At 42.7% G+C, this 72,089-nt stretch overlaps 1 protein-coding gene and 3 non-coding genes across 4 annotated transcripts; 1 reads left to right on the plus strand and 3 right to left on the minus strand.

Annotated features, from left to right (window-relative positions):
• Window positions 1-21,458: 21,458 nt before the first annotated feature.
• LOC128363575 (U1 spliceosomal RNA) lies at window positions 21,459-21,615 on the minus strand. The gene has a single exon (XR_008321725.1). It is a non-coding gene; the product is annotated as a U1 spliceosomal RNA (small nuclear RNA).
• A 20,046-nt stretch (window positions 21,616-41,661) lies between these two features.
• Window positions 41,662-41,773, minus strand: LOC128363586 (U5 spliceosomal RNA). The gene has a single exon (XR_008321735.1). It is a non-coding gene; the product is annotated as a U5 spliceosomal RNA (small nuclear RNA).
• A 263-nt stretch (window positions 41,774-42,036) lies between these two features.
• Window positions 42,037-44,876, plus strand: LOC128363470 (putative nuclease HARBI1). The gene is made up of 3 exons (XM_053324470.1): window positions 42,037-42,150; window positions 43,777-44,586; window positions 44,673-44,876. The coding sequence occupies exons 1-3, from the start codon at window positions 42,037-42,039 to the stop codon at window positions 44,874-44,876; spliced, it is 1,128 nt and encodes a 375-aa protein (XP_053180445.1).
• Window positions 44,877-69,535: 24,659 nt separating this feature from the next.
• Window positions 69,536-69,614, minus strand: trnas-uga (transfer RNA serine (anticodon UGA)). Its single transcript has one exon. It is a non-coding gene; the product is annotated as a tRNA-Ser (tRNA).
• Window positions 69,615-72,089: the final 2,475 nt, after the last annotated feature.

The raw sequence follows: 72,089 nt of genomic DNA on the forward strand, positions 1-72,089 counted from the left end.
GTGTCCAAACTTTTGACTGGTACTATATTACACATAAATCTGTTACTTATGTATTACTTATAAGCCCAAGGATATCAAACAGGTACGCATTCAGCCACAGACCTCCAAACAGATACATATTAGGCCATAGACTCCAAACAGATACATATCTCACACACACACACACACACACACAAAATAGGCCACTATCTACTATTTATCATTATCTATCACACACTATAGCCTACTATTAAGACATGGAGCCAGAAAAGAACAATAATAATAACAATAATAATAATAATACATTTAATTTCTAAAACCATAATGTCTTATTTTAAAATAACTATTTATATACAAATAAATAAAAAGGATATTCAGAACATGTAAATAAAACAACTTGAAAACATTTTGTTCTCGCCTATTTATAATATACACCATACCAACACTTTATAATGTCATCTTTCAAACTTTTTGGAATCTTTCCATCAATCGCAAACATTCAACGAATGTGTTTGAATTGATGTTTGACCCATGATGGCTTATGGGAAATATAAAAAATACAATGTAATGTAAGGTTCTGTTTCAAGACTGGAGTAGGTTGGCTGAACATACACTGCACTGTCAATTTCTTTAGTTTATTTCATCAAGCTGGAGTTAGAGTTGGCTCTTAACTTAACTATAACTTTAACAATAAGTTTGACATTTTTTTCTTATGTCAGGACATTTTTTTTTATAAAATGTACTGCTTGAATTGTTTATTTGATTTGATTACTCCTACCTCTACATAACCTTCCTCCACCACTTGAACAATCCTTACAGAAGCCACCCTTGATCAAAAGTATGCTCCTTCACTCTTATTTTCTCCCCCACTTTCAGACTCCTTTATTTGGTTGTATGATGATGTAACCAAAATATACTGGAGCATAAGAAAAATGCTGGCCGGGAACAGACACACTCGCACAGACACAAACAAGCATAGAGAAACTGAGGGATCTGATATACTCCACTGACAAGTGACAGCGGCAGCAATTGGTCGACACATTTGGCTGAGGATAGACAAACACACAAACCAGTCATACACACCACATTGTCAGCACTACCACACAAAAGTGTATTCAGAGTCACAAAAAATAGCATCTCAGAATCAATGAATGTTCATATCACTCCAACATAGTTCACATTTAAACTCAACAGTGACCTGAGCTTTCAAAACATCACTGCTTGGCTTATTTCTACTCACTTTTTGTGTAAGGACATTTCAATTATAATAATTGGCTATCAATCTTCCACTCAGCAGATAGTAGCTGGATAGCCAACTTGCTATTTTTAGCACTGACTCCACTTTACATTACTTTGTGTTCATGTTATCTAAACTCGCTCTTTCAAGCAATAAAAACAATAATAATAATAATACAATTCATTTCAATGTCTTCATTGTCATTGCACAGCAGTACAATGAAATTATGACAAGTGACATCATTTCATTGTTATGCATTGAATTGAATTGAACTGAATTGTAATACAGTGGTCATAAAAACTCTTCCTGTGTTGCCTGATTTTATGTTTAACTGTGCAGATGACCAATCATCAATAAACAGTAATATCAGTCCAGGGAGACAGAACAAACTCTTTGAGGTTTGCAAAACTTTGCACAAACGTGTATGACTAATATTCTCACTTTCTTGTTAAGTGTTACTAGCAAGGTAGTACCTTTCCTAAAAGACTATTTTATTCACATTGGGCTTCATTTACTAAAATATTCAGGCTATAGTGATCTTAGTCCATGGAGTTACAGTCTAGCTGGGATTAATGTTGCAAATAATTTTGTAGCACACACAAAGGGCAATTCTTGCGGGAATTGTGTTTAATTTGAAACAAGCCGAGGCAATAATCCTCTGGAAAACCATGATGCTTCCACGCAATACGCTCAACAGTCTGATCAACAGCATATTCAAGTAATTAACAACTGTAACAGCTTGCAGTAAAGGTTATCAATGTCATTTTAACCAACAACAGTGAACACAGTGACTCAAAGAAGGTTCAACAAAAAAAAAGAGTTTAAGATTTTATGGGATTAAATTTGTTTCATAATAATTTAACTGTCCTGAAATGTTTGATTTTTTAAATTGCCCAAATAATCAATTGCATACATTCTTCTATTGCATTCTACATTTGTCTTCCATCATTTGGGATTTTCTCTGTTTTACTGCTGCATTGTTTAGTGGTCTGGATCAGCAACAAGTGCATGCCACTTGTTGCTGACCACTAAAAAATTTAAATATTCTGCACTAAAACTGAAAAAATGGACAATAAAGGATATATTATGATCAGGGGAAAAAATATTGAGAATTTTGTAGTCAAGTGTTGTGTTGTTTTGTTGGGAGATTTACCTTTGGGCATTCTTTTACATTTTTGAGATTATTTACATTACCTTCCAATTAAATGCACCACTCACCGAGAAAATGAGACTATCAGTGGTACATGTTTGTGTTAACATGTATGATTGATATTGTTTAATTTAATTTGTTACAATATGGATAATCAGCTGCTTTTGGACCAGGCTTAGAACATTACGAAAACAAAGGAAAGACACCAGAGGCATTGTTCCATTTGTTTTTTTTTTATTATTAGGAAAAATCCTGTAAAAAAGCAAAGCCTGTGTCTGCCTAACAGTGTAAATGCACCTGAGAAAATTCAGAAAAAACAAGCATTTGGATTGTGATTACTTACAGCGGTTGGAGTATCTTTTGTCAGTATCTGTCTCACTAAAAGAAGTAGAAAGGACAAAATACAGGTCCCCTCTGCAGCTATGTGTAAGTACAATAAACCAGTAACCAGTAACTTGTAATGAAACATATTTACAAAGACAGTAATAAATGCTGAGTGTTTGTTGCAGAGGAGTTTTGAAAGAATATCCTGAGTTGAGCTGAAAGCAGCTGAACAGCCAGGCAGCGGGATGACCACAGCATCACTACAGGTCACGTAAGGGAAAATTCAACAGCTCAGATTATACATCAATAAACTGCTGGAGCATCTACACAAAAACATTTAGACATATATAGCATCAATTCCCTTTGACTCACAGTATGCATTTACCTGGGCTGGGCAGGGGGCTTCTCTGTTAATCAACTTTACAGTGATAATCTAATTTCTACAATCTGAATTGTGCAGCGGTGTGTTTATGAAGCATGGACACATTGCATACACACTGCATACAGGGCTGCCAACTCTCACGCATTGACTGTGAGACTTGAGAATTGACACTTTTCACACACTCTCACAGAGCAGCTCTGTGCAGCAGCGAGTTATTCAGACCATCAGGGACGAAAGAGAGATATTCTCAATCTCAATTGTAATGTATTCCAATGCATGCAGCTCAGAGTAATCTCAGTCAGTGGCTCCTCTGGCAGCAGCAGCAGCATCTCTCCCTCTCCTCTCGCGCAATGCACACGCAGGCAGTACTGCGAGTTAGTTACTGGTTACAGGGAAGCTGTGTGTCAATCACATTTTTTTCTTCATGACTATTTTCAGTGTCATTGGTTTTTCTGTTCCAACTTTCTGTCACCATTTTGACATAAAGGAGAGAGCCCTTACTGCACCTACATTACCCAGTGTGCCTTGTGGTCTGACGAAGATTGGATATACGAGAGCAATGGCATCATGAGATTTTGAACCAGACTGATGATGTCGCCCTAGGACTGTTATTCTATCACTTTATTAAGATTAAATATTTTTTATTTTGTATCGATCTGTTGAAGATGGTACGTATGCACAACTCACATTCCTGGTTGACTCAGAATGTCTTGTGACAGGTGTAATGGCAATGACTTCCATTTGCAGAGACTGCAGCTGGACTGCTCACAGGTGCCATCTAATGGTTGTTGGTGCTCACTGCAGTTGGTGCTGAAATCAGTGGGATATGATACAAGTCCCCTCTTCCCTATTTGTGGCACTGTGTAACTTTACTACTGCAGTTATTGCAACAAATGAAACGGCTGACATCTGTACTACAACTATCCTACTATACTTAGACACAAACAACAATGAGCTAATTTCTGAATACTGGAGCCTTACTCAGCTCTTATGACACATTGTTTTCAGAGCTCAAACCTAGTTAATGCCAGAAAATGGATGTGTGTGTGTGCGAGCACAACTCTGATGTTTCACAGTCTCTTTGATGCATCACCCTAAAATCCCCAGAAACACAGACAGAGGACACACACATACACTATCACCCTCTCATTGCCCTCTGCAAAATGAATTACTTTGATCTCCTAAGGGCTCTTTTGTTACTCCTGTATCTTTGTCCCATTTGTTAATTTTTAATCAATTATCACACTATATTACGGACCATAATATTTTATCTGCATACCAATCTGGTTTCAGACCCAGTTTTTCAACAACTACAGCTCTGTTAAAGTTCACCAATGATGTATTTACTGCTTCTGAAAACAGTAAACTTACCGGTGCAATATTTCTTGATTTAACTAAGGCTTTTGACATTGGTGACCCTTATCTACTTCTTGATAAAGTGTATTCCATTGGTGTTTCTCAGCATAGTTTATTTTGGTTCAACTCATATCTTCGTAACAGACGACAGTGTGTAAATTTGAATGGAAATCAGTCTGCCTATTCAATTGTCTTGAAGGGAGTACCTCAAGGCTCATCCTTAGGACCACTCCTCTTCTCCATTTTTATTAATGACCTTCCAAAAATTTGCTCTGTTTGTCAAGTACATTAATCTGCTGATGACACCATAATATATTCAAATAGTGATAATAAGTCTGTTATAGAAAATACTTTACAACGTGAGTTTGCCTCAGTTCAGAAATGGTTCTCATCAAATAAACTAATCCTGAATAAAAATAAATCATGTAGCATGTTGTTTGGCACCAGGTCAGGGCTTAGTGATGTCTCAGATCTGATCATTTCTTTCATTGACGGCTCACCACTTGATCAAGTTACCTCCTTTAAATATCTTGGCCTCTGGATTGACCCATTGCTTTCTTTTAAACATCACATTGAATCCATCACAAACAAACTAAATGGTTTTTATTTTTGTATGTATTTATGCATAATGTATGTATAATGATGATCATTATTATGATTATTATTGCTACTATTATTATTGTTATTATTATTATTCATAGTACATTATTATTACTGTTACTGTACTGTGGATAATAATGGTATGATGTGGTGGTGTATTTGTTATATAGTGACATTTTATATTGTATCATGTTGTATATATTAAGATTGATAACATTACTTAGTATTACTACTGTTATTACTCTAATTATTATTATTACTATTGTAATTATTATTGATATTAATATCATTATGATTGGCATTACATTATATGCTTTGTGGCATTTAGTTTGTGTGGGTACTGTGGGTTTACAGGAATGATGTGTGGGTTGATTGGTTATTGTGAGCCTTTTGCATGCTGTATGTGATTGTGATTGTGTTGTTGTGTTGTAATATATGTTTTATGTTGGACCCCCTTGAAAATGAGATGGTTCATCTCAAGGGGCTATCCATTAATAACAATTTGAACTTCCAGGTTACTGTCTCTCTCTCTCTCTCTCTCTCTCTCCAAAACACACACACTTGTGCAGGGGCCTGTTTCAGAAAGCAGGTTTAGTGAAAACTCTGAGTTAGTTAACCCTGAGATGAGGGAAACTCTGGTTTTTCGGTTTCACAAAGCCAGTTCAGCTTAACTCTGAGTCAGTTACCATGGCAACATACTCCGTGAACCTAACCTACTCGCTGGCAGGTTTTCTTCAACTAACCCTGAGTTTCTCCTCCTTTTTAGTTGAAGCCCGCAGACTGAAGGAGATGTCAGACATGGTGTGTCCTTCTCTTAAAGAGTCAGTTAATATTGAAGCACAAATACGAAGCACAAATCTCCGTCAGAGGGTGATCGCCCCCACTGGGATGTTTTATCATTCTCTGATGATGTTCTGTTTGAGTGCTTCCATTTTTCTGTACTGATAATTTATCTGAACAATATTCTCAGCCCTCGTATCGTCTGTACGACACCACATGGACATGCTCTCAGTTCAGAACAAGTTCTCTGTTCAAGTTCATGTTTCCAAGGCAGCCGTCTGTCGGGCTGTCACAAATGCAGTATTTGAAGGTGATCGATAGCCAAGTGGTTACTGTGCATGCTTCATAGTGACAGTGTTGCTGGTTTGATACCGGTGAGGAACTCACTCTCTCTCAATACCAGTTACTCTTACATTAAGGTGAAAGTGCCCAAACATAAATCTTTAAATAAAACTAAATTTGACTATTGCACTGAAATGTTTACACTTTGGTAGTATTGTATGTATAAAGGCATAGGTGTTGCTTTCAAATAGACAATATTAAATATTGCATGAATATTAAATGTGCCGCGCACACACATACACAGAATATAAATGTTGAATAAGTCGACCACTCGAGACAATTTTTTTTTTTTTTCCCATTAATAAAGTATTCATTAATATTTCTAACTCCTCTGGGGAGAAGTAGGACTGAGCGCTTCATTTCTCCTGCTATCATGGTGAATCATGTTATCTGTGCTCCATTGATGAGGGCTTGGTATCTCCTCATACAGAAGCTTCATTCAGAGTTACTTTGACTCAGAGTTGATTGAACTAACTGTTAACACTTGTTCTGGAACTGAAAACTGAGTTTGACAGCTCAGAGTTGGTCAACCTAGAGTTAAGTTATAACTCAGTTAGTTAAACCTGCTTCCTGAAACAGGCCCTTGGTACCACAGACCACCAGGACTAAATTGACATCAAACTGGTTAAATACCCTGTTGTCTTTGAACAATAACAATGTGTCAACAGCAGGAGTTAGTTTATTTCTGCCATAATGACCAATTCTCTTCCTGCTGGGTACGTGTAGAGAACAGCCAAGCAAGTCAGCCAGAGAAAACAGCAAAAAAGAAACTGTATGCTGTCTCAGTTTTCACAACGGCTCCCTGACATTTAGTTTGTTAGCAATTAGCAACAATGAAGGTGGTTGATCGGTACGTTTAAGTCTAAACAAGCTGTCAAAGTGGACAAGAGACCACAAGTCACTTTGGTCATTGCATTCCTTTTAACTTTCAGTGGTCACTGCAGTGGACAGCTATTCAAAAGCTGTATCTTATAAGATTTTGATGGCATAGTTACACTTTAGCCACCACAGTGGACACTAGTGCGTCATCCCATACATCACCACTAAATCTGCAGTAATGTTTTCAGTTGATTTGTTTTATAATGTAAAGTATACCATTTGGTGAAAGAAAAAATCCTGACTGAGGTTATCATAATTCATGCATGAAAGGGTTCATCTTGGATTTTCTATGTACAGTAAGAGTTTGACACTTAACAAAAACAGGAAACAATATAAGTTAAGAGTTTTATTTTAAAGCAAGCAGAGAGATCTGGTACAGGAAGAAATGTCTTAATGCAGGTAATTCTTGCGGCTTTCTTTAACATGTTTAAATTTCATTTTTGAACCTGAGGACATAGAGTGCTTGCTAGAAGAGGAGAAACGATTGGATAAGGGATTGTGTTGTATAGGAGCAGATCTCAGAACTCTGGAGTTGTCGTGGCGCTCCTCGGCCGACGTGGCGTTGTCGTGGGTCTCGTGGGATCCGGCAGACGTGGCGTTGTCGTGGGTCTCGTGGGATCCGGCAGACGTGGCGTTGTCGTGGGTCTCGTGGGATCCGGCAGACGTGGCGTTGTCGTGGGTCTCGTGGGATCCGGCAGACGTGGCGTTGTCGTGGGTCTCGTGGGATCCGGCAGACGTGGCGTTGTCGTGGGTCTCGTGGGATCCGGCAGACGTGGCGTTGTCGTGGGTCTCGTGGGATCCGGCAGACGTGGCGTTGTCGTGGGTCTCGTGGGATCCGGCAGACGTGGCGTTGTCGTGGGTCTCGTGGGATCCGGCAGACGTGGCGTTGTCGTGGGTCTCGTGGGAACCGGCAGACGTGGCGTTGTCGTGGGTCTCGTGGGAACCGGCAGACGTGGCGTTGTCGTGGGTCTCGTGGGAACCGGCAGACGTGGCGTTGTCGTGCTCCTCGTGGGAACCGGCAGACGTGGCGTTGTCGTGCTCCTCGTGGGAACCGGCAGACGTGGCGTTGTCGTGCTCCTCGTGGGAACCGGCAGACGTGGCGTTGTCGTGCTCCTCGTGGGAACCGGCAGACGTGGCGTTGTCGTGCTCCTCGTGGGAACCGGCAGACGTGGCGTTGTCGTGCTCCTCGTGGGAACCGGCAGACGTGGCGTTGTCGTGCTCCTCGTGGGAACCGGAAGACGTGGCGTTGTCGTGCTCCTCGTGGGAACCGGAAGACGTGGCGTTGTCGTGCTCCTCGTGGGAACCGGCAGACGTGGCGTTGTCGTGCTCCTCGTGGGAACCGGCAGACGTGGCGTTGTCGTGCTCCTCGTGGGAACCGGCAGACGTGGCGTTGTCGTGCTCCTCGTGGGAACCGGCAGACGTGGCGTTGTCGTGGGTCTCGTGGGAACCGGCAGACGTGGCGTTGTCGTGGGTCTCGTGGGAACCGGCAGACGTGGCGTTGTCGTGGGTCTCGTGGGAACCGGCAGACGTGGCGTTGTCGTGGGTCTCGTGGGAACCGGCAGACGTGGCGTTGTCGTGGGTCTCGTGGGAACCGGCAGACGTGGCGTTGTCGTGGGTCTCGTGGGAACCGGCAGACGTGGCGTTGTCGTGGGTCTCGTGGGAACCGGCAGACGTGGCGTTGTCGTGGGTCTCGTGGGAACCGGCAGACGTGGCGTTGTCGTGGGTCTCGTGGGAACCGGCAGACGTGGCGTTGTCGTGGGTCTCGTGGGAACCGGCAGACGTGGCGTTGTCGTGGGTCTCGTGGGAACCGGCAGACGTGGCGTTGTCGTGGGTCTCGTGGGAACCGGCAGACGTGGCGTTGTCGTGGGTCTCGTGGGAACCGGCAGACGTGGCGTTGTCGTGGGTCTCGTGGGAACCGGCAGACGTGGCGTTGTCGTGGGTCTCGTGGGAACCGGCAGACGTGGCGTTGTCGTGGGTCTCGTGGGAACCGGCAGACGTGGCGTTGTCGTGGGTCTCGTGGGAACCGGCAGACGTGGCGTTGTCGTGGGTCTCGGCAGACGTGGCGTTGTCGTGGGTCTCGTGGGAACCGGCAGACGTGGCGTTGTCGTGGGTCTCGTGGGAACCGGCAGACGTGGCGTTGTCGTGGGTCTCGTGGGAACCGGCAGACGTGGCGTTGTCGTTCAGTGGACCAGATTTCTTATGTGCCAATTTCAGGTGGCCAATTAATGCCTCTCTTTCCACTTCATTGTTTTCCAGTTGTGCTAGAAGACACAAGCAATTGAGTTGTGACAAAGTCAGTGGGATCCACTACGTGAAGAATTTAAAAACTCAAATTTGTTAGAGTCTGGATATGCTCTGTGACTTTGATTTGTCCCAACAGATAAGAAATAACTCAGTCCACTTGAATAGGTTTTATTGCATTGCGACAATTTAGCTTTTAGTTAATCTGAGATGCATGCATAATGTAAATAACTGCATGCTTCAATTTAACAGCAGCTTTAAAACGTGACATTGTGTCATTTAACCAGATCAGATGTCACAGCACTCAACTGAAAGCTCACTACCATATTTCAAGGCTTTTCACCAACTTGCAATTTAAGTACATCAGTAGAGCTTTACAGACATGCTTTACATGCTTACCTTCTTTAGCATCTCGCTCCAACATGGACTCCATTGACTGGAGAAGTTTAACGATATTCTTCATGGAGATGTCATTGGGAGACAGATCTGAAGTGCAGAACAGTGTCAGACTACAGTGTCTGAAAATGGCTACAAAATTTTGTCAATCATTTTCTCACCTCTGCTTCTCCTCTTAAGCCCATTATCATGGCTGCCACTCTTGCCACCAGGCAGCCAACAAGAACCTGTGGAAAGTGCATTAGCCATTAATTCCATTTGTGCTGTTTGATGGCACAACATATCACTTGCTATAGCTAAATGTAAAGCTTTTTGTAAACAAAAGGTTTTTGTCTGAAATCATATGATCAACAATTGCTTAAACACAAGCTTCAAATAGAATGAACATACAAACCTTCAGTAAGCCAAACAGCCAACACACAGAAAAGCAAGGCCTGAACACTTCCCATTGCTTCGGTCACAAAGATGAAATGCTACCTGTGCCACATGCAGGGTTTAAAAAACACACTGTGCAGGTAGCACAGCTGTTACTGATCAACACTAATTGATTCCCTGTGTGAATGTATATGGTATTCCTCCTATTTAGACAGTGGTGGAAGCAGTAGTGGCTGTAACTGGGAAGATGGCAACTACAAAAACTCTAATCTAATTATAAAATAAATCCCACAATTCAGCACTTCTGCATGTTCTGCTCAGTACTTAATATGGGTTGCTAAAAAGCTTCATAATCTTATCACCACAATGCAGCTCATATGGAAGGTAAAACCCCAAACTTTGGATCTAATTTCAAATATCCTTTTTTTTTTTTTAAAGAGTTTTTTCAGGCACAAACATCTTTATTTGCTAGTTGACAGACAGGAAATAATGGGAGAAGGGGGGGTGTGACATGTAGTAAAGGTTCTCTGGCTGAGATTCAAACCAGGGTCTGCTGTGTATGTAGCATGTGCTCTTAACCACTCAGCCACCTGTATGCCCAAATAGCCTTTTAATTAGATATGATAGATCATTAACACAATATCTCTGAAGGCGTCTGAGAAATATCTCAGACGCCTTCAGAGAATTTCTTTGGTACAGTACAGTCTGAGATACAGACTAAAACAAATACGCAGTCACTGTCATGTCACCCATTGGTTTGTGGACTGCTGTTTTGAAGCCTCTAAAGTTCAGTGATTTGACCGTCACTGTCTTAGATCTGACCATCGCCATGACATTTGGAGGCATAAGCGAGGATATTTGGATGAGAATGTGTAGCTGACCCAAGCTCTAGCTTGTTCAGTACAGTGTATTTACAAATGCTAATGCTCACTGTTGCTGATGAAAAACAGGCCTAAAAACATTAAATCACTTATACTTACTGGAAAAACTGAACAGCATCCAAGACTTTTTGGTGACCAAAACATTTAACAATTAACTTGCATGAACTGAAAACACAATGAAATAGCCACAGGCATGCCTATACTCACGGGATCCAGGTTTACACCATAGTTATGTTACAATGTTTCTATGATAATGACTTGTCACTATGCCCTAAAGCATATGCTGAATCTATTTTATTTAAATATGACCATAAAAGGAAATTGTTCTGAAGTATTAAGTGTGAGAAGTTGGACCTTTTTCTCAGACCTCCATACAATCACTTCTTTTTGCAACCATTGGAGTTGCCCTGTGGGTCACTACAGAGAAGAGTGAGATATGTCAAGTGACTTACGTAAAACTTAGTGTAAAAGTTAAGATCAGCTTGTAAGTGATCACATGAAGGAATAGCAAGGCAGATCAGGATTAACCCTACATCTGCCATCTCTTTTAAATTCCTCAAAAAAAAAAAAAAATTGGTATACCATACAAAATTCAGATATTTCTACATATTATATATTTTTAAAAAAAGATAAAATAAGGCGACCGAAATTTAAACAAATTCTGTTATTTGACAAGGCAAATGGGAAATCTGCAGAGACCAGCTTCATAAAGCATTTTTTAGTTTGATAAATTACCATAATGTTTCAAACCAACGTGTAATGAAGCTGTCCACCATTGTTGTTATTGCCATATCGCCACCATCTGTTTTGTCACCGAAAGGAAAGCATCAAGCACCAAGCCGGCGTTTTCACACTGACACACTCTGGAGGTCATTTTGTAAGAGCTCAGTTTTCAGGGATAAAAAAATTCTGTTTTATTCAGGATGGAGGGCCAAAATGAAGAGAAAGTGAATAATTTATGGATTTAGCCAGCTGTGGACGTGGTCTAAGACTAGATCTTTGTAGTGAACATTGATCAGGTCCAGCAGTAGTTAGTAGTTGGAATGGGTTTCAATCATTTTCCTAAATAGAGACATCTTGCTAGCTGTCACAATCCAGATAAAAGTGCTGACATGCTTGTTGGGTTTTCTTTAACTGTTACCATGGTTGACTGTGGCACTATACATTATACATGCAAATTAAATTACCAACAATTTTTTGAATGCACGATTAATGCACACACGTTGTGATTGAATCCTTGGCCCAGCCTGTAGTTTGGAAATAAGGAAGCCATGCAGCAGAAACGTTTTGAATAACAAGCAGAAATGGAGGGAGAAAAGAGTCTTATAAACGGCAAATTCAGCTCCAAAGCCCTGCCAGATGTTCTATCCACAAGACTAGTTATTTACCTTGTGGAGTACATTGAGTCTCAAATACCAGTCACTCGCCAAGCAGCTGATACAGAGAGACATCCTCCTGCTCAACAAAAGCAGACCACATTAGATGTGTGTGTGTGTGTGTGTGAATGGGTGAGTGAATGTAACTAGTTCCTAACTGATATCATACCTGACAGCAGATTTTTGGAGTATGCAGTATTTCATTGTTGTGGGTTGTTTCAATAATTATAAACATACATTTGCATAAAGCAAGCATATGTGTCCACTCCCATGGTAATAAGAAAGAAGAAAAATATTCCTTTTCAAGTACATTTAGAAAAAAACTTAAAATGTGAGATTAATGTGAGTTAACTCATAACAATCATATGATTAATCGATGAATTTTAATTGATTGACAGCCCTAGATAACTCTTGACTTAGGTCTACGGGTGAAACATACACTTAAAGAATCTCTCAAGTCTGAACCCAGACTGAGAGTCACATTCCCATAAAGACCATGTGGACCATAAGGATTACATTTGGGCTGCAAATATGGGTCCCAAGTGGGTTTGCCTGCAGTTTCCATGGTGGCCCCACCAGTGTTTGCCCATATGGGCTTCAAGTGGGTTCTGACTAGGTTTCAGGTGGGGTCCAACTGAGTGAGTTACATGAGATCCATGTGGGCCTCCTATGTTTGCCCATATGGGGTGTAAGTTGGATAAGAATGGACCTTAAATGGAGCCCTTTCAGCCAGCCCACATGGGCTTCACATGTGGGGCCCATATTTCTGAAACAATATGGGGACCGCAAATTTGCCCAGTTCAAGCTCATGCCCACTCAGTACCCACGTAGCCCACATTTAACCCATGTGAAGCCCACATGGACATGCTGGCTGAGGAGGCTGTTGATGTTGAAGCACATTTCTTGTGTGGGCTATAAAATACTTATTTCTGCTTTATCTCCCTGGCTTCTACAGCATTACTTCAATGTTTCTTTTAAGCAGAGAGGAAGCCTTGTTGCATGTGCCCAACAGCTTCCTTAATGCCAAAAGTAAAAGTGCCAGAGTTAAAAATATTTCTAAACAAAAGAACACCAAGCGAGACTTCACGTATGCCAGAGCTTCAAAGGCACAGTAACTGGTCAATATTTCCAGCATGTTATCAGCAGAAAAGAGGCAGAGGCATGGAAATGTTGAAAAAGTCTGTATTGTGAGATTTAAATGCAAATAAGCCAGCTCAGTCAACTGGATACAAGCTTTGATCTTCATTGTGACCATGTGGGTCACTGTGTTTTGCCAATATTTGCTTACGTATACAGCCAGAAGACATGAAGAATCATGCAGCACCACTATGTTCACCATGTACCTCAGTCTTTCTGCTGTTTGGTGCTGAGCAGGTAGTTAACAGTGGGTTTATTGAAGTTTTTCTAGAATGATGAGAGATATTAGAACTGAGAGGAACACCTGGTGATAACCGACTTCAACACTTCAAGTGACCCCTTTTCACATTATGCATGAATTAATTATGCATTCACTCTCCTTTTGTCATTTCATCCTTGTTAACATAAAATATTAAATGGAGCTGTTTCAGCTAAGGCAGAACATTATTGCTCCTCATTCTGATGCTGCTTTGACCATGGCCAGATTAATCTCCTGTGGGGCTCTGGGGCAAAAGTTTACAGTTACAGTATACATAGTACTCTGGAGCTGAAATGTTTAGATGATTGAATAGTTGAGTGAAAGAAAATTAATTAGCAGCCAATTTTGATAATTGATGAATAGATAAAGTCATTTCAGTGCAAAAATCCACTTGAACCAGCATCTCAACTTTGAATATTTGCTAGTTTTCCAATATATATTTTGAACATATTAATTTGGGGATCAGGAAATAATGAGCTATTTTCACAGTTTTCTGACCTTTTATAAACAAACAAAAAAACTTACATAACAAATTAACACTTAATGTAATAATGATGCAAGTCCTTCTAGACCAGGACCACAGTATTTAATATTGTACGTCAGTGCTGTAAAACCCTAACACATTTTTTCATAATTAAATTCATATGTAAACCTGGGTTTTGGCAGGGGGGGTCTGGGGTCTCTGGGCAGTTGCCTGCTTTGTGTCACAAATTGCAGAGCAGGTGGACTCAAATGCAGAGACTGCAGGCTGATAGAGGGTGAAAAAAAATACTTAATTCTGACTGAGAAACCCAGGAGAAAATCTTTGAAAATAAGAGTTACAGATGAAGCCATTTCAAAGTTCCCGTGTTTCCTTGATGGCTCCTTGACTGGTCCTTGACTGGTCCTTGGCTGGCCGATAATGAAAGCAGGGGGGAAATGTGATCCCCCAGCGATGACGTGGTCATTGAGGCCCCGACTGGGACCGCCCCTAAGCTGTCCGAGTGAAAACCAGCTGCAATGCCTCATTTATCCACGGGGAGGAGCAGTGTGTTTAGACCCACTGCTCATAGAAAAGACTAGGCTGTCCAACGATTAAAAAATTAACTGGATTCATCACGTTATAACCCTGTGAATAAACCTGATTAAAATACGAGGGTAAATATTATATACACTAATATTACTTGTTTTACTTCTATTCTTCTGTATAAAGTAGTCGAATGAAGGGTACAATATAGTTAATCCATTAGAAAGATGCAATTGAAGCTGCCGTACATCTGACAGGACACCGTGTGTCACAGGAAACACTCGCGGACACTTAATAATTCCTCTGACTGATCACTGATCACTGTCACTGTCAAACCAAGAAATAGCCCATGAGACAAACCCAGTCTAGTGATTTAAAACAGGACGCGCTATTTAATACGTAATGTTAATATTATATGGGTTCCCAATCCGACCATTTTTTTGTGTATTATTTTATCATTATTAAGGCAAAATAACTCAATTTATGTCCATCAACATTATAATGAATAGGCTATGGGCTTAATATTAGTTTACATCCAGCGTGCTGCGTGGACTTCATTACATCTGCTGCACCGCTGCTACCACAATTATGAAATGCTAAGTTTCTACAGTCTGTGACTGTGACCCTCATAAAAGTAATATTTTACAAATCTGCATTATATAAACTAACGAAATTCGTTAAAGCAAGTCATTTGGCGACTTCTAAGTCATTCAGTTAAACTAAGTCTGTTCTATAGCTGCTCCGCTGGAGAGGCTGTGAGCGTGAATGAAATCAGTGCGTCTTTTTTACACAAGTATCTGTAGCAGGCTACTGCATGACTCAGCCATGACTCAGAAGAACATGCTTGTACTTTTTAATCATAGTGCGTTGTGTTAATTGATCAGCTGTGTTGTGTGTTACCGGCGCAGCACGCGTTATGTTTTTGCGCAACGTATGTGTCGGAGGCAATTGTGCTTGAGTAGGCTACACTTGGGTTTTGAGGTAATGTGAGTGCGGGCCAGCGGGGGACGGGGGGCATTCGCTTTGAAAGACAATGGGACAGTACTGCAACCATCCCCCTCGAGCTGGACACCTCCCCCACCGAAAATCAAAATCAAGACACTGTTTGTGCCCCCACTATATCCAGCACATATGCTCCTGCATACTCCAGATGACCGTTTTTTTTTATCACCTGACCACACAGATTGACCATGAGTCCATCTTTCTTCAAAGTTCTTATAATTGTCTCTGTATGCAATATTACACTCTTGCAAGAGAAAGATGTTACAGGGCTCTGAGTGCAGAGAGGTAAAGACTGAAAGGCACTTAATTGGGTCGCACAGTCCTCTGGTGTTGAGTGAAGCAAGTGAAAGAGAGGTCATAGTGAAGAAGGGTCTGTTCTGGTATGACCTGAGGCTGAGCCCATCAGGGGGTGGTTGTGCCTCTGCTTTTGTTTGAAACAAAGTGTCAGCTGTAGATGCGGACTGTCTGACATGGTTGGCATAGGACTGGGGGCAGCTGCGGAAGGTGTGGTCCCCAGAGGAGCAGAGGTTGCACCTCATTGGCTGTTCGGATTTTTAAATTCTTAGCCCTCCAAAAAGGCTTCACAGGAAGCATAACTTTTAAATAGCTATTTTTGCTATTTACTTTAAACACCTTTTACTTTAAACAAACTATAGACTTTTTTATTATATCAATCAAATGTCTTCTTATGAATTAAAGCAACATTAGCAGCTAACATCCATCCATCCAGCTTCTTCTGCTTATCCGGAGTCGGGTCGCGGGGGCAGCAGCCTAAGCAGGGGAGCCCAGACTTCCCTCTCCCCAGCCACTTCGTCCAGCGCTTCCCGGGGGACCCCGAGGCGTTCCCAGGCCAGCCGAGAGACATAGTCTCTCCAGCGTGTCCTGGGTCTTCCCCGAGGTCTTCTACCGGTGGGACGTGCCCTGAACACCTCACCAGGGAGGCGTCCGGGAGGCATCCTGATTAGATGCCCAAACCACCTCATCTGGCTCCTCTCGACGTGGAGGAGCAGCGGGTCTACTCCGAGCTCCCTCCGGATAACTGAGCTTCTCACCCTATCTCTAAGGGAGAGCCCAGCCACCCTACGGAGGAAGCTCATTTCGGCCGCTTGTACCCGCGATCTTGTTCTTTCGGTCACTACCCAAAGCTCATGACCATAGGTGAGGGTAGGAACGAAGATCGACTGGTAAATCGAGAGCTTCGCCTTTCGGCTCAGCTCTCTCTTCACCACGACGGATCTGTGCAGAGTCCGCATTACTGCAGACGCCGCACCGATCCGCCTGTCGATCTCCCGTTCCATCCTTCCCTCACTCGTGAACAAGACCCCGAGGTACTTGAACTCCTCCACTTGAGGCAGAATCTCATCCCCGACCCGAAGAGTGCACTCCACCCTTTTCCGGTTGAGGACCATGGCCTCGGATTTGGAGGTGCTGATTCTCATCCCGGCCGCTTCACACTCGGCTGCGAACCGATCCAGTGAGAGTTGGAGGTCACGGTCTGATGAAGCCAACAGGACCACATCATCTGCAAAAAGCTGCTTCCTTACCAGAAGGCGTGTTGGTGGGATTGAGGAGGTCTTCGAAGTATTCCCTCCACCGATCCACAACGTCCCGAGTCGAGGTCAGCAGCACACCGTCCCCACCGTACACAGTGTTTACGGTGCACTGCTTCCCCCTCCTGAGACGCCGGATGGTGGTCCAGAATCTCTTCGAAGATGTCCGGAAGTCTTTTTCCATGGCCTCACCGAACTCCTCCCATTTCCGGGTTTTTGCCTCAGCGACCGCCCTAGCTGCGCTCCACTTGGTCTGCCGGTACCTGTCTGCCGCCTCCGGAGTCCTACAGGCCAAAAAGGCCCTATAGGAGTCCTTCTTCAGCTTGACGGCATCCCTCACCGCCGGTGTCCACCAGCGGGTTCGGGGATTGCCGCCCCGACAGGCACCGACCACCTTGCGGCCACAGCTCCGCTCAGCCGCCTTAACAATGGAGGCACGGAACATGGCCCACTCGGACTCAATGTCCCCCGCCTCCCCCGGTACATGGTCGAAGCTCTCCCGGAGGTGGGAGTTGAAACTCTCTCTGACAGGAGACTCTGCCAGACATTCCCAGCAGACCCTCACATTGCGTTTGGGCCTGCCAGGTCTGCCCGGCATCCTCCCCCACCATCGGAGCCAACTCACCACCAGGTAGTGATCAGTTGACAGCTCCGCCCCTCTCTTCATCCGAGGATCCAAGACATGCGACCGCAAGTCCAACGACACGACTACAAAGTCAATCATCGAACTGCGGCCTAGGGTGTCCTGGTGCCAAGTGCACATATGGACACCCTTATGCTTGAACATGGTGTTCGTTATGGACAATCTGTGACGAGCACAGAAGTCCAATAACCGAACACCGCTCGGGTTCAGATCGGGGGGGGGGGGGGGGCGTTCCTCCCAATCACACCCTTCCAGGTCTCACTGTCGCTACCAACATGGGCGTTGAAGTCCCCCAGCAGAACAATGGAATCCCCAGGGGGAGTGTTTTCCAGCACCCCCTCCAAGGAGTCCAAAAAGGCTGGATACTCTGAGCTGCTGTTTGGACCATAGGCACAAACAACAGTCAGGATCCGTCCCCCCACCCGAAGGCAGAGGGAGGCCACCCTCTCGTCTACCGGGGTAAACTCCAACATACAGGCACCAAGCCGGGGGCCAATAAGTATTGCCACCCCTGCCCGGCGCCTCTCACCAGTGGCAACTCCAGAGTGGACAAGAGTCCAACCCCTCTCGAGGAGACTGGTTCCAGAGCCCTTGCTGTGCGTCGAGGTGAGGCCGACTATATCTAGCCGGAACTTGTCAACCTCACGCACCAGCTCAGGCTCCTTCCCCACCAGAGAGGTGATGTTCCACGTCCCTAGAGCTAGCTTCTGCAGCCGAGGATCGGACCGCCAAGGTCCCCGCCTTTGGCTGACGCCCAGCTCACACTGCACCCGACCCCTTTGGCCCCTCTCACTGGTGGTGGGTCTGTGGGAGCGGGGTCCCATGTCCCTTCTTCGGGCCCCATGGGCGAAGGCCCGGCCACCAAGTGCTCGCCTACGAGCCCCACCCCCAGGCCTGGCTCCAGGGGGGGGCCCCGGTGACCCGCGTCCGGGCAAGGGACACGAAAAACCAATTATCTTGCTCGTCATTGGGGTTTCCTGAGCTACCTTTTGTCTGGCCCCTCCCCCCGGACCTGTTTGCCATGGGAGACCCTACCAGGGGCATAAAGCCCCCGACAACTGAGCTCCTGGGGTCATTGGGACACGCAAACCCCTCCACCACGGTAAGGTAGTAGCTCAGGGAGGGGGCTACACATTGTTAGCAGGCTATTTCTCAGCTACAGCTTACCAATGGGCCTTGTGCTTCTGCCAAAACCTGGACACAACTGCTGTGATCAATAACACGGAAGTCACGCAGACTTTTCAAAATAAAATGCAGAGCTACAAATAATGATTTAATAATGAAAGTCTTGACATTGGCTGATTACAGTCTTTAGAGATATGTTCCGTGTTTCTGCAGAAGGTGGCATTACAGTTGGAGGCCAGATAGTTAGGGGAGCCACACTTTCTACAAGTCTTTGGTTGACCTGGGTAGAATGTATGGCCCCTGTGCGGCCCCAACTGAATGGTTGAGGGCAGATGGTGGAGTACCCCAGATGCTCCTTCTCGTCTGAGTCAGACATAGAAACGCCTAGCTCCTGTTCGGACGCCATCTTCCCTTAGATTCAGGTTCTGTATCACAGAGCAGTGGTAGGACAGCCACGTGCTGATGTCTTGAGTTCTAACCTTTTCTGAATACATAATGACAGTCATTGCCTTGAGTTCCCTCTCTGATAGAGCTCAATGTTGGCAAGTCTGGTGTGTAACGAAGAGCCCTTCGTTGCAAGTGACTGATGGCTTTGGCCTTGTAAATATGGCACAACTGGGTCTGTGTTTTAATGGCACTTTTAAACAGGCAACTTAATTAGGCACTTTAATAATGGCACATGGCACCAGCTGTTTATTGCTGACGCTGTTATTTTCCAACGTGATCTCCTTATCACACACTGGCAGTCCGCTGCAGACGCAGAGCGTCCACGGTGTTCAATGAGGCTTCTCCCAACAGCTGTTTTGGGCCACTTTAATGCGACAAACTCGTCCCGCCCCTGGACACTGAGCGTCTCTGGCGGTCAATGGAGCAGTGGGCGGGGTCGGACGCTCTGCTTCTGTATGACGATTGGAGGAAATGTTTTATAGGGCTCAAAGCCCTTGATAGACAGCTTTGGATAGGCTGACTCTTCTGAATGTAGTTTTACCGATGTAGCTTGACTTTCTCGCTAAATCTGGCGACTTTCCAACTCTTCTTGGCGACTTTTTTTCTCAAAGGTGACTATTGACAAATCTAGAGAGTTTTTCTGGTGTTATTGGAGAGTTTTCTGATGTTTTGGAGACTCTGACATGAAAGCACGTATCACTCTGTCCTCAACAAGCAGCGGGTGCTGCTGCGAACCCTGCCCCCGTCCCGAAGCACTCACAGGCGGTCAGGTTCACCAAAAAGAAAAAAAACAACAACCTAGAAATCAATCTTGTTACTCATCAATGACATATCCAAGACTGTTATAATCCCCTCAAAGCAAATTCAATTTGCATTCAGTATATTGGAAATAATCACCTTTTCATAGGGTGATTATTTCACCTTTTACTATAGGGCTCTGTTACCTGGGTGGGTGAGGTGTTAAGTGTTGCTTTAAGGCCCTGGGCAGGCTAGTGGCTAGTTTTGAAAATCTTTTTTTGTGTGTGTGTTGATGCACTACAGCAGTAGGGATAAATATGATGTAATGGTATTGTTTGTGGTGTTTAGCTATGAAATCATATTTTGTTGGGTGATGTTGATGGGGTATAAAAGGCGCCAGTTTCCATCTGTCCTTGTGGCTGGTCAGGTCTCCCATCAGTTAATGCTGGCATGCCTACACCGCTGTGTGTTTATTATGTTGGTTTGGTGAATAAACACCCACGATTTGGTGCAACATACCATTGCCTTTGACTGCTCTTTACTGCATCATCCAGCCGCTTATGGTCAATATAACATGGTGTTAGTGACCTTTTTCTGTTCAAAACATTGAAGATCTTGTTCAAAGAGGGTAAAGGTGACAAAGATTACTTCAAAGGTCTTTTTTCCCAGCAGAGCAAATATATAATCAAGCTGCTGTGAAGAGAAACCCATCTCCTTCTGGATAACTTGTCTGCTGAACTGCAGCCTGTCCATCTCCAAATCATTCTGCAGATCAAAACGGACAGCATTCTACCTTGCAGAGAAAGCCATGGTGCAGGGTGTGGAGTCCTGCAAAAAAAAAGTCACGTCCCATACACAGCTCGCCTCTGGCCCCAGCTCACCTTCACCTGTTGCCACATACTGTATCCTGAAACTATGCTGTTCCCCTTCCCTTCACTCGTTGCTCCACCAAACAAAACAAAACAAAATACAACAAAACTGCGTTGAAAGGCCACTTGGAAAGCTGGGTTCCATCTCTGAGGAGACACAACAAGTCAGGTACCCAAGCGCGCTGGTAATTTCTTGCAAAATCAATTAACCGCCGTAAAAAGAGGAGCGCGCGCTGTTGGCTTTCTTTCCATCTCAAAGGACACACCCACGTTCCACCACCAAGGCCCCGGGTAATGTGCATGACTAGACGCAGTTTCCCAGAGCCCACCGCACGGCGACACTTTGCCCCGCATACCGTTCCTTTATTTTTCCACACAGACCATCAGGGGAGAGCGCGAACACAGTCCCCCACTACCAGAAATTATGCAGTCGAGATTCCCACATTTGGGGAATTCGCAGGGGTCAGCACAGCCGGAGTGCAATGGTTGAGCCTTGCCCTGGGTGAACCAATTTTTCAATTTTTAGGCGCTTTATTAATTAGTGTCAAAATGGTAACAATACAGGATATTTACAGGTATGATAGTATATTACAAATAACTATTTACATATATACATTAGATACGTAAAGGACATTAACATGTTAACATTTCCCCAATAGTGTATCTACATTCCAAGATTACAAATTCATTTGTCATAGTAATCAAACATGATTAAAATGAGTGATTTTTTCTATTTAAATCCCTCCCACATTAATTCTGTAATGAACCCATATGGAATTTTCCATTGTACAATATTTCATCATAGCTGTATTTCTTCCTGTCTTTTTGAATGTAATCTTTTACAATAGAAAGTCCTACTTTCACAACAGATTCAGGGGATTTATACACATTCTTAAAGGCCAACAGGTTTCTACATTACCATATACCATCTTTTATACAGTTGATAACAGTCCACCATCTTACAACTTCTTCAGTCTCCTTGGAGTCCATATCCCCATAAATTATGTCATTACAATCAGGACTCTTATGCAGGGCCATTAGCCATGAATTTATTGTTCCCCACACCTTTTGCACAAAACGACAGGACCAGAAAAGATGGTTTACTGTCTCGTCAACCTGACAATTTATTCTAGGACACTTTGGACTTCTGGTGCATCTTCTTCTATACAAGAAGGCTCTAGTCTGGAGGCAGCCATGAACTGCCCTCCAGGCTAGGTCCTTGTGACTATTCAAAAGGAAGGGACAATTTGCATTCTTCGAGATCTGTACACTTCTATGAGCTTTCCTACTGGAACAAGGTTGGAGGAGTAGGTAGAAAGTCTCTTCTCAATGTTTTTTCTGTTAATGCGTCCTGAGTGGGACTAGTCCAATTTTGCTATTTTAAAAAGTGACAAGGCCTTGTCATATAAGGCAGGCCTTGTCTCTGCATGGGGGAGTCCTAGAGAGATCCTTCTACCCACCCAGTCAAGATCCCTTGACCAACCCAAAATCTTGCAAAGTTACACCATGTACTGGAATTATTACTCAACACTGCATTCATGATTGGACAGAGAAACAAGGAATCAAGTATGGAGCAAAAATCTGGTACTGCTTTCCCTCCTTTGATAATAGGTCTGTACATAATTTCTCATTTTAACAACTCTTGTTGAGATCCCCATATGAATTGAAACATTGTTTCTTCAGTGCCAGGACCTTCCCTGTGATAGTGAGCTCTCTTTGTTCCCAACTTCTTAGTTTCCCTTTCAATCTCGGAAGCCTTTGTTCCCAATTTACTGTTTCCATATCCCTCCCAATTTCAATTCCTAGCATTTTGATTCTGTCTTTTTTTTTGTGATAGGCGAAAATTCAATTTTTCCTCCCCCCAATTTAGGTACAGAATCTCACTCTTAGCCTTCTTTAGTTTAGCCAAGGAAGCTTGAGAGAAGAGATCACACCACTTAAGGGAATTAATGACTGATCTGTTAACACAACTTAAAATTGTCATATCATCCATGTACACGTCAATTTTGCGTCCCTCCCCCTACTTCCAGGGACAAGTAGGCCATAGATTGAGGGGTCCTGTCTTATGGCACATGCGAGGGGTTCCATAGCAAGAACAAAACAAAATGACAGAGAGTGGGCAGCCTTGTCTAACACCCGCCTGTACTTCAAAAGATGCAGTATGAGTCCCATTTACAGCAACCTTACTAAAACAGTCATTATACAGTAAATTGACCCAGGCCCTTAATTTTGGACCAAAACCTAAGGCTACTAGTACTCTTTTTAAATACTTGTGGCTGATCTTGTCAAAGTCCTTCTCTAGGTCTAGGCCAGCTATACTGAAGGGAAGCTTGCGATCTGCTGCGTACAGATAGGAGTCACGTACCAAGGCAAGAGTGTCACTCATATTTCGACCTGGTATTACACAGGTCTGCTCCACTTCCCCAATTTGGCCAATTACATCTTGAAGACGAAAAAAAAGAGCTTTAGCTATAATTTCAACCCCAGTTCTTAATATCTTTTTTATCACCTTTTTTAAACAAGAGCGTTATAGAGCCTTCCTTTAGGGATGATGGTAGGGTTCCCTTGCCCAAGCATTCTTTAGGCAGGCCATCCGAAACTGGGGCTTTGTTGTTTTGCATGCTATTTACTGCTCTTGTTAATTCGTCTACAGACAGTTCAGTTTCAAGGCTTTCATTTAAATCAGATATATTTTTGTTCACTTTTAAAAGAAGCTGGGACAGGGCTGCTTGGTCTAGTTCCTCAGCTCTATATAGGTTAGAATAGAAGGAGTGAACACAGGTAAGTATCTCTTGTATCTCTGTCTTTTGAATACCCGTTTTGTCATATATTGCTTCTATTATATTTTTAGGCCTTGCTAGCTTCCTGAAGAAGTATCTAGAGCATTTTTCATTTTGTTCTATGTGTTTTGTTCTAATGTGTGTTAAAAGGCCAACACTCACTTTCTTTTTGCTGCTCTTTTCCCTTCCTCAATGAAGAAGGATTTAGCTCTAGTTTTTACATCCTCCCACCATTCTCCAATTGAGTCAAAGGCAAACTGAAGAGAAGACCAGAGAGTTAACTTTTCTTTAAACTTTTTGACCATTCTTTCATCTTGCAATACAGATATGTTCAACTTCCAGAAACCTATTCCCTATTTTTTTGTTGCATTTCTTAGGGTAAGGAATATGAATTCATGAATGGTCAGAGAAACGAGTAGGCTTAACTGCAGCTTGTGTGAACTGCAGGCTTCAATTTTGTGGTGGGAGACACATAACCTGAGCCAGGTCATAACAAATGGGGTCTTGTTTAAAAACTAATGTGGTGAAAGGTTGTTTGGTGCATCAGGGCTCCTGGTGTCTTTGTGTTGCTAATTGGTTGATTTGGTCCAGCTGTGTGCTGGCTTTGTGCTTTGTCTTAGGAGATGCATCGTGTGTCTTGGGTTTCCAGGAAGCTGTAGTGCCTGACTAGTGTTGGGTTTTTGTATGCTTATCAGAAGGTAAGTGTAACTGTTTTTGATGCGCTTTGTGCAGGGATTTCCCCGTTAGGCCTAAGTGACATTTACCCTTTTGGTTACGTCAATTTATTGTTTTTCCGTAGTGTTATGGCGACGTGGTTAGTGTCAGTAGTTTTCGGACAAGCTGCCTCGGGGGCTCATCCATGTGATGTTGTGGGGTGGCCTACTAAAAACAACTCTCAAGTACCTTGGAGAAGACAGGTAAAATAGATATAGGTCTATAAGTCATTTTTATCCCCTGACTTAATCCCTGGTACAATTCTTGCAATTTTTGACACATCAGGCACAACTCCACAAAGTAGGCAGAGATTGATAGAGTAGACCAGTGGCTCCAAAATTTCACTTATAGCTTTAACACTTTTACTGGAAATGTTATCTAAACCAGCTGTGTGTGAGTTCTTCATTTTCAACACTTCGTCTCTATTTTTTGGCTTAAGGAAAAACAAGTTCTAATGATTTCCTTTTGAGATATATCTTTCAGGTATAGTACAAACCATAGAATCATTAATTTCATTAATTAGTACATTACATGCAGTATTCGGGTCCTTACAATTATAAACAGAATCCCACGTTTTAGTTTGCAGGTTAGCACATAGTTTTTGTAAAGAGTTTTAATTTAAAACCCTAACTTTAGTTTTGGTGGGGCAATCATCAACAATCTTAACAAGGTCAGTGAATAAAACATTAGGATAGTGATCAGTTACAGTAGTAGCCACTTCAAAGTTCCCCTCCAAGCTGAATGCCAGCTGAATGGCAGCTGACTCCCAGCCAAGTTCCAGCCAAGTTCCAGCTGAGTTCCAGCAGCTGGAGAGACCCCCTCCTTCTCCTGGGCGTGTCTATCTTTGCCTGTAAACCCGCCTATTCATTGTAATACAGGGTTTGACCAGGAGATGGCGCTTCTGTCACAAACTAGCCCACATTCTGATGTTTTAGGAATTGTTACTGTCAGGTCATCCAGATTCATCGAATCAAATCAAAAAATTAAATAACCTACTGACTGCTGATTATTTTGTTATTTGTTTTGAATCTAACACAAAAAACGAAAAAAAAGACTTTTCATATTTTAATTTTAGGCTCAGATAAATAATACGAAATGACAAAAACGGACCACAGGACTGTATTTGATTTTAGGCAATTATACAGCACATATGTGCCAGCCAACCCCGGTCTATTCAGTGCATGCTTTAAGCCAGGTAAGCCCATCCACCTTATTAGCATTATCATTGCTCAACCTTTTGTTTGGGTTTAATGAGCCATTTGGTTCCATGGTCACACAAATCACACACAGAGATCAGAATAGTGTTCATGGACTTCAGAACTATTTTCTGAGAGGGGTCACTGTGAACTTTCATAATAGTCAAATCTCTCCTGCGTCATGGTGCTGCAGCCAGGTTTTCAGCCTGCGCAAGGCTGAGAAAGAGCGCTCAGATGCCGCAACAGATATGGGCCAGACAGAGTTGAATGAGCATTAATTATATGAAAAAGATAAATATAAGTCAGACAAATTGAGTTTACATTCAGATTCGTTATTATTATTACAGTAACTAACTAGTTAATTAACTATTGGTGTAAAACTGAAAACTCAACCGCACGTGTGCTGGACAGAGTGGGGGCACTACACACATCTACTACTACACCCCTCACTCACTTAGAAAAGATGTAAAACTGAAAACTCAACCACACATACGTGCTGGACAGAGTGGGGGCACTACACACATCTACTACTACACCCCTCACTCACTTAGAAAAGATGTAAAACTGAAAACTCAACCACACATACAGGAGCATATGTGCTGGATATAGTGGGGGCACAGACAGTGTCTTGATCTTGATTTTCGGTGGGGGAGGTGTCCAGCTCGAAGGTGATGGGTTGAGGGGGATGGTTACAGTGCTGTCCCATTGTCTTTCAAAGCGAATGCCCCCCGTCCCCCGCTGGCCCGCACTCACATTACCTCAAAACCCAAGTGTACTCAAGCACAGTTGCCTCCGGCACATGCGTTGCGTAAAAGGCGCACATAACGCGTGCTGCGCCGGTAACACACAACACAGCTGATCAATTAACACAACGCACTATGATTAAAAAGTACAATCATATTCTTCTGAGTCATGGCTGAGTCATGCAGTAGCCTGCTACAGATACTTGTGTAAAAAAGACGCACTGATTTCATTCACGCTCACAGCCTCTCCAGCGGAGCAGCTATAGAACAGACTTAGTTTAACTGAATGACTTAGAAGTCGCCAAATGACTTGCTTTAACGAATTTCGTTAGTTTATATAATGCAGATTTGTAAAATATTACTTTTATGAGGGTCACAGTCACAGACTGTAGAAACTCAGCATTTCATAATTGTGGTAGCAGCGGTGCAGCAGATGTAATGAAGTCCACGCAGCACGCTGGATGTAAACTAATATTAAGCCTATAGCCTATTCATTATAATGTTGATGGACATAAATTGAGTTATTTTGCCTTAATAATGATAAAATAATACACAAAAAAATGGTCGGATTGGGAACCCGTATAATATTAACATTACGTATTAAATAGCGCGTCCTGTTTTAAATCACTAGACTGGGTTTGTCTCATGGGCTATTTCTTGGTTTGACAGTGACAGTGATCAGTGATCAGTCAGAGGAATTATTAAGTGTCCGCGAGTGTTTCCTGTGACACACGGTGTCCTGTCAGATGTACGGCAGCTTCAATTGCATCTTTCTAATGGATTAACTATATTGTACCCTTCATTCGGCGACTTTATACAGAAGAATAGAAGTAAAACAAGTAATATTAGTGTATATAATATTTAGCCTAGTATTTTAATCAGGTTTATTCACAGGATTGTAACGTGATGAATCCGTTTTGTTTTTTTTAATCGTTGGACAGCCTAGTCTTTTCTATGAGCAGTGGGTCTAAACACACTGCTCCCCCCCGTGGACAAATGAGGCATTGCAGCTGGTTTTCACTCGGGCAGCTTAGGGGCGGTCCCAGTCGGGGCCTCATTGACCACGTCATCGCGGGGGGATCGCATTTCCCCCCTGCTTCCATTATCGGCCAGCCAAGGACCGGTCAAGGACCAGTCAAGGAGCCATCAAGGAAACACGGGAACCTTGAAATGGCTTCATCTGTAGATCTAAGAATATTGTACCACAATCTATACGAGCTTTGTGAGAATTTGTGAAAATATTAATTTTTGTCCTACCAAACTCTGTAACTCTAATGAAAGTATTAATTGTAGGAAAAAATGAAAAAGAATGTAAGATATTTAAGTCATAGTATCATCTTTTGCAAGGTCTATGTTAAAGTCCCCGAGAATGAATATTTTTTTATTTGTTTTGTTTATACAATATAAGTTTTTCTAAATTAATTTTGAAAATGTCAATATCAGAGTCTGGTGGCCTGTAAATTACACCAACTATAATGTTTTTACTACTTTTTACATGTAACTCTATACATAGAGAATCAGAGTGACCATCAGCAACACTAAATTCCTCACAGATGCTAACTGAGTTCAGAAGCTGCATACAAACAGACTCCTCCTCCAGGGGCCCGTTTCAGAAAGCAGGTTTAGTGAAAACTCTGAGTTAGTTAACCCTGAGATGAGGGAAACTCTGGTTTTTCGGTTTCACAAAGCCAGTTCAGCTTAACTCTGAGTCAGTTACCCTGGCAACATACTCCGTGAACCTAACCTACTCGCTGGCAGGTTTTCTTCAACTAACCCTGAGTTTCTCCTCCTTTTTAGTTGAAGCCTGCAGACTGAAGGAGGTGTCAGACATGGTGTGTCCTTTTCTTAAAGAGTCGGTTAATATTGAAGCACAAATACGAAGCACAAATCTCCGTCAGAGGGTGATCAGACCCCGCTGGGATGTTTTATCTCTGATGATGTTCTGTTTGAGTGTTTCCATTTTTCTGTACTGATAATTTATCTGAACAATATTCTCAGCCCTCGTATCGTCTGTATGACACCACATGGACATGCTCTCAATTCAGAATAAGTTCTCTGTTCAAGTTCATGTTTCCAAGGCAACCGTCTGTCAGGCTGTCACAAATGCAATATTTGAAGGTGATTGATAGTCAAGTGGTTACTGCGCATGCTTCATAGTGACAGTGTTGCTAGTTCAATACCAGTGAGGAACTCACTCTCTATACCAGCTACTGTTAAATTAAGGTGAAAGTTCCCAAACATAAAACTAAATCTGAAAAACGTTTACACTTTTGTAATGTTGTATGTATAAAGGCATAGGTGTTAAAATATTAAATACTGGCAGTGTTGAGATGGCTGAAAAATTGACTTTCTTCTTTGCTTAGAAGATTTCATCAACTACTGAAATATATATAACATGTTGAATGTAGCATTTAAATGCTGTTTAATGAGGGCAGGCTAAACAACACCACAATTGCTTGTAATCAATACCTTACTTGTTTGAGCTATATTTTTATATTTCATATTCAGTTGCTGCCAAGTAGGCCTACGTTTAGTACCTGTTGGGGTCTGCATGAATATTAAATGTGCCACGCACACATACACAGAATATAAATGTTGAATAAGTCGACCACTCGAGACAAAATGTTTCTCTTTTTTTTTCATTAATACTCACTGTTGACTGTCAGTCATTTTCTGCCACATCAGCTCATGTTCTTTTGCTGCTGCTACTGTATTGCTTTTTTTCTTAAATATACTCATCATCTGCATGTATTCAGTAATATTTCTAACTCCTTTGGGGAGAAGTAGGAGGACTGAGCCCTTTGTTTCTCTTGTTGTCATGGTGAATCATGTTATCTGTGCTCCATTGATGAGGGCTTGGTATCTCCTCATGCAGAAGCTTCACTCAGAGTTACTTTGACTCAGAGTTGATTGAACTAACTGTTAACACTTGTTCTGGAACCCAAAACTCTGAGTTTGACAGCTCAGAGTTGGTCAACCTAGAGTTAAGTTATAACTCAGAGTTAGTTAAACCTGCTTCCTGAAACAGGCCCCAGATCTACTAGATCTATTTTTGTTGTATAATTTATATCCATCAAGATTAAGAATGTCCATATGAGATCCTTCATTTAGCCAGGTTTCACTGCAGCCAATGACATTGAAGCTCTGGCCTATATTTGTTAAGAGAGAAACTAGATCATCATGATGCTAGTTTAGACTCCTAATGTTAAGGTGCAACAATGAAAAGTTATTATTGTAATTTAAATGTTTCAACTGATCTGGCAAAAATTGCCTACAATTTAGCTTCTCATCATTATAGAGGCAGAGCTGTTCCCATACAATGCAAACTTGAGACAATAATTCAATGTAAGGTGACTGATGTAAACAACCAAGACCAAAATACAAGACCTCATATCGCTTCCTATTACTCTACTAAAAACAAATCTAAGTTCCATTCCCTAACTACTTCAACAAAGAATAAAACAGATATTTAAGAATCAATTCAATGTCCGGTACAAGTACAAGTACAAGTACAATGGCCAGAGAAATCTCCCAAACTGCTTAGATCCAGCAAACAGCAGCACTATAGTCTATAGTCTATAGTCTATATGTGATCAGGTAATCCAAAGTCATTTGGGTCTAGAGTTCAGATGATGCACAATTTACTGGCGTCAGAGAGTCTACTCATAATGTGTAGTTTCTCCTTATGTGTCAGTAGGTGAATGCGCCCATCTCAAGTCCAACTGGCGGCCAATTTATTCCTGTATTTTTCCTAGAGATCTGCCAACAGTTTCACTCCCTTGGTCGTTCTCCAAAACATGCATTTTGGAGTCCTTCGGTGCTTTTTTCGCCTTGAAAACGCTGTGCCGAACATGATATTTGGTGAACTTGATAATAACTCCCCTCGGTTTGGCCTTCAGGTTTTCAGGCTTGTGACCAAGACGGTGGCTCCTGTTGATCTCTGTAGGCTGCACCTCTATCTTGAGATTGGTCTTAAAAATGTCACAAAGACTTCCGGTTATGGCGACTTGCTGAGCAGACGCCTGTAAGACTGCTCTGCTACTAAACTTTAAATCCTTGCTAAAATAGGACAATTCTGTGCGTCATTCAGCCTAATTTCAACGTCAGGATTCAAGAAAATACTGATGAAACAAAGAAAGTCAATTCGGAGCAAGACACAACAAACCAAAGTAACTAATTTTGCAACTTCAACTGCCAAGGCTAAGCTCACTACTAACAACGAGGCCATGGAGGCTGGCGCTGGCGCTAGCAGTTGTGACCCTGATGAACAGTCGGAGGGGGGGATTGCTGCCGCCAGGGAAGAGCCCGGCACATCTTTGGCAACAGTGCTGGCAGCTATTGACACCATGAAGACCGAGGTCTCATCCAAATTTGATAGCATCCTCTCCGCGATTGAAAATGTAAGGAGAGACATTACAGACTGCTCAGAAAGAATTACACAGGCGGAGACGAGAATCTCAACAACAGAAGATGATGTGACTACGCTCCAGAAGAAGGTGAAAAACCTAGAGGGGAAAAATAAAGATTTGGAAGAGAAAGTATCTGACCTAGAAGCTCGTTCACGTCGCTCCAACGTACGGCTTGTTAATGTGCCCGAGGGCGCGGAAGGTGAGGACACCTGTGGATTCCTGGAGAGCTGGATACCGGAGGCGCTGGAGCTGCAGCCGCTCCGGGGGAAGGTTACGGTGGAAAGAGCACACAGGCTTGGACCAAGAAGACAACATAAGACTGACTCCGCACCTAGAACCCTCATAATGAAGTTTCTGAATTACAAAGACAAAGAAGCGGTGATGAAAGCGGCCAGGGCGAAAAAGCAAGTCCTCTACAAAAATCATCCGGTGAGATTCTACCAAGACATGACCGCAGAGACGCACAAGAAACTGAAAGAGTTTGAGGAGGCGAGGCGACAACTCCGTTCACTGGGGCTCCGGTATGGTATGATCCCTCCTGCCCGGCTTATTGTTACCTACAAAGAGCGCTTACACATCTTCAACAGCGCCGATGAAGCCGAGCGCTTCATTAAGAAGATCCAGTCGGATAATAACCCAGACTGAGGTATTGAAGAACACATGACACCATAGGAAAGGTAGCCTAATCCAAAACTGCTGATGGAACATTATTCTGATATTTTGATGCAGTGTAGAGACAGGAGTGGAGGGCAGAGTGAAAGTTAGTTAAATTGTTACACTGAGTTCTGATCGCTCTCCCTCCCCGACCTATTGATAAAGAACAAGTCTCTGACTTGCACTGTTTCACTAAGTAAATATGGATGCATTTTTCGTTTGCTGGGTGGCTTTAAAAGAATTTTCTAAATCATACTAGCAGAGTAGTTAAGCTCATTCTGTCGTTTTTTCTTTGTTTTTTGACATCAGCAAAGCTATACTGATCCTCACACTGTGAGGACCAGCTCTTTGCTTTCGGGAGGTCCACTATATGAAGGGGAGGGGGGACACCTGACGGGGTAACACTCAGATGATTGATGATAGCTGAGGGAGTTAAATTTGCTTTTTGTTCTTGCTGAAAATACTTAAATTGTTGGTAAAATTCAAAATAAATGGTCCATATGTCTGTTGATCTTAAGGTTAGAATTACATCCTGGAACTGCAGAGGGCTGCAAAAAACAAAAAAGGTTAAGCAAGTTATGAATAGGATTAAAATTTTACAGTCTAAAATAGTATTCCTTCAGGAAACCCACCTAACACATGAAGATGAGCTTAAAGTGAGGAGGAGGTGGAAGGGTAAAATTCTGTCAGCTCCCTTTACCTCTCAAGCAAGGGGTGTCATGATCTTGATCCACGACTCTATTCCATTACAAATTCATAAAGTTATCAAAGATAAGGCAGGACGATATTTGATTATTCAAGGGACAATTCTTAGGGAACAATTAATTTTAATAAATATCTATGCTCCAAATACAGACAAACCCAAGTTTTTCCAAAATCAATTTCTTACTATTGCCTCTTTACCTGGTGCTTGTATAATGGCAGGTGATTTTAACTGCACCTTAGATCCCCAGAAAGACAAAAGTTCAGGCGTCGACCAGTCACATTCAAGAAGCAGGGGTGTTATTCATCATTTTATGAAAGAAATGAGTCTAATTGATGTCTGGAGGGAAGATAATCCCAATGGGAAAAAATATTCATGTTACTCTGGTACTCACCAGTCATATTCTCGCATAGATTTCTTTTTGGTTTCAGCACAACTAAAATATAAAATAAAGGAGGTGTCCTACGACGCCATACTCCTGTCAGATCATGCTCCAAACTCTTTAGTTTATCATGACCCTAAACTGACTAGTGACATTCCCAAATGGAGATTTAAAACAAAATGGCTGGCTGATGCTGGCTTTGTTACTTATCTAGATGAACAGATTAAATATTATTTTGAAACAAATACAATAGAAACCTCACAAAGTACCAGATGGGAAGCATTTAAGGCCTTTATCAGGGGACAAATAATTAACATTACTAGCTGTAAAGCTAAAGAAACCTACAATAAAACAAAATCATTAGAAACAAAAATCAAAAAATTAGAAGAAGAATACTACCAGTCCGGTTCTCAAGATGCCCAACAAAGATTACTTTTGTTAAGAACACAAAGCTCTTGTTGTAGATATTTCATTGTATTATCAAGTTTACTACGACTTAAACAGACATTCTATGAGCAAAAAAAAAGCCTGGTAGAGTACTAGCATGGCGCATCAAACAACTTCAGAATGAAAGACTTATAACCTCATTACAAAATGATAATAATGAAAATATTGTCGACCCAATTAAAATAAATGAAAATTTCAAAATATTTTATGAAAAGCTTTATAGCTCGGATATAGGTCCAAATACATCTAAAATGAATAATTTTCTGGACAAAATCCGAATTCCCAAGATAGCAGAAGTAATTAAGGGAGAACTAGAGAAAGATATAACAGTAATGGAACTATCTATGGCCATTGACAGTACCAAAAGAGGGAAAACCCCTGGGCCAGATGGAATACCCATCGAGGTTTATAAAATGTTTAAGCATAGGCTGATGCCCGCATTACTAGAAATGTTTAAGGAGTCCTTTCAAAACGGAATCCTTCCAACATCATTAAGGGGAGCACTAATCACTTTGTTGCCAAAACCAGGCGAACCGAATAACAAATGTGAAACTTTAGGCCAATCAGTCTTTTAAATGCAGATTTAAAAATTTTGAGTAAAATAATAGCTAGGAGACTGGAGAAAATAATCCCGAATATTATTGACAAAGATCAAAATGGCTTTGTACAAGGTAGGCAAGGCTTCCATATTAGGAGAATTCTAAATATACTATTTGAAGAGAAAGGAGCAGCAGATACAGCATTACTGTCACTGGATGCTGAAAAAGCCTTTGACAGAGTAGAATGGCTTTATTTATTTGAAATCCTCAAACGTTTTGGCTTTGGAGAAAATTTTAATAAATGGATAAAACTACTATATATATATAGAACCATATGCTGAAATCATGACTAACCGTAATATATCCAAAACCATTAAGATACAAAGGGGATGTAGACAAGGAGATCCCCTATCCCTTCTCCTTTTCATTATGGCTATAGAACCACTGGCAATAGTAATAAGATCACACCAAAATATAACAGGAATATCAATTGGACAACAAGAACACCGTTTAGCTCTATTTGCAGATGACGTAATCATATTCCTTAAAAAGATGGAAAAATCCATTCCTGAATTATTAGAACTCCTTAATGTATTTGGAAAGATCTCAGGATATAAATTAAACAAATCAAAATCATCAATAATGTTCTTAAATCAGTTAGAAAGTAAAAGTCCTCCTAGAACAGCCACTCAATTTAAAATTGTGGATTGCTTTACATATCTAGGCATTCAAATTGTCCCACAACTTAAATATATTGTAGCCAGTAATTATGAACCACTACTACAAGAAATCTCAAAATTACTGGAAAGGTGGACACCCATACCCATGTCACTAATAGGAAAAATAAACGTCCTTAAAATGAATATAATGCCCAAATTGTTGTATTTGTTTCAAAATCTTCCTCTTCCTCCTCCAAGTAACCTGTTCACTCATCTTAAAAGTCTGTTTGTTAGATTCTTGTGGAATAATAGACGTCCCCGGACACGACTATCACTACTGTACTTACCTTATGATAGAGGGGGACTCAAATGTCCCTGCCCTCTCTGGTACTATTGGGCGGCTCAATTAAGAACAATGTTGTTTTACTTCACAGAAAGAGATGTTCCTATCTGGAAAGGAATGGAAGAACTACAGCTAACCCTAACCCTCCCAGTATACCTGTACTCAGCAAGCACTAAAATCATCAATAAGAACACAAAAAACCCTATTGTGAAAAATATGATTGTAGTGTGGCATCAAGTAAAAAAATATCTGAGAGAAACACCCCCCCTCTCTATCTTCAGCCCAATATGGGGTAATTACTCTTTCCCTCCAGGTAAAGCAGACGGGGGGTTTAAATCTTGGGCTACTAAAGGACTGGGAAAAATAGGAGACCTTTACAGCTCACAAAAAGTGCTGATGTCATTTGGAGAAATAGTAGATAAATTTAATATACCCCGTAAGCATTTTTTTAAATACCTGCAGTTGAGAAATTTCATTAGAACACACCAAAACCAAACATTATGTATCCCTGAAAGGTCTATTGTAGAAAATTAATGGATATGGATTGCTCAGGAAGGGGTTTAATATCCAAAATGTATAAATGCCTAGTAGATGGCAGTATAGAAACATCAGCAGGACGACTTGGGGCATGGAGAGAAGACCTACAGGAGGACGTCCCAATAGAAAAGTGGGGGGAAGCATGCTCTCAAGCACAATCAAGAACTACTAACGCTCGCCTGAAATTACTACAATACAACTGGTTGATGCGAACATATATCACTCCAGAAAAACTTCACAAATATAACAGCGCTATACCTGATATTTGTGTTAAATGTGAGAAGGAAAAAGGTACATTTTTCCACTGTATCTGGCAGTGTACAGAAATACAAAAATTCTGGCAAGAAATAAAACAATGCATTCAAAATATTTTACAGATTCAAATACCCTTAATCCCACATTTGTTTATACTTGGTCTATATCCAGATAATTTGAAGTTTAAAAAACATCAACGTATATTTGTAGACTTATGCGCGCTAATGACAAAGAGAATAATAGCCTTCTCATGGAAAAACTCTCCCTTTAGAAAAAATTACATATACAATAAAACACCAACAACATCATTTCCACCAGATGTGGGATCCCTTTATTTGCTATGTATTGAGGACAGACTTGTCTCATGTGATGGAAGAGCCTGGGGACATGTGAACAGTAGCACTTTGCAGTACTTAATATTACAGAAATGTGTTTGTTTTAATATTGTTTATCTTTTCTTATATATAATGAACTTACTAACCTGATTCCCAACCAAGAATTTGAAATCCTGTAAGGGCGGGGGTTGATGTTTGTTCAATACATGTAACTGTATTTCTTTGTTGTTGTTGTTTTTTTTTTGTAATATTGTGAAAACAATAAAAAAGAATGTTGGCAAAAAAAAAATGTCACAAACGACTTTGGTTGTGTCCTCATTTCATTTCATTTCTCTTTTCAGGTACACCAAAGACAATAAGGCAGTTCCGTCGAGAGTACTGTTGTTCATCGAGGTTGTCAGTCAAATCATCATACTTATGTTGCAGTTCACATAGTTTATCAGCCGTGTCTTTTAGCTCATATTGTATTGTTTCCCTTACCGTTTCAGTGATAGACGTTGATGATGGAATCCATCAATATTTTGCTGATTTTGTTGACAAAATTGGTGTCCAAAAACTATATCTAACTATATCTCTAATATCAACTCTGGATAGCTGTGGATGATCCATAGTGTTTGTAGTGGCGTTGCCTTCCTTTTTCGGCATGATAGTACTTTTACTGCCAACACAGTGAAAGAGTCCTGTTTTTGTCCAATGGACTGACATTTTAATGGTCAGTTTTGGCAAAAACACAAAATTAGTAAGCAAGCAGTAGATGTCTTATAAAAAAATACATTGTTTGCTGGTAGACGGGAGCACGTTTAGTTACTCCCGTCTTGCCCTGATGATGTCATCACACACCCATTTAGCAGTTTCTTGCTAAATGCTCTTCTGAATTACACAGATCACATTTTTGTGGAGTACCCAAGTCCACTGCAGTTCCTTCATCGAATCTGTATGCAGGTTTCTGCTACGTGTGTAAAAAGCTCAGACCTGCTAAGTAAAAGCAACGGTCAAAACAATTTAAAATAGAAAAAACACTCAAAATTAGATAAAATTACTAAAAAGGGCAGGCAACGCCACCTAGGATTAATGAGCCTAGGACTCTAAAACAGGTTCTTAAAATCAGGAGGAGTTTTAAGAATAACCAAACCGATATCAGCGAGTGGGATAAAATGGGTTTATTGCTATAAAAAGTTCTTTCCAAAAGGTGGTTTAACCCATTATTTCATGAGATGCTTAGCCGTTAAAAGTCAATGAAAAGGTACTTAAAGTCCGATGGCACAATTGTGACGGCCCCCTGCTTGAGCAGGGCCTGTTGATGTATTTGTGTCTTTTGTCTGTCTTTCAGGGACTTGGCTGGTAGGCGGGGCCTGGTTAGGCCAACTGGGAGCACCTGGCCAGTCTCCCAGTGGGTGGCCTATTTAAGATCCGGTTGTCAGTTCTCACATTGCTCTTGGTCCATCCTGACGGCACTCCATTTTTGATTTGGTTGGCTTCGGCCTAATTCTTAGTTATTTACTTGGTTGATATTATTTATCTGGTTTTGTTATGAATAAATTCCTTAAGTTTTACGTTTCTGTGTATCTCCACTTTTTTGTCATGGCTCACGAGCCGGGTCATGACAAAGTGGGGGTTTGTCTGTGCCTGGGTTGTTTAAAAGTAACTTTTGGATAGGTTAATTTGACAGTGTGTGAAGTGGTTACACGTGTCTTGGTTGCTGGTGTGTTTGAGTACACGCTAAGTGGTTGAGTTGGTCCTGGTGTGTGCAGCCAGGTAGGCTGGCTCTGTCAATCAGTCAGTTGTTTTGTGAATGAGCTGACGTCATCAAAGTTACTACGGAGTTGCATTGTTTGCAGTACGTAAGTTGGAAGCCTTGAGTGGATGTTTGGCACTGTTTGGAGATATACAGTAATTAGTAAGTTGATTGGTTGGTTTTGATAGTGCTTAAATTTCTTTTTCTTTTCTTCCTTTTATTCTCTCTCTCCATTAGGCATGGTGCCGAGGGGTTCGGGTAAGTGTTAGCTAGTGCTGAAGTTTTTGAGTGTATAATCCCCTGCTAGGTATAGCGGCGTGACCCCTTTGGGTTCGTCGAGTTTGTTTTTTCCCCTGTAGTGCTGCAGTGAACGTGGTTAGAGCAAGTGCTCGGGGGCACGGCAGTGGTTGCGGGAGAGTTGCCATTATATGGTCGCTTTTTCCGGACCAGCGGTATTCAGTGCGTAAGTACCCGCCACGGTACTGCATGAAGACTAGGGGTGAGTGGAGTCAGGTAAGATTTGGGGCAGGTAGGTCAGATAGAGGGGATTGTGCGCTTTTATGTAGGCACCGTGTTGGTGCTTGGTTTGGGCCTCTTGAATTAATTATTGTCAGTCTCTGGTTTGGTTGTGTGCAATGGCAGGGACAGGTGAGTTTGTTGACACTCCGTCAGAGGAGTTTTGGAAGGATGCAGCTGTTGAGAGTAGCAGAGCATTATCGAGTGGGTATACCTGATAATCGGTTGAAAGAGAACGTTAAAGATATTTTAAAGGCAGATTTAATTGAGATGGGTGTTTTGTCTGTCGGTAAGGAACGACCTCCCGTTGCAGTTAAAGTTGCTGATGTGTCGCCACCGTTGGCAGCCGGTGGGTTAACATTTGAACAGCAAAAAGAGTTGCTTATAGTACAGCTTGAGCACTGTCCCCAGATGACTACAGTCCAATACAGTCATTGTGTCACTGTTTAGAGCAAGTAACTAATTGGATGAACCAAAATTTCCTTCAATTAAATCAATCAGGACAAAACTGAGGTCATTGTTTTTGGCAAAAAAGAGAAGAGGATTGCTGTCAGTAAACATCTCGAGTCACTCTATAAAAACTAGGGCCCAAGTCCGAAACCTTGGCGTGCTGACTTTCAGTAGTCCTATCAACTCAATCATCAAAACAGCCGTCTATCAGCTTAAGAACATATCCAGAGTGAAGGGTTTTATGTCTCAAACAGACCAGGAGAAGTTGATTCATGCTTTCATCTCAAGTAGACTCGACTACTGTAATGGTCTTCTGACTGGACTCCCACAAAAAAGCATTAAACAGCTGCAGCTCATTCAGAACGCTGCAGCTCCAGTTTTAACCAGAACAAAGAGATCAGAGCACATTACTCCAGTTCTAAAGCCTTTACACTGGCTCCCAGTCATCTCTAAAGTCTTTACACTGGCTCCCAGTCAGTTCTAAAGTCTTTACACTGGCTCCCAGTCACTTCTAAAGCCTTTACACTGGCTCCCAGTCAGTTCTAAAGTCTTTACACTGGCTCCCAGTCACTTCTAAAGCCTTTACACTGGCTCCCAGTCAGCTCTAAAGTCTTTACACTGGCTCCCAGTCACTTCTAAAGCCTTTACACTGGCTCCCAGTCAGTTCTAAAGTCTTTACACTGGCTCCCAGTCAGTTCTAAAGTCTTTACACTGGCTCCCAGTCAGCTATAGAATAGATTTTAAAGTTCTGCTACTGGTCTACAAATCACTGAATGGTTTAGGTCCAGAATACATGAATGACATGTTAGTAGAATATAAACCCAGTAGAGCTCTGAGATCTACTGACTCAGGTCAGATAGTTGAGCCCAGAGTTCAAACTAAACATGGTGAAGCAGCTTTTAGCTGTTATGCTGCACACAACTGGAACAAACTACCAGCAGAACTGAAATCAGCCACAACTGTGAACACTTTTAAATCCAGGTTAAAAACACTTCTCTTCTGTGCTTATGATTGAGCTCTTTTAAAGCACTTTAATCTTTCATTTGCACTATATGTCCTTTTTAATGATTTTTAAAGCAAATCATTATCTTATGCTGCAATCTTCCCATACTCTTCTCCTATCTTCCCTACTTAGAATACAGTTAAAATCCCCCCCCCTACAACTAAAGGTGCCCTACCTAGCATGTGGGACTGCAAGTCTTCTAAAAGGTCATACCTGTCGTTCTTGTCGTTAAAACGGTAAATATTTAAAAGGTTGAAATCATGTCCCATAAAAGCCAAATGTGCTAAAAGTGCCCGACCGTCTCTCACCACAGTGCTGCCCTTCACCAGAGCTTGAGGGTTTTTGATTAAAATGGCCACTCCGTCACTTCTATTTTGATCGGATCCACTCCTCATTGACATTTTTGGCCACATCTCCTCCCACTGTCTGTAATGTTTTAAAAACGGTAGGCTGCATTCCTGCAATAAAAACACATCTGACTTAAAGGAACTTAAAAAGGATAAAACACTCTGGGCTCTAACTCTCGACTTCACACTTCTCACATTAATGGTAGAGAAGGTGAGTGTCATGAGTATGGTTAAAAACAACAGGTATGACATTTTAAAAGACTTAGAGGGTGTTAAAAAAACAGTTAGGTCATTTCTTGTGAAAAGAGCTCTTCCTTCACCTCTGCGGGTGAAAAGTGAAGGGCTTGAGCTCTGTTCCCCTTTGGGACTCTGGGGGGTGGCCTCTGCTGCAATGTTGCATTTAATTTTGAGTCCCTGGGGGTTGATTGCAGAGCAATTGTTAAAAAAGAAACCTCATTGGGTGAATCGGAAGGGAAGACTCTGGGCTCCTCCACAGATGAACTGTCTGAGGAAGCCACAACTCTTCCCTTCTTCTCCAACACAACACAATGGGAGAATCTGAGGACAATTCAAATAAAGGCCTCTTTGTTTGCTCCCTCACTCCCTACTCACCTGTTCCCTCTCTTCCAATCACAGGATTTGGAGGGAGAGTTGAATTTTCCTGCCCAGCAACTAACTGTTCTGTCTGTCCGCCATCTTTTCCCTTTTCGGTGACTTTTGCAGCCTTCAATTGCAGGTGGTTTGTTTCCCCACAAAGATTGCATCATCTGCCATTGGTGCACTCTTCAAAAGTGTGTCCAATTTCTCTGCATTTTCCACATACAATCTGCTGACATGCTTCAACCAGGTGCCCATGCTGACCACACTTGCGGCAGAGTTTGGGTTGGCCCTGGTAATGGATATAGCCCCTGTTCTCTCCCAGAACTACCATAGACGGCAGATGTTTCAAGCCCTGGAAGCCTTGGGGGTCCTGCCATTGTTGGATGGGGACCCTCCAAGCGCAATTCCAGATGCCGTCCTCATCTCTCACTTTCGTAGCCTGGCCTTTAACAGTGCAATATCTCCCCAGCCACAAACAAATGTCATCTGCATTCACTGTTTCATTGAACATTCTGACAATAACGGTTTTCAACGTATTGTCAGTCAGTTTCTCCACATTGAACACAGCAAACTGGGGTTTTACATTTTCAAATCGTATCCAAAATTCTCTTACCAACATAGCAGTTCTAAAGCTTAAGTCAAATCCCTTGTTATATGGCAATGTTAAAATACAGTTTAGGTCTTCTGGCTTAAATTTCAACGTACCTTGAATCAGTTTTCTGGAGATGTCCAGCCTCGACATCTTGACGGATTCAACATCCTTGTTAGTAAAGGTAAAACAGACACTGTGGTGCCTCCGCATGCCGGCATGGTTGGCCGACATGGTGGAGGCACCACCAGCTAAAAACGGTTAAAAGAGAATAAAATCCCTTAAAACCAGATAAAAGACAAAGTAGATAATCAATAAGAGACTAAAAGGAATATAAATCAATAAATAAATAAATAAATAAATAAGTATTGCACACCACCCAAACAAATGTATTCCTATGTGCAAGACAAACAACCACAACAGAGTTGTTAAATTTTGCACGATAGAACAGAAGAGCTCTCCTCCCAAGCACTGGAAATGAGCAATGCCACAACAGGAAGTGATCACACCAGCAAAAGGAGGCGATCGCAGTCTTAGCCAAAAGGCCGAGAAGCGATGACAGCTGGACATTACTTAGCAGCTCCGCCCCCCCCAGGTGTGATCCGCGCAGCCACACGTCTTACTGAGGAAGGTCGCTCGCTTGTCTTTTCACAAACACAATGAGGCTCTGCCAAACATAGATCTAACTCGTGGGTGTTCCTCTCCACGGAAGTCTTTAGTAAAAGGCGAAAGACTTGTACGTGATGAAAAGAAAGCCGAGTAAGTACGCCCCGCTCACCAACAGCAGACGAACACAACAGTGGTCCCAGTCACCCCCTTCACGGTGAGCCCCGACATGGTGAAAGGAATCCCAGACCACATCCATTCCCCTACACCGCGCAGCAAGAGCAAGGCGCCAACTTTTTCTTGTCATGTTTTTAGATTTTGTGAAATGCGGCAAAGAGCTCCAGGCTTTCCAGCCACAGGACTGACGTCCTACTCGGGTGTTCCAGAGGAGGAAGGGTCAAAATGTGGAAACGCTTCACGATGTTGCGTGTCATCCTTTCGCCTTCTAGAAGCACTTGTCCCAATTCTCCGCCATATTTTCTGCCCGCTCCGCTGCCGTCATTCAGCCTTCAGACTGGAAACGGAGAGCATCTGGTAAGTGTAAAAATGACTTAATACTTATCTAAAGTGCTTCATTTATTAGCCGAATATTATGCACTGTTAAATAAAAATATATGATTTAATTTTGCTTCCCATCGTGACGTTATTCCACCTTTACTCTTAAATGGCTGTATTGCTAGCTGAGGTTTTGCCACCAATGACGGCGCGGTCTTGCTAGGACCCGCTATTACTTGTAAAGTGCACATAATGTCTTTCTTCCATCATTTAACCTCTTAACGCACGCTGTTCCGTATATGGGACGGGACGGATGTTAGGAGGTAGCCACACGTTCTTCTGAATGTTTTAAACACCAACCCTTAAACATATATATTCATGCCATACATTGTTGGAAAGCTTAGATTGTCCTGATTCATTCAAGACCGCTCACGACTTATATGGTTGCTCACAGCCGTAATAGTATTAGCGATTAGCTCGGCTAGCCCCTGAGCTAAGTAAGAAAAGCTATAATGCTACATACCTTCAAAGTCTTCCCTTTATCCACAACGATCATCTTATGACTCAGCACTTTCTGTACAGCTCGCCAAATATCCATTCTTGTAAAATATGAAATCCGTTTCCATAAAACCGAAATACTGTCCTCAATATGTCCATGTATTTAGTCCAACTAATAACAAACCATATACGGTCCATTCAGGTCATTTCCTGACCTGCACGTCCATCTCAGAGTACACGTGACTAGATGGCTGTGTCTCAATTCCGACCCAACTGCGAGGCTGCATCCTCGAAGCGGCCTTTGCGGCCTTCGAAGGATGCAGCCTTCTGAGGAACCTCCGAAGGCTGCATCAACCGTTGTGAAATGAGACGGTCTAGCCTTCGAGGCATTTCCTGGTTGCATCACCAGCTGTTCCCGCCCATAAGACGAGAAAGACATCTCGACCGACACACGGTGAAAAAGCAGACAAAATAACAAGAGAGAAGAAAGGAGAAGAATAAAGGAAAGGAGAAGAAAGAAGGAAAACACACAAGAAAGACAGAAAGAAAGAAGAAGAAAGAAGGAAAACACACAAGAGAAAGAAGAAAACTGACAAGAAAGTAAGAAAGAAAGAAGAAGATGACGGACATTGAAAAATGTCTTCTTTTGTTGTTGACCAACTTTTTAATGGAGGAAGAGGAGAAGCTCCGCCAGCTCTGTCTCCGCCGCCGCCGGCTCCGTCTCCGCCGCATTTTATTATATATTATGCATCTAAGAGGGGACCGAGAGGTAAACCTGTTATTTGAACCCACAGTAATGTTATCATGATGTTATCGTTAGCTGGTTAACAGTTAGGGTAATTAACATACCAATGCAATACCTTAATGCTAGACATATAAACTGTAGATAGGCACATACTGCCATATAACCTGAACAATTCATGAATAGTTAAAGAACCCTGACCATAATTTAATATTATTTTGGCATGAATCAAAACTAGATAGACTGATAAGTGGATCGATATACAGGTTAAGCGTTATCTATCAAAGCTCTAAAATGAACTAGAATTATCTTGGAATGACTTTACTGGAATTATAACTGAAATTATATTATTAACCAGAATTATGTAGCTATTGTTTAATTAACAATTTTTCTTCTCCTGTTCTTCCCCTCCTTTCCCAATCCAGACCAGACATCCCTACTGCAGGATCAACCTGGCCGTGCCTGTCCTGGACAGATTTCTTAATAATGGAGACACCAGGCAGGGTTTTAGGCTGAGCAGAGAGTCCCTGGCAGTGCTGCTGAACCTTCTCCACCAGGATCAGAGACATGGATTGGGTGCCACAATAGAGACCTTGGTGTTCCTTTTCTGGCTGGCGAGTGGGGCATCATACAGGGTGGTCTCACGGGTGTTTGGGATGCCTCGTTCCACTGTCCACCGCATCGTCCACCGAGTTACTGGGGAGGTGGTGGCCATTCGCCACAAGGTCATCCACCTCCCAAAGACCGCTGAAGACCTGGCGGCAGTAACTCGTGGGTTTGCAGGGCTGGCAGGACACAGAGCCTTTTTAAAGGCTGCTGGAGCGATGGACGGCTGCCATGTCAGGATCAAGCCACCAAGCGGCCCTGATGGTCACTGCTACCTGAACAGGAAAATGTTTTCATCAATTATCCTTCAGGCAGTTTGTGACCATCAGGGCCGCTTTGTGGACGTGTACGTGGGCTGGCCGGGGTCGGTGCACGACTCCAGAGTACTCCGGCACAGCCCACTGTACACACAGGCGGCTTACCCTCCTCCAGGGCACTTCATCCTCGCAGACGGCGGGTACCCATGCCTCCAGCATCCACTCCCCCTCATCACTCCCTACAAGCGACCACTGCAAGGTGTGGGACCCCAGCGCTTTAATGCCCATCATTCCAGGGCACGCTCTATCATCGAGCGTGCCTTTGGAATGATGAAGACCAAGTTCCGGGCCATCTTCTTTAAAGCGCTGGAGGTGCATCACACAACAGGATTCTACTTTACCTTTGAGTAGGCTACTGAAGTGCATCACAATTAATGAATACGTTTTTTACATTGCAGGTCATAACAGCATGTGCCGTCCTGCACAACATTTGCCTGGGGGTGGGTGACATCATGCCCCCAGAGGATGAGCTGCAGGACGCCATGGAGGAGGATGAGGGGGAGAACGGGCTGGAGGCCGCCAGTGGTGCTCTGTGGCGGGAACAGCTGTCTGCGGAGGTGTCTGCCCTGGAGGAGGTTATCCCTGACCACGACTATCTTTAGTTGGCAAGTAACATCATTTTAAAGCCATTATTCCTGTTTAAAGTGTTTTGTAGATAGTTTTGTTTGTTGTAATAACTTTATTTTTATTATTATTATATTATTAGATTACAATTCTTGCCTCTTTCTTAAAAATTCTTAGTGACATGGCAGCCGTCGATCAATTCAGCCGTGCAAACCCACTTGATGGACGATGTGGTGGACAGTGGAGACCAGACCCCCAAACATCCTGAATACCAGCCCAGATGATGTCCCACTGACCACAGAAGACAAGGTCTTCATTGTGGCATCCCATCCAGCCCAGCAGCACTGCCAGGGAGTCCTGCTCAGCCTATTACTGTAAATAATTGGGAAATTGTAATAATAAAAATAACATAATAATAATCTGTAAATAGTTCTTTCAGATGTAATTTTGTAAATAGTTCAATGTTTCATCACTTCATAATAAAACAAAATATTTAATCCCTTGTTCTTCCTGAACAGTAGCACTTTTTTTTGTTAACCCTGTTATAAATTGTACTGAAGTTGTAAATACTAAATGGAATAGACGTGTAACAATGAACAATATTTTTTATTTAATAACAACATAAAACATCAAAATCTTCACAATCAAATAATAAATAAAGAAAAATCATGAATAAACACAGTTCATAAATAAAAATCAAATTAAACACATCTATATAGATTTATATTTATTTTTCTATTACTTTTTCCAGGAGAGAGAAGAGCCTCTCCATCCTGTCTTTCCCCTCCTGCTCCCTCCTCTCCTCTGCCTCATTCTGCCGCCTCATGTCCTCCTTTGAGGTCAAGGAGGTCATCCTCCCTCCTCCTCTTCCTCCTGGGCCCTGGCTGGTCCTTGCTGCTCCCTGGCTGGCTCTCCTCCTCCTCCTCTTCACCCTCCTGCTCACCCACTGTGGCACTTGGCCCTGATGTGTCCTCACGGATGGAGGCAATGAGGACAGGGGGGGCAATAGATGGCCTCTGCCCCAGTACCTCATCCATGAGGACAAACCACGGCCAAGTGCCAGCAGTGGGCTTGCCGCTGGCCCCCTCCCCTGTCCCTGGATATTTGCAATCCTAAGGCAGTGGAAATCAATCATGTCAGCAATTTTCAGCAAAAGTATTTAGTAACAGTAAAACTAATCCAAACCTGTAGGCTACCTACTTTATATTTTCTTTTTAAATTGTCCCATTTTTTTTTGGCCTGGTGGGGCTGGACCTTCCCCTCCAGGCCAATCTTTTGTAGTATTGCTCTAAACACAGAGGGAAGCAAGAGAAAAGGTAAACATGAGATCACATCAACACAGGGATGCAAACATTAACAAAAATGGACATCAGCCTTACCTCCATCCCGCCGTGGTGGAGTTTTTGGCCCCCGTGAACAGGTGGTCATTCTCCCCACGTTGCTTGATCAGGAGCTCGGTTTGCTCCTTGCTCCCTAAAACAAAAATAAAACAAAATGTAATGTAAAACGTTTTTTTTTTTTTTACCATGTCAACAGACAAAAGGGTTCTAATATAGCTAAAGATTATCATAATAATGATAATAATGAAGTGTAACATATAATAGTGATAATCCCAAACGTAGCTCTTTCTTAAAATCTATTATATTTGTTCATCTTAGTCCATTTATTTATATATATATATACATATAAGTCAAGTAATAAAATATAAGTAATTAGTAAAAGTATAAAAGTATAAGTAGTAATAAGTACAAATAATTAAATAAAACAAACCAATACTTACACTTGAATGAAAAGTCTTCACCTGTTGGTGTCCCCATTGTTGTGTTTCGCGGCACTGAACAGTGCCGCGCAAAGGATCTTGGGATTTGGGAGGCCGCGAAGGATAGTAGCGGTGCATCCTCGAAAAAGAGGGAAAAGAAGGCCGCATTTCAAGGCTGCATTTGAAGGAGTCTTCAAATTGGGACAGCCTTCGCACGGCGTTGTGACATAATCGCCCTCTAAATGCGCACTTCGAGGATGCAGCCTCGCAATTAGGACCAGATTGGGACACAGCCGATGTTTACGACTGTGAGCCTCTCCTGCTTCTGACGACACCACACACAAGCCAATCAGTGCTTAGGATTAGGCAGTACATGTCTCCAAAGCCAATGAGGACATGTGACCGACGACAATGAGGACATGGCTTTGATTGACTGCTGTTCTAGCCTATGGAAATATTCGGTGAAATGAAGTTGATAATCTTTTAGCCAATAGTCTGAGGTTTCCAACGGTGTATGACGCTAAGCTATCAGTTTGTCTGTCCATAAACAAACTCCAAGCGTAACCGGCGTGCGCCCGGTGCGTAAAAGAGTTGAACCATATATCATTACGCACTCGTCATTTTGGTACACGGTTGGTTCTTCTTCGACTTGACATATGACTTATACCAAAATAAACAGATAGATAAATAGATAGATATGGCCAAACAAAAAAATATGGTTATATGTAGTAATAATAATAATAATAATAATAATAATAATAATATGATGTCAGCTTTCATTAGAGACCAGGATTTTGATTGTAGGGAAAGGGGATGTGAAGTTATAGGTGTTTGATTGTGGTAATACAGCTTTGGTAACCATGGTAACCAAGTGTCCATTTGGAGTCTCCAAAAAGGACCTGAGGAAAACGCATGGACATACCTGTTGAAAAATAATTCTGAAAAATTCATCTTTTGGTCTTTTGACTCCAAATTTGGACTGCATGAAGCCAAGACCTGTGGCTGTGGCCTCATTGTGTCTATATCTCGCTGAGAGGTCCCTGACCCCTAACCCTGCCCCCCCCAACCCCCAACCCCCAACCCTGAGAGGTCCCTGAATGTCTGTACACATGTCTTTGTAAAGGCAAACCTATGGGCGAGTAAACAACCCCATCATTGTAACCTCTGCCACTCTTTGTCAGTAAGTCACAGAATCACACAGACACTTTTACAAGAATCCTGAGAGTGTTTCCTTTCCAATGATACCAGACACATCTCTGAGTCTCTAACTATGTGGGATCTGTGCTGCTCACAACTTGGGCATGTCGTTTAGGCTAACAGCATAAAAAAATAGGGGCGTGTATTAAGTGGTTAAAAATAATTTTAATTTTAAAGAAAACCAGTGTAAAGAGAGGAGAAGCACGGCTGTCCCTCATTATAGAAAAAATTGGTGACAGAAAATTTTGTGCCAGATAATTTCGTGAAGAAAACCAGTATAAAGAGAGGAGAAGCATGGCTGTCCGTCATTATATAAAAATTTCGTGACAGAAAATTTCGTGAAGAAAACCAGTATAAAGAGAGGAGAAGCACGGCTGTCCCTCATTTCTGAGCTGGCTGTGAAAGGGAAAACATCTCTCCACTTAACATTGACTCTCATTGCTTTAATTCTACGGTGTGCTACCGCTTGAAAAAGACCTATAGAAGGTCGAAACGTCGCGGCGTACGGCACACGAAATATTTAATTTATTTTATTCATATTAAAAAACATGAAAAAAATAAAAAAATGGCTAGGTGCTCTGCACCACATCTTTCTCCCATGTTTCAAAGCAGCCTTACTGAAGCCACATTACCATATGCTGAATAAGCATGAGGACTTGACTAGTGATGGGAACGGCAGTTCTTTTTACTGTACTGAATCTTTAGAATCCGTTCATTAAAATGATTCGTTCAAAAGATTCGTTCATCGAATCGTTCAGTGCTCTCCAACTCCCTGAACTGATAAACAGCCAAATAATCCGTCATTCAGTTCATGATTCAGCCCTGAGGTTCACGTTCACTTACTGAGGGACGGTGCGTTCAAGGACTATATTATACAATCATTTGCGGGAGACGCAGCGCTGCTTATACATGCACTAAAAATATTACACAGTGAAAGTGTCCTCTGTGCACAGTAAAATAACATAACATGATGCTACACTGATGTTAGCAACACAGCGCTAATGTTAGCAGTACATGTACTGAACGTGAATCAACTCCTCAGCCCTCAGTGCCCTGAGTCAGTGAGTGACTGACACAGCGTTCACGTACTGTGCTGAAAGTGGCGCTGTGTCAGTCACTCACTGACTTAGGGCACTGAGTGACTCTCACTCACTCTTCTGTCTCCTCTCCTCTCATTACTTTATGTGTGCCTAAGTCCATTACGATAATGGGGATGGGGGCGTGTGTGCGTTTGTTTTCGTTAGCCGTCAGCTTGGAGAAACTGATGCTATTGGCATGAAAGCGTATCCCCGCGAAGGGGAAACAGAATCACTCAGAGTCAGTCAAAGTGTTGTCGTTCACTGAGTGATTTGTTCGCAGTGAACGGGTGAGTGAGTCGCGGCAGTTCCACTCCCGACCGGCAGCCATGCTCGCGGCTGAGCTCAACTGAACTGAACTGAGAAAGGAACGAATCAGTTCATGAAGTGATTCAGTTCACTCAAAAGATTTGTTCGTTCGAACGACACGTTCGCGAATGACACAACACTAGACTTGACCAAATACAGTCCAGATGGCATCCGTGCCCTCAAAAGTACTGTAGGACACACACTTGGCTATGTAGATAGTGGGTACTACCTACTGTTGACCGTTGTCCCGTCTGACAGAACAGCACCAGACACAAGGCTGTTCAGAAAGGACCTCTACAACATTTTGGCAACAGAGTTGCTTAATGAAGTGACTGGAAACTTCAGACAGTTACTTTCCAACCTGTCCCCAAAGGACATGAGCAGACCCACTATCCAGAAGCACGTCTCTCATGACACAAGAAATTACCACGTGTTGTTGCAGGATTCCCAATTCATCCAGAATCTATTGGACCAGGCAATTGAGAAGGCCAACAGCTGCTACTTCATGAAAGTGAAGGTCTTTCTCAATCAGTTTCGCCAAAAAGATCCCGAGCCCCTGGAACTTTCAGACCTGGCTAACCCATCATCTGTTAGGTCAATGTCTGTCCACATGGCCTACAAGGTTGTGGCCAGCATACGCGTAGATTACGGGGGGGACGGGTGGGATATGTCCCCACCACTATTTATAATTTGAATTTTGTCCCCACCACTTTTAAAATGTGCAAACCAATTGCGACCAAAAAAAAATCCCCACATACTCAACCGAAATCGTCGAGTCTAAATCATGCGATAGGCGCGCACTATGACATCCTCACTGCATGCACACCTGCCTGGCTGTGTGTGGAGCAAATGAGCGGGAGGGGATTGTGATCATCAGTACCTCATCCAGTGGAACCTGTGGGCATTCATTCCAGCAGGCCTACTACACTTGACAGTTGGCAGGCCGTCTATTTTCTGGACGGCAGCCTAATGCCTAGCAGCTAGTTGTTTTACAGACACTTTCCACCCACTTCGCAGCAGCATTGAAGACTACAAGAAAGTCGACTCCTCAAAAATGTACAAGGTAATTATTCCTAACAGTTTGTTTGTAACAATGTTTCCTCAGAGCAAAGGCAAGCTAGGCAAGACCACGTTGTAGCCAAATTGTTTGTGGTTACAGTTATCTCATTTGGAGTGAGCGAAAGTGAATAACATTAGCTGCTATCAGTTTGTGTAACAATGTTTCCTCAGAGCAAAGGCAAGCTAGGCAATACCACGTTGTAGCCAAATTGTTTGCTGCGCCGGTTAGGCTACAGTTGACTAATTTGGAGTGAGCGAACGTGAATCATATTAGCTGCTATCAGTTTGTGTAACAATGTTTCCTCAGAGCAAAGGCTAGCTAGGCAAGACCACGTTGTAGCCAAACTGTTTGCGGTTACAGTTTAATTAATTGGGAGGGAGCCTATTGTAGCCTTACACAATAGGCTGAAACAAGCCAACGGTAAAGTCACCGACCGATATTTTTGTTTATTGTTTTCCTTGCATGTTGTCGACCTTATGTCTGCTAGAACTCAGGGTGTTGCTAAAGATCATAGAATACTCTGTTTTTTCCTCTCTGGAGTAGTAGGGCGAGGCTACAGCCTTTTGACCGTTGTGTGGATTGACACCAGCTGGATGACTGAAGGGTCTATTTAAAACAGAACAAAGTGAATGACTCTTGTTTACTTATGACCAAAGACGGGTCAGTTAACGATTTTATTAATTGGATAGAATTAGGAAAACATTTTTTTATATATATATATATATATATATATATATATATATATATATATATATATATATATATATATATATATATATATATATATATATATATATATATATATATATATATATAGTTGAAATGGATTTATTAATGATTCTGAACCACACTGAAATGTTTAATTAGCCTACTGTTAAACATTACCAAAAGTATTGTGAACCAAAATTAAGAATGTGCCAGAACTGAACTTGGGCCTATATTGTGTGTGTGTGTGTGTTTTTCTCTCTAGGTTGGATGGAGAGCTAAAAGTGGCCAAAAACATGCACCCGCCTTTCAGATGTGCCAATGAAAGCTGTCGCTATTTCTTTTTTGTCCAAGGCCTTCAGTCTATCCCTGTGGATGTGGCAGGCTGCAGTGCTGTTGAGCCTCAACTGGGTCATTGTTGCCCTCAGCCAAGTCTTCAGCCGTCGCAGAGCACTGAAGCTCCTTTCAGCCTCACAGGATGAAACCGGGACCACAAGTAGCAGTCTCACCAGAGTCTCCACCTGTGAGAAGAGCCCTCTAACCTCTGGTGGCATGCCTTGGAGAATTTGGACAGCTTCTTTGCATGAAGTGTAGGTGTGATTGGCTTTAAACATGGCCAGTTGAATTTGAAGTGCCTGTAGGTCCAGTTCTGGGTACAAGCTCGCCACCATATTGTTTCCTGTAAGCAGGAGCTCCTCCAGCTTGACCAGATTTCCCAGGCTGACCTGATCGAAACGGTCATGAAGTTGGGTGGTCGCCATGTCAATGGCACTGAAGAACTGGACCCGGATATACTCCTGGTGTGGCAGGAGTATGGTGCTTGGCAGGACCACCATATCTACTGGATGGCATTCGGACATGAGGTGGCTGTATTTGCTGGAGGTCCAAGTTTGCGGCAAAATCCACAGCTTTGTCATAGATGGCCATGAATGCAGCATCGGTCCTCAAAGACAGAAAGCCCTGCCTAACATAGTCAACGGCTTTGAGCATTCCACTGATGGTCTTCCCTCTGGCCTGCAAACTTAAGTTCAGCCCCTCCAACCTTGTGATAAGTTCTTGACCCAGGAGAAGGCCAAGAACAGTGTTTCCCTTTTCCAGCCTCTGAAGAACACCATTAGCTCGAGAGGGAGTGTTGTAGTGTTCTCGTGCAGTGTGTCAAAACTCTGACTAAACACCAAGTTAAACCATCGCCAATGAAGACAGAGTCGTAGTAAGGTCAACCATTTACTGTCACACCTCTTCATTAACATGCTGGTGAAAACTGTGAACAAACCATACAAAATATTCAGTATCCGTGTTTTTAACTAAATATGACATTGCACGACCATAAACATAGATTTACATCACTGTATGCACTTTAAGTAGAAGTTAAAATGTCTACTAGCATGTTTCTTAGCTTGTAAATAAATGTAAATAAACTAATCTTTAACCACTTATCAAATCTACTATTTATCAAAACATTACTATTTATCTCTTTTTAACATTCTAAACATTAAATAAATGAACTTACGGCATTGCTTCTATGATGCTTTTTAGCGGACAGAGACAGATTAAATTCAGAGCATGCATAAGATGTCTGCCATGCTTTTCTGAGCAACCAGGGAGTGAACATAAACAGGAAATGAGCTATCAGGAAGTGACTTGACAGGATGTGAAGTCATCAGTAATCAAATATCAAAATAAGTCTTTCTTAAAGACAAGTTAAACTTAAGAGAAGATGTCAATACATTGTTTTAACTGAAACAAACACAAATAATCATTCAAAGGAGAAATTTGTAAGAAATAAAAGAATGCCTTAGAGGCAGCACACTCCCCGTCTGGCCTGCATGAGGCCACTTAAACTTAAAAACTTAAGGGAGTCCATAACATCAATCTCTATCTCAGTCTTTAGGCAGAAGTAAAACAACTTCTGCCGCTGGCCTTAGAAAGGCCTTGCCTTGGTCAGTTGTCTTCACCTGGACCTTTCTTACATAACCATCGTTCCCGGGGAATGTTGCAATGATCATAGCCATGGGCCAGCAGTTACGAGTGGTCTGCTTGTCCCTAAGGAGAACGAGATCTCCAACTTGAAGGTTTCTGCGTGGTACTGTCCACCTTTGCCTTTGTTGCAGAGAAGGTAAGTATTCTCGGCTCCAACGGGTCCAAAACTGGTTAGCCAGTGCCTGCACTTGTCTCCATTGTTTTGAATAAAGGTCTTTATCAGTAAAGTCTCCAGGAGGAGGTGGAACTCCTGATTTCTGTGTCAGGAGCATCGACGGTGAGAGGATGAAAGGTTGTTGCGGGTCTGCAGACACAGGTAGGAGTGGACGTGCGTTCAAGATAGCCGTGACCTCCGCCATCAATGTGCAAAGCACCTCGTGGGTTAGGCGAATCTTTTGCTGCAAGAACATTGAATCAAGGATTCTTCTGGCAACACCAATCATGCGCTCCCATGAGCCTCCCATGTGGGAGGCATGTGGCGGGTTGAAGTCCCAGATGCATCCCTGTTCACTAAGGTACTTCTGCACCTTTTTGTCCATCCCCAGCTCCTTGCAAGCTCCAACAAAGTTGGTGCCACAATCAGATTGAAGCTTCTTTGCAGGGCCTCTAAGTGCGAAAAAGCGCCTGAGAGCGTTTATGCAGCTGGATGCATCCATTGACTCAATCACTTCAATGTGAGCAGCTCTGGAACTTAGACAGCTGAACATAATGGCCCACCGCTTGCTCTCTACTTGTCCTCCTCTGGTGCGTCTGGCAGTAATGGACCAAGGCCCAAAGACATCAAGCCCCACATATGTGAAAGGAGGGCAAGTTTTGAGTCGTTCAGGTGGTAGGTCAGCCATATGTTGCTCTTCCAGCTTCCCACGCAGTTTCCGGCAGGTTATGCATTTGTGGAGAACTGAATTGATTAGCCTTTTGCCACCCAAGATCCACAGTCCTGCCGCCCTGACTGCTCCCTCGGTCAGGTGACGACCCTGGTGTTCCACCCGCCCATGGTGATGTCGTATGAGCAGTAGGGAGATGTGGCTATCTTTGGACAAGATTACAGGGTTCTTTTCCACAGGTGTAAGGTGGGAATGCTTTAGTCGGCCTCCGACACAAATTAGTCCATCCTCCAAGAATGGGCTGAGTTTTCGCAAGGGGCTGTCTTTGGGTACCACTTTGCCAGCTTGAAGGGCTGACACTTCTTTTGCAAAGGCCGCCCTCTGTGCTGCTTTCAGGATAACATCCTTTGCTTGGTTCATTTCATCCACAGTGCGTGGCAAGTAACACTTATGCCATCCTCTGCATGTATCGTTTTGGTTTGAATTTTTGTAGGACCTTGCCATGTGGATAAGAAATGTCACTCCTCTCACTAGAGAGTTGAAGGTGGAAAAATGTTGAAAGCGATCAGAGGTCAGTACGCATTCTTCCAGGTAAGTAATGCAGGTCTGCACCTGTGGTCGAATTTCTGAGTCATTTTCAGGTTCAATGAGCTCAAAGTTCTCAGTAGTTCGTGTGGCCTCTGCCGATAGTTGACGTAGAAATGAAGGTCCTGTGAACCAAGAACTCAGTCCAAGGTGGGACGAAGGTAAGGACCTCGAGGCGTGGTCTGCTGGGTTTTCATCTGTGCGTACATAATGCCATTGTTCTGGTTTGGAGGATTGACGGATACGTTGCACTCTATTGTGGACATATGTATAGAAACGTTTTGTCTCGTTACAGATATACCCGAGCACCACTTTACTGTCCGTATAAAACCTGACAGAGTCCAAATTAAGATCTAGTTCTTCTCTGATGAGATCTGCCATCTCCACGGCAAGAACAGCAGCGCAGAGCTCGAGCCGTGGGATGGTAGGCTCAGATTGGGGTGCCAGCTTGGCCTTGCCCATAACAAACCCTACTTCGACCTTCCTTTCTTCCTGAACTACTTTCAAATAAGCCACAGCACCAACAGCCATGGTTGAGGCATCTGAGAATACACACAATTCTGTGTGCACTGCTTTGCGAAGTGAGGTTTGTGTGTATGTGCGAGGCACATGAAGCTGTTTTAAGTCTTGGAGAGAATCTCTCCATGCTTCCCACTTCTTCAGCTTGTCTTCTGGAAGGGGAGCATCCCATTCAGATGGTTGAGAGGCCAGTTCCCTGAGAAGGGCTCTTCCCTGGATTGTGACAGGTGCCAGTAGACCTAGGGGGTCAAAGACACTGTTGACAGTAGATAGGACTCCACGTCTAGTAAATGGTTTACTAGCAGTTGATGTTGCGTAGGTAAATGTGTCTGACGTGATCTCCCAGAGTAAGCCTAAGCTCCGCTGTGTGGGTGCCGTTTCTCCATTGAAATCTAGGTCTTTGATGACTGGAACACAATCCTCTGGCGGGAAAGCTTCAGTCACTGCCTGACAGTTTGACACAAATTTGTGCAAGCGGAGGTTCGACTCGGCGAGTGAGGCTTGTGTACGCTGGAGTAGGTCAATAGCCTCTATCTCTGATGGCAAAGATATCAAGCCGTCATCCACATAAAAGTGCCTTTTGACAAACTTCACTGTGTCAGCACCATGCTTCTGGGCACCTTCTTCAATGGCTCTTCGCAGTCCATAGATGGCAACAGCAGGAGATGGGGCATTGCCAAAAACGTGGACCTTCATTTGGTACTCGATAACTGGCTTACTGAGGTCATTGTCCTGGTGCCACAAAAATCGGAGGAAGTTGCGGTGGTTTTCTTGCACCAAAAAGCAGTGGAACATCTGCTGGATGTCCGCCAGGATTGCAACTCTCTCCTTCCTGAAGCGTAGGAGGACTCCAAGGAGAGAGTTATTAAGATCAGGGCCCGTGAGAAGTGTGTCATTAAGAGAGACACCAGAGTACTGGGCACTGGAATCAAAAACTACCCTGATTTGGTTGGGCTTTTGTGGGTGATATACCCCAAATGACGGGAGATACCAGCACTCTTCGTCTTGATCCAGTGGCGGTGCTACCTCTGCATGACCATTAGTGAAGATCTTCTCCATAAATGATACATACTGGTCCTGCATCTCAGGTTTCCTCTTGAAGTTTCGTTGCAGAGATGCAAACCGCTTGACCGCCAGCCCTCTGTTATTTGGCAAGCGCTGACGTGGCTCTTTGAACGGTAAGGGGGCAACCCAATTGTTGGCGTCATCTCTGTAGACACTTGTGTCCATTATTTTTAGGAAGAGGATGTCTTCTATTGATGGAGCAGGCTTATTGTCATGCTCATTCTGGCTGAACACTGTCCTTCCCAGCAACCTCTCTGGTGATTTACCAGGCCTGTTAAAGCTTGGTTGGGTTTCCTTGACGTGCATAAAGCTCGTACAAGGTTGAAAAATGGAGTGACGGCCACTATCCAGCACATGTGTCTTGTATGAGTTAACTGTCGGCTTATGTACGTTACCCAAGCACACCTCTCCTATCACTACCCAACCCAGATCCAGACGTTGGGCAAAGGGAGCATCGTGTGGTCCATTTATCTGTTGTCTGACCTTGTGTGCTCTGAGCACATCTCTTCCAAGTAGCAGAAGTATTTCTGCTTCTGGGTCCAGTTTTGGAATATGTCTGGCAATGTGATGAAGATGAGGCTGGTGCAAAACTGCGCTGGGTGTAGGGATCTCCGCCCGATTGTTCGGGATCTCAAGACATTCAAGGAGCGATGGAAGAGAGATGAGAACGTTGCCATCCAGTGACTCGATCTGGAATCCTTCTGCTTTCTTGCCATATGTTTCTATGATGCCAGAGCATGTTCTCAGATGGTACGAGAACGGTGTACTCTCCACGCCGAACAGTTCAAAAAATTCTGGTCTGGCTAAGGACCGATTGCTCTGGTCGTCAAGAATTACATAGGCTTTGATGGCTTTGTTCTTAAAACCCTTGGGATAGATCTTTGTGAGGCAGATCTTAGAGCATGAGCGACCCCATTGACCTAGACCACAAACTTCAGTGCAGCTTGTTGTAATATCGGTCACATTATCTTCTCTCTCCCCGCCATTGTCTTGTGGCGGTGGAGAAGCCATGACAGATTGAGGTGATGGGCCAGGATGCATGGCTGCATCATGATTGGTGCTGTCACATTCAAAGCACTTCACAAAAAACTTGCAGTCTTTGGCGAGGTGAGTGGTTGAAGAACAGCACTTGAAACATATACCCTTCTCTTTTAGAAAGGCCTTCCTGTCTCCAAGGGATTTGTTTCTGAATGTCCTGCATCTCTTAAGTGGATGCGGTTTGAGGTGTAGTGGGCAGTTCTTGTTAGGGTCATTATTGGTTGTAGAAACATCGGTTTTGTGTACTGTGATGGGTTTGTTGCTGAAATTCCTCACAGTGAATTTTTCTGGTTTTGCGGGTGTTGCATTGCTGCTTTGATGAATGAAGCTAGGGTCATTTCGCTTCTTTGCCTCATAGCACACAAAGTCACAAAAATAATCAAAAGGAGGGAAGCGACCATGGTTGTCCTCTTTGTACCATGACCCAGATGACACCCACTTCTCCTGAAGCCCATAAGGGAGCTTTTCCACAATTGGTCCAATTCCACGAGAGGTATCTAGATACGATAGGCCCATGAGATATCCCTCCTCCTTGGCGCCTCGTATCTCCATGAGCAGATCTCCAAGTTCACGTAATTTAGTGTGATCCTTGGCTGAAATCTTAGGAAAGCTGTCCAACCGCTGAAACAGTGACTGTTCAATTATTTCAGGAGCGGCATAGCAGTCACGCAGTCTCTCCCATGCTTTGTCTAAGGCTCGTTTGGGATTGTTTACATGCACTGAACGTATGCGTCTCACCTGTTCGCTGGACTCTTTGCCTAACCATTTGGTCATGAGGTCCAATTCTTGGGTTGCTGTGAGATTAACTTCAGCCACTGCATTGGTGAATGAGGACTGCCATGCACGGAAGTTCTCTGGCCTATCGTCAAATTGGTACAGTCCTGACGTAACCAAATCTCGTCGTGCTAAATATTGTGCAAATGGATCTGGGAAAACGGATGTTCCAGCCGGAGGCATACCTTGGGGAGTATGGTACTGAGGTACGTTCATGAAGGGATTTTCCCCTTCTGCCTTAAACTTTGACTCAAGTCTGGTTGACTGAGGTAGGTTTGGTGCAGGTAGTTGAGTTTCGTTACCTTTTCCAGTCTTGGGCTTGTTGTTGATAGGTTGTGATCCTGTAATGTGTACAGTTGGTCGTGATGTCTTGAAGCTGTCTCGTGAACCCGCATTTACTGAGGGTTCAACCGGGGGAACCAGTAAGATTGGGGAGGGAGACTGATTCTGAAGCTGAATTTGAGATTCAACATAATCACTGGTGCGTCGCAGTCTGATCTCTTCTGATTCAGATTTTATATTTTCCATTACATCATGCATTTCTGCAGCATCTTCCCACACTTGTGCCTCTACCATAGCTGCATCTGCTTCTCGATGTAGGTTTAGCACTTCCAACTCTGTGTCTATCCTAGTGACTTCCAACTGATTTTGAGCATCTTTTGTTATCCTTTCTGCTTCTCTGGCAGCCTTTTCTAATTTCAGTTTAGCCTCTTGGCTAGCATATGATGCTCTCACCTTGGCAGCTTCTGCTTTAGCTCTAGCACGAGCCACGCTTGCCGCTGATGCCGATGTCTTGCTGCTTTTAGCACTAGATACAGATGACTTGTTGCTCGTTGCCATCTTGACCACTTCAAAACATCAAATGTTGCCTTTTCACTGTAGTGTTCTCGTGCAGTGTGTCAAAACTCTGACTAAACACCAAGTTAAACCATCGCCAATGAAGACAGAGTCGTAGTAAGGTCAACCATTTACTGTCACACCTCTTCATTAACATGCTGGTGAAAACTGTGAACAAACCATACAAAATATTCAGTATCCGTGTTTTTAACTAAATATGACATTGCACGACCATAAACATAGATTTACATCACTGTATGCACTTTAAGTAGAAGTTAAAATGTCTACTAGCATGTTTCTTAGCTTGTAAATAAATGTAAATAAACTAATCTTTAACCACTTATCAAATCTACTATTTATCAAAACATTACTATTTATCTCTTTTTAACATTCTAAACATTAAATAAATGAACTTACGGCATTGCTTCTATGATGCTTTTTAGCGGACAGAGACAGATTAAATTCAGAGCATGCATAAGATGTCTGCCATGCTTTTCTGAGCAACCAGGGAGTGAACATAAACAGGAAATGAGCTATCAGGAAGTGACTTGACAGGATGTGAAGTCATCAGTAATCAAATATCAAAATAAGTCTTTCTTAAAGACAAGTTAAACTTAAGAGAAGATGTCAATACATTGTTTTAACTGAAACAAACACAAATAATCATTCAAAGGAGAAATTTGTAAGAAATAAAAGAATGCCTTAGAGGCAGCACAAGTGTTGTCAGTGACCTTTGCAGAGGCCATCTCCTCCAGCGCACTCAAGATGGCATTGTATTGGCTGAGGACTGCTCTGATGGCTGGTGCGCGCACAGTCCATCTGGTGGCACATAGAGGCTTGATGGAGGTGAAGGAGCCTGTGCTGGACATGGCAATGTTTTTGAAAATGGTCTTGCATTTTCCAGACTGGGAAAATAAGCATCCCAGCTCATGGATCCAATGCAGGGCATCCCTTATCACCGGTGTGGATGTGCATGTAGCCTGTGTGACAAGGTTTACACAGTGTGGGCCACAGTGGACAAAGTTGGCCAATGGTTGCTGTTGGCGGATCAGAGCTTGTGTCCCTGACAAGTGCCCCGACATGTTGGCTGCGCCATCGTAGGTCTGCCCACGAAGACCAGAGGACGGCAGGTTTAGACGGAGCAGCACATCAGAGGCAATTCTAAAAAGGTGCTCACCGGTCGTTGACGAGGCCTCGTACAGACCAACAAAGTCCTCCCTTGGCTCAAGGTCAGCATCCACATACCGCAGGCAAATTGAAATCTGTTCCGTGCCAGATATATCCTGTGTTCCATCCATTATCAAGGAGTACTGCAGTACAGGTAAAGAATGGATGTTTTTAGCTATTTGTCTGATAATGGTGTTGCTCATTAACTGCAGTATCTCATTCTGACACTCAGGACTTGTGTAGGCATGGTTTCTCAGCAACCAGCTTGCCAGATTCGGGTCACTCTCAGCCTTTTCCTCCAGATGCTGCTTGAAGTTTCCCTCATCATTGTCATGGCCTCTGAGAGCTAATCCCTGTCTAGCAAGGTACCTAACTGAACTCACAATCTGTACCAGTGCTGACCTGGCTGCCTCTTGTGAACTTTCTGAGATGCTGCAAAGTTGCATCCTGACTGAGTTGTGTGTATGTGTGTGTGTGTGTTTACAGCAACAATGTGTGCCTTACTGTTGGTGTGCTTGTCAAACCCCTCCCTACCCTTCTTCCAGTTCCTGAACCCCAAGGAAATGAAGGTTTGTTTTGCATTTCTGGCCATTGTTGATACATTATGTTTAAAGGCATTTACACAGTAGAAACACACAACTCCCTTAATTGCAGGACTGTAATGTAGCCAGGGGTAGTCTTTGAACCAGCTCTCCTGGAATCGGAGAGTGCGATTGGGCAGAGTTTGTGGCTCGATTAGCTGTGCAGCTGGTTGGTATGGGGAAACTAAAATATCCTCAGGGGTATTGAGCTCTTCCTCTCTTTGGGAAGGGTTATCCTGTTGTCCCTCCTGGTGAGGCACCTCCTCCTGTAATGTAGTCAGTGACATGCATGATAATTTGGTAGTATTTCTGTAAATAGTTATCTGAAATATTTTTTGTTTTGTTTTAAATTGTTCATTATTGCCATTGATTTTACATCTACAACTTACTATTTTTATGTTTTTATTTGTAGTTGTAGCCCTGGCCACTTCACTATAATTGTCTGTAGTGTATGTTTTAAATTGTGCTATAGCATCTTTTTTTTTTTTTTAGAAACCTCACCTGCTGAACCTCTACATTCTCAACCCCCTGTTCCTGTGCTTCTGTGTTTAGTTCTGTTCCACTCAGTTCCTGTTCCTTATGAAAAATGTTGAACTTTGTTAGTAATGTTTCATGTTATAGTTTCTGAATGTTCAAGTTTTCCTTATGTGACCCTCACCTCCACAGCTCCCGATCCCTGCACTTCTTTGTTTTGTCTTTCTTTGTTTTGCTCTGTTGCACTTGGCTCCTTTTCCTGATGACGGATGGTTCATAAATAAAATAAACATTTATTAGCACTTGTGTTTGGTTTTTATTTAACGTTTTTGCATAGATTTGGGTTAAATTGTACTTGTTTTTGCATAGATTTAGGGTAAATTCTGTGTTTTTTTTATGTACAGTATTGATGATAATATAGGGACATCTAGTGGTAAATCCGCAGGTTGCAAACATGTGAAAAACGCAATTTGGTATCTAGTCTTTTGATTTGCCGACTGTGAGCCACTGTAGAAACATGACGTTGTAAATTGACAGCGGAGTCGGTGCATTCCAATGGAGGCGCATTCAGATCGAACATTGTGACTTGAGAGAATGTGAACTTGGAAGGCTAGCTTTCCTAGCCTAGCTTTTATGACTTCTAGTACTAGCAAAGGCTAACGCTATATCGTGGAATTAACTTGAGATGTATATAGAACACTAGAAACCATCGCTACTACTGTACAAAAGGTATTCCACTCAACCAATAAAAGTGGAATACAGAAATTTGTAGTAGCCAAAGCTAAAGCCGGTATGTAGCTAACTGCAGTGTTACTGCTAGCTAACCGTTAACGTTAGCGATAGATGAGAACTAGCAGTTAACGGAGTTAATATCAAACATCGTAAAACAAGGTAATTTGTAGGTTTCTCTGCACTTACAGCGCATTTTTGCTTGCTGAAAAAGGATCTGATATCCGTTCCGGCTTTTCTCTTGGACATTATGGATCCAGTTAAATAGCTTTGCGACTTGCCTTTATTTTAGTTTGTAAAATTTATGAAATAAGAAATATTTAACGTCATAGCGAGGGGGGAGGAGGGTAAACGTGTGCTGTCTGTACACGGCGTTATAATGGAGAAGTGGCTTAAATCATTTTCAAGACAAACAGACAAAATTGACATTTTTATTCAGAAAATAGCCGGTCCTTTTGCTTCCTGTAAAAAGCATGCTTGTGACCCTGGATAACGATATGGATACATCATCTAGCCTGCATGTGGACTGCCACATAAGGTAAGAAATTGGTTTACGTAATTTTGCTGCTGGTTTTGTTTGCTTGTGATGACCTGGCCAAAGGTAACCCATGGTCCTAAGCTACGATTGTGATCTGATTCTGGCTGGTGGTCAGCTAACAAGCTACACACAGTGGGATTGCTATACCAATGTGGTTATAGTTGTTTTGTCTGATTGAGATATGTGACGTTAGACTTGAAGCCTGGTAGGCCTATCAATATGTTCTCGCATAACCTATGTGATTATCCTAAACTGTAGGATTTTATTTGCGGGCAATTTGCTTATGATGTAACGAGTGAAGTCTACATTGGTCCTTCGCAAGTGTTTACTGGTGGTCAGGATTTGACAGATGCAATTCTCGTCTGGGTGCTTTTTTCTTCTGTTTTTTTTAATGCAGTATAACATAAGCTGCCAGCAGCCCTGGCTCTCAGAAGGCTGATGCTCAGTACCTCGTTTCATTTCGTACCCCCTTTACAGTCTGGCATTGTTTGTCTGGTAAACTTTGTTGATGTCAAGAGAAGTGTTAAATTGCCAACACTGTTCTTTGTCCTATGTGTATTAGTATTACATATCCCGAGCCAATACACTGGTGTTTCCAACGCCGTTTTGCAAAACAAGCCAAAACACAATCTGTGGTTTTCAACTTTTATTGTTCGAATACAATTTTCAACACCTGACAATACACTGTAGAGCAGGGATTCCCAAACTGTGGTAGGCCTACGCGTACTCCCGGTGGTACGCGAGCTGCTTCTAGGGGGTACGTACGCGAGATGAAAAGGGCTATGGCGGACAGGTGTTAAAATTAACTTTTTAAATCTTTTGTAATTAATTCATGAATAAATACATAATTTCGAATCGGATCATAACGATATGGAAACATGAAATTAAAGGATATCACTTATAAACTGTGTAGGTGTTCATCAAAAAAAGGGCAGCTTATTAAACATGACGCTGGAATAGCTACATCAATAGAATGCGTTACTTTTGTGTCGGATGGTGGGTGGTCGTGGGGCAACAGTTTTGGAACCGCTGCACTAATTCAAGACTCATTGTGGATATAACAAGTTTTTTTTTTTAAAACAACAAAAACGGAAAGGGGGGGGGGCGTTACGTTTTTTTGTCCCCACCACTTCTAAAACCAAACTGACGCCCTTGGTGGCCAGGGACCCTGACACCCATGTCCTTTTTTCACGATTTGGGTTGCAAGACATTGTGGGTCTCACAATCAAATACTGATTGATTACTGATCATATACTGATGACCTGACTTCCACATTCACATATACTGACTTCCACCTGTAATTTCAAGTACAATGTTCACATCATATTACCCACAGCCTGTTGCCTCTTCTTCAGTAGCCATTTGTGGGGAGGCAGCTCATCAACTCTGATATCATTTCCAAAGTTCTCCACATTTTTTCTTTTGCGACAAAAGAATACAATGGCTGGGATGGTGATGATCATCAGGAGGACAATGACTGTTGCTGGTGCGGAAACTGCTACAATACTAACTGCTGATTTCATTATGAGTGTTGAGGTGCATGTTTCAGAACCCACAAGGTTATCAGCTGTACAGACATAGGGACCCAGTACATCTTCTCCGTTGATTGTTAAAAACAAGCCACCAGAATCAACCATGGCATTGTGGGGTAGCATCTCTTCTCTGTTTTCCTTGGACTATGTGTACCACATTGGGGGGCTACCTTGACTGCCACTACAACTGAGCACCACCGTCTGACCCATCTCAACCACAACCTCAGGGATACACACAGGTTTGGTTGGCCTCTCCATTACATGCAGCCGAATGACAGTGATGCTGATTCCAGGAAGTTTTCGAACCATGCACATGAAGGTGTCAGTCTGTTAACTTCAAGTCATTGATGGTTATTGAACCAATGCCACTTTCAGGATCTGGAGACACAAACTGAACTCTGCCCTTTATAGCGATGATCAAAATCACCGTAGATGCAATGCTCTCCAGCATACCAGATAACCACTGTTTGTTCTCTCTGTATGTCTGCAGGCTTGGTGCTCCACTCAATATCAATTCCTCCCAAGTCTTCAGGAGCAAGGGTGAAGTGTAAGGTGAGGGTCACGTTATCTCCCACTGCCGCAAATGTAGGTGATACTGACCGTGACACTATCTGCAGTCCATGAGATGGTTTTGCAGTGAAAGGCAATAATGAGAGGGCCATGAACAAATGCCGTAGTTTGAGCCTGTTGATCAGAGGCTTTTGATGAGGATGACGCCTTCGGTGAAATGCTCTAGAGATTGGCATCTACAGATTTTAAAAGAACAGAGTTTAAATTTAAATCAAATGGACTGAAATGTGGATTTTTGTAACTATTTTAGATGAAAATATGGAACCTACCAACATACAGATCCAGATTTAAATTTGTTACATTAGACGTTAGCATGCTAGCTAATGCTAAAACCGAATGTTCATTTCTTGATAAATCTTTTCAACAACCATTAAAACCTGTGTCCAAAGTCTTCCTACTACAGTAAACAGCGGTTCAGAGAGGCTACAAACACTCAAAATATAGTATTTTTGTCAGAGCAACTTACCATTCTGATACAGCTTTGCCATGTGTGAAAACAAAATGGCTGACACTGGGGGAAATGGGGAATATACCAAATTTCATTCTATCGAATGGGGTTTGGAATTTCGGCAGTCTGTCTCACATCCCTAGCTCTTCTCTTACATTGTGTCACAGGGACCATGTGGAGGTGAAGTAAATATGGCTGCCACGATCTTTGACCTCTGACCATGTGACCAACCATCTCCAGATGAGAATCTGGAATCACAGATTCCAGATTTCAATCTATTATGCTAGCGCTTTAACATGTTACTTAGCCACACCAAACGCCTCTTTTTTTTTTTTAACCAAGATTTCACACACAAATTTTGTCTACTGTCTTTAAGAAACACTTGAAACCAGTTCCTGCTAACACATGTGCCTCACTTCAATAGAATTACCACACATTGATAAGAACTTTTATTTTAACTTTTATTCATTATTATTAAATATTGTAACAACAACAGATAAACATTAATTGAAAACATTTAAGTGTAAAGCAATGCCAAGGCTTTAAAACAAAGAACGAATTACATTGTTAATTAGTGTACCATAGAATTAAGTACACGATGAGCGAAATACAGTTGTAATACCAGATAGCGGAAATCAATGCCACACTGCTGAGAGGGGGGCAAAGAAAAGCACATGGGGGTAGGCTCCCTGAGGTCAGTCGGCTCCCTGAGGTGCGTGTCCACATGCACAGTGACATTAGACTCATTTCGGCACCTGCTGCGACCTATCTGCGGCGTTGGCTTGAACAAGGCAGGAGGTGGAGCGCTACCATGTGCATGGATTCTGGCTCTGCCGGGGTCGCAGGGGTCATCTCCGTAGGGGGTGCGGCAGTGGTCCCGGTCAGGGGAGATCTCATGCAGCCGTCGATCAGCTCAGCGACCTGCTCATATGGGGGCTCCGGAGACAGCTCAAAACAGGGCGCCGACTGGGACCCGTCTGGCAGCTTGTAAATTGGCGGTGGTAGTTGCATGTCGAACTCGGGTTAGGTTTAGGCACAAAGAAGGGAGTGGTTAGGTTAGTAAAAGCGTCTCGGTCAGGTGCGGAAAAAATAATGTCAAATCCGACAGGTAAGGACTGCACTTGTATCAAGGTCAAATTCCACATTTATTATGCATGTTAGTAGCGCCCTTTGAGCACTTAGCATGTTACTTGGTGATGGGAAAATACAAATCTCTTATATTCATCTTGTGTTTCTATAACCAGTAACACCAATGTCTTATATTCATTTTGACATCTGCATAATCAGTTTGCAACATTATATTCAGTTTACTGATGATTGTACTTTTATACATGATGTTAGTATGTGTTAGAATGGTTAGTGTGACTATTTTATGACTGTAGTAATGATTAAAAGTGTATGTGTTATACTTTGCATTCCACACTTGAAAAAGTAGATTTATTGTGGTTTTGATTGTAAGAGGCCACAGTGCTAGAAGGCCAAGGAGTTAACACTTGCTCTTTGTTGCAGTAAATTTCCATCCTATGTTATGAGCTATTTTGACTAATGCTGAAGGTCGCAAGTTGTGGGAGAGAAGAGAGACTCGACAACGGAGACAGCACGGGATGGCTCCAGAGGGAAAACAACCCACCACCTGGCACTCTGATAACATTTGTTGATAAAAGATGATTTCTTACTCTTTAGGTATAAAAACCTCGCTCAAAGGACTGACCTCTGAGCTTACTCTTTGCACGGTTAGTAGCTGTGCTTTGCTCCTTCTTGCAAGAATAAAAGCAACTCTGACTTTTGAACTTGGTTTCAGCCTCAGTCTTGTAATTAATTTTTCTATCACTTGGCCACACCAAATGCCCCCTTTTAAAACTCCCGGTGGCTTTTGACCCTCCTGGAAGGCTATAAACTGTTGTTTTAGGAGAGCTGCTTAGCTGTGTGTGCACAACCATGTGGTGATGAGATGACAATATGGCCGACTTGACCTTTGACCTACCATGTGGCCCGCCACCATGTAATAGATAGAAATCTGGAATTATTCCAAATTCTCATCAAACTACTGCTTATGACTAGATGACAATTTGGAAGTTATTGACAGAGTCACACTGTTATGTGTCAAAATCAAACTCCTACGCAGAACTCAATGCTCAGAACCTTTATTTTCAAACTGGATTAACTGTATAATGTGAACATAGCCTTCTCTTGAAACTGTCCAAAAACAGCAAACAACCATTCTTCACGAGTATACCTCACTCTCTGGCATGCTTCTTGGGTCATGCTCTGGCTGGCTTGAACTGGGACACTTTATCAGTCTGGGGCAAAGCTTCCAGAATTTACTTCCAACTTTAGCTTCCATATTTTACTTCCAAATTGCAGATTTTTATCTATTAAAGTGTAATACATTTGAATCTGGAATGTGAAACGCACTGATAAATTAAATGAGCCTCCCACTCCCATACAAGTCTATGGGGGCCAGAATTTGAAGTTTGTCATAGATACTTGGGACCACTTGGAGGTTCATCAGCATCCCTCAAAACACGCCCACGCCAAATTTGGGGGCTCTAGCCAATTGAGAATGCCCACAAATGGCCCTTCCAGATTTCACTCTAGATGGCACAGTCTGTTCTGCTCTTCTCCTGCTGCTGGTAACTTTCCATTCACCACACCCCTGCTCTACTCCTGCTAATCAGCCACACCCACCTCATCAGTTAACTCTGTTCACCTGGGCTTCATCAGTAATCACCTGGACTCTCAGCTGCACCCCATCTGTAATCAAGCCTGTGTATATATACTTCTGTTGTCCACTCATTCTTTGCCAGATCGTCTTTTTGCATTTGCTTCATGCCAGATCTTCCAGCAATTATTCACGGACTGATTCCCTGATTTCGAGTCGACCCTGCTTGCTTTTGACCTCCTCTTTTTGTGTCTTCCCCGGTAAACTTCTGTCCCTGATCTCCAGTATCACCTGTTCCTGTTTGCCTGTGGCTGTGTGGCGTCCTCCGGCTTCGATCCTGTCAGGAGAGCACAGAACTTCCATCTTTGTCAACCTCATGTCTGTGAGTGCTACTGGCAGAGTCTTACCTGCTGCCAACTCGGTCTTGCCTGTTGTCCTGCACATTCTGTATGTACCTGTACGGTTACCTTGCAGACCAAAATAGACATTTTCATACTGCTCACTGGTGTTCTGTGCTGCAACTGAGTCCTACCACCTCCATCCTTTACACCAAAATTGATTTTTCTGAAATTTCTTCAAAGTGCCACCTCTACATGTATGTATGGGAGTCCGAAAATGTTACTTGAATATGGGTTAGTACGGCGGAGAGCCGCCAACTCATGAACAATGGACTGCCTCTTGGCTTCCTTAAGCACCGGCTCTCTTTCCTATTAATATAAAGGGACATATTGTGAGACAATTTCATTTCATTATGACTTAAGATTACATTTGCAAGAATTAGTATGCATAGATAGACTTTTACGTTTACTAGCCTGTAGATGAATAAAGAAGGGGGAAAAATGTTCAACAAAAATAAATCCCATTGTGACAAACATTTGAACATATTAGGATAATGCATGAAATTTCAACAAACTGTATCTGAGAAAAATCAATAAATTGGATAGCATACTTACCATAATGTACCCACTGCGTCTGTAGACACTTCAAAGTTTCATCTAACTTAGAATTTGGAAGTTAACATCAGAAAACGGAAACCCTAAACTCCAGATTTACATTTATTTAATTTTAGCAACCATGTGCTCCAACAAAACAATATAAATACATTTTTCAAACGGTCAAAAGTGCATGAAAACACCACCAAAGCTGATATTGATACCTTTAACACAGAAGTAGAGCAAAAGTAGTCGATTTTCAACACTTTGTGTCTGAGAAAAATCAACCTGGAGAGCACACTTACCTGGCTGCCAATGCAACAGGTGCTAGCTCTGGACTAGCGTTGCTATTTCCTGTGTAGACAGGAAGTTCAAGTTTTCATCTACAAAATTTGGAACGGAAACCTTTTTAAATTCCAGATTTACATTTATTTAATTTTAGCCCCAATGGATTTCAAGTCCATCGCCTTGACCACTTGGCCACAACTACCTTCCCGCCCCTTTTTCAGTGGGTTCAGCCAATTTTAGAGGTTTCGATGGTTACAATGCCAGCCCAATTGGATGAAAAAAAGGCTGCAGTACATATGGGAATGACAATAATTCACAGCCATTGCAATATCAGTTACAAGCATGCTAAGTGGGACAGCCCTGAGATTTTGAACCCTGTGGAACATCTTTTCTATGAGCACAAGTTTTGATTGAACATGTTTCTTCCAGTCAGGGAAAAGAGGGTCCCTGATGGTCTAGTGGCTTGGATTTGGAGCTTTCACCGCCGCAGCCCGGGTTCAATTCCCGGTCAGGTAAAGTGGAGGTGGCATGAGTTGACATGAGATTGCGGCTTATATAGCCAAGCCAGTAAATTGGTCTAGCCAGGCCAATTTTGTGTCAGGGGTGATTTTCAGTTGTTTCATCCTTCCACACCCTGGTGTCTCCCTGACCATCTAGTGGTTAGTGCTCTGTGTACTGCAACTTATTTAAAAGGACTTCTCACTTCCCCCGTAGATGACCAGATGGCACAGCTGACTCTTCACTTCATGCATTGGCCAGGAATCGAATCCGGGTCAACTGCTTGGGAAGCAGCTATGCTCGCCACTATACCACCAATGCCTTGAAAAGCCCGCTTTCAACGCCAGCACAAATGATGAACCCATAACAGCACTTGCCAGATGTCGTAGAATTTTTACTAAATCAGAGTCTACAATGCCAGACTGACATTTGCAATGAACACACTGTCAATTTCAGCAATCGCACACGTTTCAGTGTAACGCCTCACTTCAGCAACACACGCCCGTCTGACACAGTGAAGAAGGAAGGAAGGATCAACGGTTGAGGTTTCCGTAGTCGACAGGATTCGAACCTGCGCGGGGAACCCCCAATGGATTTCAAGTCTATCGCCTTGACCACTCGGCCAAAACTTTAATTTTCATGTTTCTTGTGGGATTCGAACCCATGCCGTGGCAAACATCCCAATGTACCGCAATGTGTATTAATGGTGTATGTGACTCATTTTTAACCTTTTCACCATGAACACTATTTACTTTTCACAGAACTAACAGACAAGTCGAGCTTTGTTCATCAAAACAATTTTTATTACTTTATTGTGATGCTGGAAGATCATTCAAGCATCATTTTCTTTCAAAACTATATTTCATTTGAAATATATTCATAAAAGTAAACTGTGGATATAGACGATAAGAAGGCACAAAAGTAAACTGTGCTTGATTTGGAGTTTTTGCAGTGTTTATGTTCAAAGAATGTCTCATTTCTAGTCAAAACTAATCTCATCACCTAAAAATGAACTTGTTTCCAGATAAATTCCACTTGTTTCAAACTAATTTTCACTTAATCAGTAGAAAAATCAATTGTGCTTGTAATAAAGAAAAACTTGCTCCATTGGCAGATTTTTCTACTGATTTCAAGTGAAAATTTGTTTAACAAGTTAAAATTATCTGAAAACAAGTTAATTTTTAGGTGATGAGATTAGTTTTGACTAGAAATGAGACATTTTGACAAGAAATAAGACAAATATTCTTTGCTTGATTTGGAGTTCTTGCAGTGAAAGATTGATTGATTGATTGATTGAGAAGGCCAAAACCAAACCATATAGTATGGAATTGTGCCTTCTCTCTCTCTCAAATTCAAAACATTAGGAATTAATGAAGGAACTCATTTGACAATGAATACAACTCATTTGATTGACTGAAAAGGCACAATACCATGTATATGTGGTATTGATTAAGAAGGCACAATACTTGTACCTTCATAATCAATACCATATATACATGATATTGTGCCTTTTCTCTCTCTGAATATGTTGCTATGTCTCCCTCCCTCATTCCCTCCTTCTCTCTCTCCCTCCCTCCCTCCCTCCTTCCATTCTGCAATGGTCAGTCCAGATGCTGGACAGTACCATTTCCCTTTAATTTGACTGTGGCCAGTAATCTTGTTTTTAAACTGACCACATAATGAACACTTGTACTGGTATTGCTCCTTGAATTGCAGCTTCTTTGGTGGCTCTCCTCTTGCTCTCCTCTCCTCGTCTTCAAGCGCTGCCTTCTGATGTCTCCATTTTCGCTGGCGACTCTGCCCTGATGTTTGATGTGGTGTTGGGGCTGGTGCTGATGGTTGTGTATTGTGAGGCAGTGGTGGCTGTGACCAGCCAGAGAATGGGGCTGGTGGTGGCTGGTACAAGGACCCAGCTGGAAATGGGTGACTCTGCTGATATGACCAGTCAGGAGTTGGCCCTGACCAGTCAGGAGTTGGAGCTGGTGGTCGCTGACTCTCCTGGCATGACGACCAGTCAGGAGTTGGCCCTGAGCAGTGAGGAGTTGGAGCTGGTGGTCGCTGACTCTCCTGGCATGACGACCAGTCAGGAGATGGAGCTGGTGGTGCCTGACTTGTTTGCTCTGAGGACCAGGAAGTCCCAGGCTGGGCAGGGGTCTCAGCAGGACAGTGCTGCTGTGTGCTGGCCTTGACACGCTGCCGTGGACGAATCGGTGCCCCCTCCCCCTCTCGATTCTCTGGCTCCTGGAAATCCAGGGGTAGAAGGGAGTTCTCTTGCTTCAGTTAGAGAACGCTTAGCCACCGAGACCTTTTGTGGTAGCTGTACCCCTTGCAGCAGATTGTCCCGGTCTGTCTTTTTCTTTCTTTCCTGCAACCTGTAAAACCAAAACAAACAACAACACAAAAGTTTTACAGTTTCAGACAAGCAATATTACAAAGGTAGCCAAATCTAATCACTCCTGGTAAAATGTTAAAGTTATAACATATTTATATTTCTCAAGTTCATCTGTTAAAGTAAATGCATGAAGCCAAAAAAATATCTCACCAAGAAGACACCGTAGTGTTATTAATGGTAACAAGTTGACTAAAGAGCTAGAATTCTCAGTCCTGAGTGCCTTCTCTGAGTTGGGGGAGGGGAGAAGAGAGGAGAGGAGAGGAGGAGAGGAGAGGAGGAGAGGAGAGGAGGATAGGGGGTGGAGGGGGATAGGCGATCTGCGCAGCACTACGCTATTTGACCATACAGTATAATGGTTGTGAAAGGATACCACTTTTCTTGGTCCAAAAAGACACCAAAGAACATCCCAAAACCTCCATGCTCGTCTGTAATATCCCTCTTTATTAAAGTCTCGAAATGATAAATTATTCCGAATTTAAAAAAAAAAAAAAAAAAGTCTGTTTTAAGCTTGTTCAATACAAGAGGGACAGACACATCACTATGCAGGTAGGCTATTTGAATATTTTTTTGGTGAGTTTTAGAAAAGGCACGGAGGACTCTGATAATTCTCCCAGCTCTTACGGTAACACAGTGGTCGTAAAATAAGATGAACACAACACAGAAGCGTTATGTATGCTAATATCAATATTGCTAAATTAACGACATGCGTCGG

The sequence above is a fragment of the Scomber japonicus genome, chromosome 8 (assembly GCF_027409825.1).
Source record: "Scomber japonicus isolate fScoJap1 chromosome 8, fScoJap1.pri, whole genome shotgun sequence".
In the NCBI taxonomy this organism is placed as follows: Eukaryota; Metazoa; Chordata; class Actinopteri; order Scombriformes; family Scombridae; genus Scomber; species Scomber japonicus.

Bases quoted from the DNA above. Each gene is read 5' to 3' on its own strand.
- LOC128363470 (XM_053324470.1), top strand. From the start codon at position 42,037: ATGTTGCGTGTCATCCTTTCGCCTTCTAGAAGCACTTGTCCCAATTCT. The intron at 42,151-43,776 runs GTAAGTGTAAAA...TTCCCAATCCAG, and splicing joins CTGGAAACGGAGAGCATCTG to ACCAGACATCCCTACTGCAG. The intron at 44,587-44,672 runs GTGCATCACACA...TTTACATTGCAG, and splicing joins TCTTCTTTAAAGCGCTGGAG to GTCATAACAGCATGTGCCGT.